This window comes from Grus americana, chromosome 1 (genome assembly GCF_028858705.1).
Source record: "Grus americana isolate bGruAme1 chromosome 1, bGruAme1.mat, whole genome shotgun sequence".
NCBI lineage: Eukaryota > Metazoa > Chordata > Aves > Gruiformes > Gruidae > Grus > Grus americana.
The window spans coordinates 123,834,028-123,906,116 of NC_072852.1; positions in this window are offsets into that span (position 1 = coordinate 123,834,028).

The window sequence follows — 72,089 nt, forward strand, 5'->3', positions numbered from 1 at the left end:
CAGAATGGCCAGTCCTGCCTGCCCAGGTTGTTCTTTCCTCATCACCACAGGGGCAAAACTAAATCTGGCTATGTTCATGCTGCTCCAACACAGGACTCATCCCTGGGAAAAGCAGGCTCTTGGTCCAGCATCCTGCCCCCCTTCCACCTTGCTAAGGTTTTGAGGACTCCTGCAGTGCCAGTGGGGGAATGGGGTGGTAGTATCACCTGCTCCACTGCACCACATTGTGGGGTGTGTGTTTGTCATCTCAGTTAGCCGCAGATGTAGAACTGTCACCAAGGCTTGAGGTTCCCCCTGACACCCCACCTGGGCCACTGCTCACATGCCCAAATGCACCCCAAGGCGAGTCAGCATAGGCAGTCAAGGCACTTGGCCTGAAAAACACTGTCAGGAGGGGACAATACAAACACCCTTGTGGGATCTGGGACAGCACTTCAGAGAGTCCCATCCACAGCTATTCTGTCACCTCCTTCTTCCTCCTCAAATCCCCACGCTCACCAGCACTGAAATGGGAGGACAAGTGCACAATAATGGCACTGCTAAAGGCCCCTCTAATCACACAATCCCTCCCTGCCAGCCCCCACAGGCTTCCTCGGGGGAAGAGGTCTGCAGTAAATCCTGTCACTACTTTTTGCTTCTTAGAGATTTAAGATCAGATTTTCCCCTCATTTACATACAAGTCTAAAGTCATTAACCTCCAGAAAGTGATTCCTTCATCTGCTGGTGCAAGGAAGAGTAGAATTAGGTCATATGGACCCAGTCAGTCCTTTTCTTGATATCAATGAAGGCTGACAAGAATATTTTACTGAAAATTTAAGCAGCAGTTCTCTGTACCCCTACTGCTCTTATTTAATCAAGTACTCACATCAATGCCATAGAGCCCTGCAGTATAACCTGAAGCAATATGTAAGTACTCTTTCTGTCTAAACGCCCCTGCTAGACAGACTGTTGTTTTTCCCTTGAACCATGACTGCTCATGGCTTTCAAGGAGTCTTTTGTTGGTTTTTTCCACCCTCCTCTTTTTCAGAGGATACGTTAGTTCCAGAACAATGTTAGCATCCACACACTGCAGCTTACAGCCATGAACCTCTCATTCTATCTGTGGTTGCTGGTTATCTGGGTTTGCTTCTTCAGATGGTAATTACATTTTTAAAGCATAAATGCTAGCTGCCATACTGCATGCTTCTAGACAAAGGCAGTGTTAAGAGACATGCACCCACTCCCCCATTTCATTCCCCTCAGCATGCGTTAAATTATTCAGCCCTGGTAACATTTATTTCACCTAAGTCTCCAGTTCTGCTTGTTTTTAAAGGAATAACACATGTTAGTGTGCCTCTGCTCAAAGCCCCTGCTGTTTACTTTCAGTGGAAACACCCACTGACAACAAACACAGTTTACTTGGTGGTTTTGCTTGATGTTCCTTTGCTGCAGAACACAATGCACTTCACTTTCAGAGCTCCACTTTACAGCAGTGCTTACCTATCATACTGCTTGATCTCTTAAGAGAACAACAAATGCAGGTAAAATTTTAAACACCACGAGATGTGATATTGTTCATGAAACACTTTGCAATAAGACCCAAATCCCCACATCTCCCTGTGTTTCAGACAGTGAGTAAGTTCCTCTTGCCTTGCATACCTCAGTTTCCCTAACAGAAGAGAGAGTGAAAGAGCATAAGTGATGCAGACAATAAACAGCAAAAACCTCTTCTCCCACTAGTCCTTATACCAGCCAAAGATCATCTGGCTCCAGTATATAGCTTTTAAACCTGTAGCCATTCTACTGCCAGAAGTTATCCTAGGCAAAGGAAACCCTTAGCCATCTAGCTTGTTTGCCAGCCTGTCACAGTCACCAGTTTCAGTGACAGACAGCTTCTTCTACCAGTCACCTTTGAGCAAGAAACTGTCAGCTACCAAACATGCAGGCGTCAAAGACAAATAGTCACTGCACACTTTGCGCAGCAATTCCCACTTTTTGCAGCCACACAGATCAGCCACAAGTACCTAGTAAACTCATCTCATACAATTCCTGGACTGCTAGCATAGGCACATCTGGAAATACACCCTGCAAAAAAAGTAAAGAAAGGCCTGAAAGATTCAACCTAGTCAATGAGTTTAGCTGGAAGTATTCATTCCCATTTAATTATCACTTATCCAGCTACCTCAACAACTACACTAAGAACAAGATTCTAAAACAAAACAGGCTATCAATGCTTCCTCAAGCAGCTAACAAAAGTAGTACCTACTGTTCTTTCACCCTTCCTACCTCCTCTTTCTTTCTTTCTTTCTTTCTTTCTTTCTTTCTTTCTTTCTTTCTTTCTTTCTTTCTTTCTTTCTTTCTTTCTTTCTTTCTTTCTTTCTTTCTTTCTTTCTTTCTTTCTTTCTTTCTTTCTTTCTTTCTTTCTTTCTTTCTTTCTTTCTTTCTTTCTCCCCCCCCCTTTTTTTTTTTAATGCTCAGCTTTTTATCTCGGCTGGTTGGAGCTAATGAGACCCACCTGACCTGGCAGCTTGTGTGAGTCAGCAGAATGACTTTCCACCTCCCGACAAGGTTCAAGAGCTACAAATCTTCTATAAGGATAGGGATACCTCACCTCCCAGGTGCTCTGGGGATTAATTAGCATTTCGAAATCATGTTTTGAGATCCTCATGTGCAAAGCGCTAGAGAAATGGTTATTATTATTCTTGCAAACCATAATCCTGGATTAGTTAAAGCAACTAGTCAAGCAATCAACAGAATTTGTCAATGATGAGGTAATGAGTTACAGCCAGTGACATTTCTAGGACAGAAAGAATGAATTTTCTAAACAATCAGTATGTGCTGCATAGAGTGAATAATTTGTAATGAATAATGTATGCAGTTAATTTAGCCTCTTTGCCAGCTTGCACAAACCCCATGAACAGAAAGAATTTCCCGACCTCATTTTGGGAATTTAAAAAGGAAAAATGTGTTTTACTCTATGGACGCATCCTCAGCACGTCTCCATTTCTGCTAAAGATGTACTGACATAGTGCAGAGATAGAGGCAAGTAATAGAAAAGACATCTCTGTCCCATCTGGAGTAGGAGCTAGCGGCATGACATGACCATAAAATCTTCCAGCCCTACTGTATGCTCAGCCGGTCACGTTCAAGTCATGGCAAAATATTTGCCCAGCGGGGTTTGTGTGTTGTATACACCCACATACCTAGGCCATAACAGGAGCTCTGCTAACACTAGCAGAACTTCTACTTCCTAAACAAAGCCATGTGTGAAAACCGCGTCACTGTCCTATGGATATTTCAGAAAAAACATATTTAAATCATTTCTTGGCTGACCACGTGGCTGTCTGGTTATTTCACAAGTTCTGTCCTGGTCATCAGCTGTGATTGCAAAAGACAGAAACAGACATATTGCATACCACCACCTTACTTCTTCAGCTGCAGAATGGGAATTGTGGTGGCTGCTTCTCCTTCTGCTAATCCTGAACGTCAGACCTCGCGTGTTCGTGATGATCTTGTCAGAGCTGTAGTAAAGCTTGTGTTTTAAACTAAGTAGTTAAGAAAACTGCCCATAGGTGGAAAAAAGCAGCAGCAGGAGAGACGTGGGATCAGAGGTGCCACTATTTTCATTGATTTTCTATAGGTTTCACACCATCAAACCTGAGAAATTCTGAACTCTGGCTTACCAGTACTAGGTTGTGACGACTCATATACAACCTCAAGTTCTCTCATACGGTTCCCACTGTTCACTGCATGACCGGAAAGGTTTCCACCCTTGGCGGGGAGCATGCAGGGACGGGGTGAGCAGGCTCCCTGCCGCCGCTCGGCCACCGTTTCCCACCTGCGCCTTATCGGGATTGCTCCCAGTGCTGCTGCAGGAGGGAGCGTGTCCGGTAACCTTGTGGCTAAAACGAGGGTTGAATTGGTGGAAACAAATACTCCTTTCTCATTTGTAGGTAGAACAGATTTGCCTTCCAGGATTAAAATACACAGAATATGAATATTAAACAATAAAGTTGCTGTTGTGCTGGCTCTCGCTAACTGTACAGGCTCGGCTTGCAGGGCCCGGGATGTTTTGCTTTTGGCAGGCTGAGGACATCTGCCCCTGTGTGCTGAACTCTGATTTCCTTCCAATGCCCTTTTGTGCTGTCGTTTTTGCAAGTATTTATTTAGAGGAAAACTGAAGAGGGTGCATGAGTAAACACCACAAGGCCAGATCCCTTAAATGATTTCAAAGGAGAAAATTAAAATCATTGCTTTAGGATAAGAAGAAATCAGCAAGGAGGTAAAAAAAGGGGATTAGAAATACAGACTGCAAAAGGCGGATTTTGAAGGTGACCAGGAAAAGAAGATCAGTAAAAAATGAAAGGTGTATATTTGTGAATCAAATTAATGTATGAATGTGTAAAGCATGCCACCCTGACACAGAGATGAATGTATATCCTTCTCTAAAACTACAGCTAGCTCATCACTTTACCCTAAAGGGCCACACATTGAGTGCTGATTCACAAGAAGTCCACCATATGTGTGGGCTCTCCCTGACAAGTACAAATATAACTCCCTGTGAATAATTGTCAGCACATGGAAAAGGAACAATTTAAGCATGATTTTAAGCAGAGCCATCATTGCTCCCTCCATACACCTGGCACAGTTACCCAGAAGGATCTTAGCCAGCTCGTCTGTGCCTTGGATAGCTCTGCGATGAACTTAGGAGTTCAAAACCAATACAGAGCCGGGGTGATACAGACTAATGGGATAGCTGTGGTTTATGTGCAAAGGGAACAAGTTTCAGGATAGAGGAAAATAATATTAATGCTCACACCTGCTGCAGTTTCCTAAGAGTGTTCATCACACTGCCTTCCTAATACTCATGTCTATCTCCTTTCAATAAACTCCAGTTCTCTGCCACTACAAATTGAAGCCAAATTAGAAGCTGGGGCTCCATGGAAATGTTTTTGAGAAGTTTGCAGGTGGGAGGCATTTTCATTGTTGTGCAGTGTGATGTTAATGGGAATTTTCCTTTTCCTCCTTCTGGTTTTGGTTTTTTTTTTTCCTTCTTTGTCTGGCACTTGAGTAAATTCATTAGTTTCTTTCTTAGTAAATTATCCCAGGTGGCAATGTATCAGCCAAAAGGCAAAAATAGCTGTCATCCATAGCACTGCAGGGTCAGATTTTTTTTCCCTTCTGAGTGATTCTGCACTGTCACTGTGCAGACTTTTCCTGGTTAAGCATGTAGAAATGCATAATTTATTTCAGTTAATTCTGGAAATCGAGGACAGACCTACAGGCGCTGAAGATGCAGGATGCAGCTGCATTTTGAGTCTTCACTCTGTAGGTCTCTGCAGTAACTGTACTGGGGCAGGAATCAAACAGGAGAGGAAAAGTTAATTTTTGAATTATTCTCTGCATCAGCTTGCTGGGGTAAATTAGAAGAGCCTTAGGGTTGTTAAACTCACATTTCTGTAGAAAAGCCCATTGTTCACGGATGATGGTACAAGAAAATGTGTATAAAATGGCCATTATGACTTTAAGCAGCAAATTATACCTGCAGTGGACAACATTTGTCAGCATTAAAAAGTCACCAGTCTCTCAGCTTCCTTTTCTTGGAAACTGCCATGGGGTTGAGAGGAAAGGGCTGGGATGGGGGTCAGGAGGACAGAGAAGCACAGCTGGTGCTGCTTTTTGGCAGAAATCCTACTGAGTGTCCACCAAGGCCACGAGCAGGCTGCACATGAGCATGCTCCCCAGCTTTTTGTGGCTGTTACTCCTCTCCAGCAGGCAGGTTTCCTCCCCACAGTCACTGAGGTGTGGGGATGGTGCAGGTTCATCCCCATGGGGCCAGGGTGCAGTCAGACACATACCTCTTCTTGGGAGATGCTCAGGCATAGCTTGCATCTAGCTGTAACCCTGATCTCTCAATATCTGAACCATGTAGCTTTTTGTACTCCCTGCACCATGGTGGCTCTCAGAAAGAGAGGGGATGAAAGTAGAAGGGAGCCCATCCCCGCATTTTTCTAGCTCCTTTTCTACATGCGTGTAGCCAACAAGGTCAGTTGAGGGGAATGATGTCCAGCTTGGGCGACCCACCTTCTGGAGAGGCTGCAGTCCTTATTTCACCCATTCTCCGCATTTTCAGAAAGACATTACAAACACTTTTCTGACTGATTGCAAGAAACCCTGTGCTGTCCTCAAATGCCAGCTCTCTTCTCCACTCAGGGACTGACAAAGTGCCTTCATTTTCCTTATTTCTGCACTTTGATTTTTCCAGATGCACCTCATCTGATAATTAGGAAAGTGCTTTTATTTCCTGTTAGCAGTCAGCAGCTCTGACTTGTGCTCCGGTTAAATCTTCCCCTTCATACACCTGCAAGCCCAGAAAACTGTGCTTGTATCCAGCACTTGTTTTCCACTTTTGTTTGTGAGGAAAATACCTGTAGCCAGAGATTTTACTGAGGAATCAAAAATCCAGAACTACACACTGTCCATGTGCACTGGCAATCAATTGCTCATTAACATCAGCAAACAGTTACTCATTAAAATCATTGCATGTGTCATTGATGTGAAGACCTTCAATGTCCCAGCTTGTCCTTGATTCTGGTGCCAAGAGTGGTGATCAGCTGAGATCCGCAGCACTGTCAAGACTCCTTTCTAGGAAGAAGTCCTGGCTTCACAGGCAGCGTAGAAGCTGTAACAGGCCACAAATATTCCAGTATCATTATTTGCATTATCTTCTCTTCAGAGTTGACAAAAGTAGGGTCATCTTATCCTCAGCCTTCCAGTCCACTTTCTTAAAAGAAAAATTTGTCACTGATTTTGAGTGGGTTTATGTGTCCTGAGAGAAGAAACTGTCCTTCTCATGACTTCCTATGTAATGGTGAGCACTTCTTCAATTATAATGATGGCACTAGGAGGAAAGAAAGTCCCAGATTATTCTAACATGTGCTACATCTTCTTAGCATGCCAGCATGTATTTTCTCAGTCCTCCTCACACGCGTCTTAGCCCATGGTCCAGCAAGCCCTGCAGTAGTTAAGACATACAGCCCATTTGTTTGGAACATTCAGTGGCTTTACACTGACCAAACACCATTTATCGGCTGACTCAGATGACCTTCAGTGTAAACCCATAGCAATGCTGGATTCGTAGTAAAATATCTTAAAATGTCTTACGTCACTCAGAAGCTTCCTTTCTTTAGCTGTGAGGTTATACTGGGAGGGGAGAGTGCTGCACCTACCTTTGGCTTTATAACTGAGAGGCATTTTGTGCGTCCCTGGGAGGAGTTCTGGAGCTCCTGGAGCTCCTCCCAGGGTCCCTGGCTTCAGCACGCCCCACTGAGGGGTCTCCATTATTCCTCAGATTTCATGGCTACATTTTTCCAAATTCTGTGTTACTTTGGAAAATGGCAGGAGAGCTCTTCTATTGTGCATTAATTAGTGGGGTGATAGTGCAGTATTAATTAGCAGAGGGTACTTACATATGCAGTCTCTGTACTCTGGAGGCATAGTCTGAATCACACAGATGTCCCTGTAGCAGAGTTATATTTTTCCACTGAATGGAGGTGAATCTTTTCCTCAGAAATAGCTGTTTCTTAGCCGAGCACAGAGACAGACACTCTCGATGAGCTGCAAGCTGTTAGGAATTCAGAGAGGTACCGAGCCCTGCATCACAGTTTTTCTTCACAGAGCATTTTTAACTGCTTCTTTTCAATCAAAACTGTCAAAATGATGTCGTAGAGCCCACAGTCAACGCAAAGTGAGCGTGTGGGCCTTCTTTACTACAGTGTCATTGGAGAGAAAGATCAATTTCTGTTTTGGCAGCCAGTTGAGCTCTGTGGAGAAGTGTCATTGCTTTCAGCGTGGATTGGCTCAGGCCTGAGGTGAGCTCTCTGCGTCTCATTACGCACTTCATTTAAGCAACAGGCCTAGAGTAACTTTTTATGGCTCTTTCACCAACTTTACACCACCAATAGAGGTTAGGATGCCAAAAATCTCCATTTTTATTTCCTGATGAATTGTCTGGCTATTCCCAGAATACTGATCACAAAGAGAGGGCAATACATCTCTTCTAGAGCTATAGGGAGCTTAACTGTAAGGAATCATCTATTCTGTATTGTACTCGTTGCCACCAGATTTTTTAGCTGACTTGGGACAGAACCATATTTTCTTCTCAAATTAATGATTGAAAATGTCCGTGAGCCTGGATCCTTGTCCTAAATCAAAATGTTAGAGATGCTTTACCTGACATTTCTCCATACTATTTCATTTACTCTCCATCACCTTAACCCAGAGTGACAGTTAATTGACAAAGTAGGATCATCTGCTCCTGAAGTTTGGGTACTTCGTTAGTGCAGCCCAGAGCTTCAACATTTCTACAGAGAACAGTGTAAATCAGAGGTCTTGAGAGAAGCAGAAGGCACGAGACAGACAGGCGGCAGCTCTCAATAAGGCTAAGATGCGTGAAGACAGAGTAAAAAGATCAGGATTGTTTCTCTTAGAGAGAAAACAGGGAGAATATGCAACTGAGGTATATAAAATCATGTTGAATAGTGAAGGTCAAAAAAGAGTATTTGATTTCTAACAGGGGAACAAAAGCCAGCAGAGTGTTCTTTTCAAAGGAGAATGTTTTATATAATGTATCATTAGCTTGTAGAGCTCATTGCCACAGATAATATCAGACTTCTATGACTCACGACAGCAATATCCAGCTACAGTAGACAGACTTTAATTGCAAACAGGAGATGTAACGTATCTTTACCCCTTGTTGGTTTGGAGGTGAAGGGAAGGAGCAGATGAAGGTAAGTGAAAGACGCTGGGTGTTGGTGACAAGATGTTATCCTCTGTCCTAAACTCAAAAGGAGGAGCTCACTGTTCTTCTACCTTGAAGCTAAGATTTAGTATCCTAACGTACTGAGATAAACAGATTCAGGGAAGATTTCAAACCACAGTTTTCAAGCCTGAAGAGCCAGTTTTGACAGTGCTCATAGAGGGAAGCATAAAGAGAAGCTCAGAGTAGGACAGTCTGTCAGTGTGTAGCATGTTTTAGCAAATACGTACACAGGAAGACAAAATGGAGCTGGCAATAACTGCACTTGGAGGAAAAAATGAAACCTTGCCTGTACAGGTGAAATAACTGTGTGAGAGTGTAGGTTCCCTGGACCAGTGCTTACAGCAAGCCTAATACAGAGCCCTAGGCTGGCAGTCAGTGGTAATGTGTTTGTGTGTGCAGGGTATAGGCTTAATTTTCAGATAAGCTATCTTGAACTTCAGATGGACATGCCATTGGACCCAGGAAGTCTCCTAAAAACCATGGTGGTAACTTTTATTTCAAGATACTATCCACCTCAGCTCATGGCAGGAGATACTAGATTCTGCACTGAATTCATATAATCAGTGGGAAACAGGGACACTGCTTGCTTCCTGACATTATGTTCCCATTGACTGTGAAAGATTACATTAACATCTCACTGTACCAAAATTATATTCATCCTTAATGCTTTCCAGAGTAATTGTCAACTTCCATGGACTCACAAGTAGCTCAGCCACTTTCACTCTTGGTAATTAATTCAAAAGGATCAAGAGTTGTTTAAGAACTGTTAGGACTATTAGCTCCCATCCTGGGGTTTTTTTTCACCAGGGAAAGGTCTCAAGAGAAAATTCAATGACATTTCCTACTTTTTGACAGCAATTGTGATTTCCATATGAAAAAAAAAAAAAAAGAAAAGAAAGAATCATTGTCACTATCAGTAGTCCAAGGCTAGAAACCAACATAAAAGCAGAGAAGTACCTGGGATGCTATGGATGTTTCAGTCTGCAGGGTTTCTGAAGGACCATCTTCAAAGTGAAAAGCAATGTCCAGAGTTGCGGATGGCTGAACTGCCCAAGATGGGCAGGGAAATTCACTTTGGTGTCTGCTGATTTCTCAGCCTCACTTCACATCCAGCACCATCCCTGCTTCCTTCCAGTTGCACAAAGTCCCCGAGTTGGGAGTCTGGTGAGCCTCTGGGGCAGCGGGGAGGACACAACCCAGGCTGCACACCGGCGCTTCCCCGGCAGCCGGTGCAAATCCATACACTTGACTCAGATGCCATGTGAGCGTGATCGGTAAAACCGGAATGATGCCAGAGCTGGCTTTTCAGAGCTCATAGCTGGCAGACCCCCCTGCCCTGGTGCTTGGCCTTCTGCCTTCCGCACACACCTCCGCAAGCAGCACAGAGCCCTCGGTGGGGCACTGTGCAGAATTAGGCGGTAACAGATCTGTTCTCATATAGTTTTCTTTCCCCCATACAATGAGATAGAAAGAGATTGTGCCTCTGGCTAGTAATTTTCATCATTTTTCCATTCCTTCTCGTACAAAGCAAACAAACAAGTTATTGCAGAATTCTGCAGTGAAATTTGATTAGTGCCTCCTTCAGAGGCCGTTGGCAAGAAAGAGAGGAGGAGTATATTGAAGGATAAGGGAAAGGCAGAATACAGGCAAGGAGGTTTGCAGGCAGGTAATTGCAAATAAAATCCACCATATGGTCTTGAAAATCCCAAAGGAGAAAGAAAGAAAAACAGGCTATATATACCTTAGCTCATAAATTACCCCTGCCCCACCCACATGACTACAAAGAGAAACTTCAACAGCTTAAGTCTTCAGCTGTGCCACCATCCTTCCAGTCATGTCTTCTCAAAGCACACCTCAGAGGAGCTGTACCTCATCACAAGAAAAAGAATTGCCAATCCCTTGCCACAGGTGACTGTGAAGACAGAACATATTAGCTTTCATTTGTGTATACATTTTTGAACCTTATTTGAAACACTGCAAACCATAAATAAACTTTTTAAATATCATTCACGGCTGTAGCTTTACATTGCATTACAGGTCCCCGATATAGAATAATGGAAGATTGTGTGCTTGCCATATTTTAAAAGGGCATACAATATACACAAATCCATGTAATTATCATTACATTTGAAAAAGAGAAATCAGTTTGATGAATGCAGCACAACAAGAATTGTAAGAATTTATGGTAAGAATGGCCCGTCTTTTCATGTTCAAAAGCATTGTTTTGTTTTTAGTCAAAGCTATATATGTACTAATTTTTCATATTATTAAATTAGAAAGGTGCACTATACTATAAAATATCCATTAGTTAGAAGTTAACATGGGAACATCTAGCAAATTAAGCATTGAATCACTGGTAATACAACTGGCCAGATATTTTCAGTGAAATGTTTTTTGACGTGAAATGTCAACAGATTAAATTGTAAAGCCTTATGAGGAAAACTCTTGGTTTAAATGGTTTGGGCTTGAAATGAAAAAAAAAAAAGAAAAGAAAAAAAGAAGTTTTCCAGTTTAAATTGACTTTGCCTTAAAATGTGATTGCAGTAGGGGAAAAAAAAGAAACAAAATCTAATTGCTAAGACTTAAAGCAAAACTGTCAGTTGGCCTTAACTTCTTGCTTTTTCTTTTCAGACGATAGGTTACAACTGTTTTTGACATTTCCATTTTTCCATTATGATTCAGCATGGGAATTTCGTGTGGTTCCAGAGGATAAACAAAAACCTAGGCACCTAGGCAGCCTATGAAGTTTTGTGACTATTGAACATGAATGGATTTTGAAAAAAATTGTTGCAAACTGGGCTCAAGAAACAGATGAAGCACAGAAGGCATTGGCTTCAGGTTACTGAAGAAGAGATAATGAAATCCTAGTCCCAATAAATTGATTTTTAATGGGAATTTAATGGGACCAGAGGGAGTACACCCAAATGCTAACTTTAGCCTAGGGAGATAGATTAGTCTTCCTATGGTTCCTCTTCAGTTGGTTGGGAGCGATAAGATCCTGCATTCAATCATCCCCTACAAGAGCTTAGCTGTAGCCTTTCTCCCTCCATTAACTCTAACAAGTTTGGGAAGGCAGCCCTCTGCCAGCAGAGACCAGCCCCCTTGTACTCCTCACTCGCTGAGCCAGTTACAAAGGAACATGTGCCTACTGACTTCATGTGTGATTCTCCACTTAGAGCTGAAAATAAAGGTCATTCATAGAATTAAAACTGAGATTCCTGCAGATATCAGTTCTCTTAACCTGACTGCATGTTGTCCCTGACTTTCTGCTTGAACAGTGAAAGCTGACTCGCTCTGAGAAACTATGCTTTATTGTGCTTGTGGACCCCAAATATGCCTTTTGCAAAAATAGCTAAACCTGGAACTATGAGCGGAAAAGACCAACGGGTGCATCTACTCTAGCAATTCACTCTTTGTAATAGGAGCAGCTGGTGCTGTGGCTCCTTGCATCTCCAGTACTTTTGATTAAGGGATGATAGAAATTAGTCTGGCCAGGGATGTCAAGGACAACAAAAAAAGCTTCTATAGATATGTTAGTGAGAAAAGGAGGACGAAGGAAAATGTGGGTCCCCTCCGGAATGAAGCGGGCGAGTTGGTTACCCAGGATATGGAGAAGGCTGAGGTACTCAACGACTACTTTGCCTCAGTCTTCACTGGCAAATGCTTGAGCCACACTGCCCACGTTGCAGAAGGCAGGGACTGGGAGAATGCAGGACTGCCCACTGTAGGAGAAGATCAGGTTCGAGAATATCTAAGGAACCTGAAGGTGCACAAGTCCATGGGACCTGATGAGTTGCATCCACAGGTCTTGAGGGAACTGGTGGATGCACTCTCCATCATATTTCAGAAGTCCTGGCAGTCTGGCAAAGTTCCCACCGATTGGAAGAGGGGAAACATAACCCCCATTTTTAAGAAGGGTAAAAAGGAAGACCCAGGGAACTACACGCCGGTCAGTCTCACCTTCGTGCCTGGCAAGATTATGGAGCAGACCTTCCTGGAGACTATGCTCAGGCACATGGAAAATAAGGAGGTGATTGGTGACAGCCAACACAGCTTCACTAGGGGCAAATCGTGCCTGACAAACTTGGTGGCCTTCTATGATGGGGTTACAGCATCAGTGGATAAGGGAAGGGCAGCTTGACATCATCTGCCTGGACTTGTGCAAGGCATTTGACACTGTCCCACACGACATCCTTGTCTCTAAATTGGAGAGACATGGATTCGATGGATGGACCACTCGGTGGATAAGGAATTGGCTGGATGGTCGCACTCAAAGAGTTGTGGTCAATGGCTCAATGTCTAAGTGGAGAACAGTGACAAGTGGCATTCCTCAGGGGTCGGTACTGGGACCGGCACTGTTCAACATCTTTGTCAGCAACATGGACAGTGGGATCGAGTGCACCATCAGCAAGTTTGCCGATGACACCAAGCTGTGTGGTGGGGTCGACACGCTGGAGGGAAGGGATGCCATCCAGAGGGACCTTGACAGGCTGGAGAGGTGGGCCCGTGCGAACCGCATGAAGTTCAACAAGGCCAGGTGCAAGGTCCTGCACATGGGTCAGCGCAATCCCAAGCACAGCTACAGGCTGGGTGAGGAATGGATTGAAAGCAACCCCAAGGAAAAGGACTTGGGGGTGTTGATTGATGAGAAGCTCAACATGAGCCGTCAGTGTGCGCTTGCAGCCCAGAAAGCCAACCGTGTCCTGGGCTGCATCAAAAGAGGTGTGACCAGCAGGTCGAGGGAGGTGATCCTGCCCCTCTGCTCTGCTCTCATGAGACCCCACCTGGAGTACTGCATCCAGCTCTGGGGGCCCCAGTACAGGAGAGACATGGAGCTGTTGGAGTGAGTCCAGAGGAGGGCCACGAAGCTGATCAGAGGGCTGGAGCACCTCTCCTGTGAGGACAGGCTGAGAGAGTTGGGGTTGTTCAGCCTGGAGAAAAGGCGGCTCCGGGGAGACCTAATTGCGGCCTTCCAGTATCTGAAGGGGGCCTACAGGAAAGCTGGAGAGGGACTGTTTATCAGGGAGTGTAGTGACAGGACAAGGGGTAATGGGTTTAAGCTGAAGGAGGGTCGATTTAGATTAGATGTTAGAAAGAAATTCTTTACCATTAGAGTGGTGAGGTACTGGAACAGGTTGCCCAGAGAAGCTGTGGATGCCCCATCCCTGGAAGGGTTTAAGACCAGGTTGGATGAGGCTTTGGGCAACCTGGTCTAGTGGAGGGTGTCCCTGCCCGCAGCAGGGGGAGTTGGAACTAGATGATCTTTAAGGTCTCTTCCAACCCAAACCATTCTGTGATTCTGTGATGATTCTATGATGTTTATTCAGATCAAATACGATCTGCCTGCATGCTATGTGTCTTACTAACCTAAAAAAAAGGAGGGGTGTTGATGCTAGGGGGTAAAATCCATTGTGTTCTATAGAAGAAGACTTTGAAGGGATCTCAAGTCTGAGCATAATTTCTTTCAATCATACACTTCCTCCTAAGAGGAAAGTGTCATGGGAAACTGTTAAGATATCTCCGTGCGACCCTTTCTTAAGTAAGGGTCAGGCCAGCTGTAACGTATTGCTGAGAACTTCTTGCACTGAAGAAGCCACGTGGCTATTAGCATGACAATTCACACCTGGTGTTAAAAATTAATAACTAACTTGTCTGTCATGGAGTGCAGGCAGGAAGACAAAAATTAAGTGCTTCTAAACCACATTAAGTCAGGCACAGACACTGTCACAGTTCTGCTGCGAAAAGACACAGACTTAACTGCACTCACCCCCTTTCCTGCCCTCATAGTTCAGCTGCCTTCCAACCGCAGTGAGCTCTAGGACTTGATCACCTATGATAATAAGATGCCATGCAACCTTCAAAGCTGTACGAAGTTTTACAAGCCACTTCTAATCTCCTTGGGAAAGCCCAGTCCTTTTGCATAAGCATGGAATTAAAGCATGAGCATAACCCCAAAATTATGTATACAGAAATCTTTTGTGCACAAGCTTTGAGCTTCAAACCAAATTGAAGACAGCTTTTCCTACAGTGGGGTTTTCATCTGAAGGGCAGAGTAACATAATTTCTCCTTCAGCAAATGTACATCCTGAGACAACAAGGTATAATGAAGAAAGATCTGTGGCAGGACTGATTCTGTGTGAATGAAGAGAAATTTCTCTGATAATCCTGGCTAAACAGGGAAACAACTCTGGGATTTCAGGCACAGTCTCTGAAGACCCCAACAACACCCATACCAAAGCCATGACCTTATGTCAGCTTTTGGCCATACTCCTTCTAGATGGTTTAATTTCTTAAAAATGCACACAAGCACAGTGTCACCTGCACACTGAAAAAAAGAATAACCTTGGCCTTTTTTTGAGAAAGCCACTGAGGCAGAACTGCTCCTAATGTCTTTCTAGGACCTTGCTGGACCTCCTCCCAGGACCAAGTGACCCCCAAGGGCAACGTACCCCCACTTGCTGCTGCTGCAGCCTGAGTGTGCCGGTGGTGCTGCCACACTGCCAGTGACACTCTGGCACAAGCTGCCCAGGAATGAGGCTTGTGAGGAGGGGTGCTGCAGGAAAGGTGCAAAGGTGCAAGTTCATGGTGTGAGTGAGGGGGTATCAGCCCTGATGTTGGTAGACCTGGACCACCTCAGATGTGAAGGCAGCCAGACCAATTGGAGGAGCCTCCAGAGAGGTGCCGCAGGGACTAGAAACACTTGGGGCTCATCCCTGGTGTAATCCAGGCTCCCCAGCACTGCTGGATGGCATGGGCAGTGATCTGAACCCCCAAGGGGACATCAGCGTCATTCTCATCAGGCAGGTGGCCAAGCTGCCCCAGCCACCCAACTTTAGCCTCCAGAGGAAGATGTTTCAGAAACAAGCTAAGAAATCACAGGGCAGCGCCTCCTACTCCTAACCCTGAAAAGCTATTCCTAATCTGTTCCTTGCAATTCAGATGTTAATATCTTAAAACCTAGCTATTGTAAATCTGGAGAGCCTTGTTACCAGACAGAAATCCTGCCCTTTTGCAATCCCATGGAGTGCCTGACCTCCCTGGTGCCTTGCAGCAGAGAGTTCCATGGTTTAATTATCTCCTGTGTGAAAAGGGTTTTATTTGATCAGTCTGGAAATTGCTGCTTTTCAATTTACTTGAATATTTTCAGCCACCAGTGTTACACTAGACAGGATTTAATATATCTTTATCATAGTCTCCTTCACTGGTTTCCTTTCTAAGGTGAACAGTCCTGGCACAACCTTTTTCATATGAAAAGTTTTCCATGCCCCCAATCATTTTCTTTGCCCTTCTATGAACCTCTTCTAGTTTTCTTTAAGATAGGGCAGCTATTACTGTACATACATTTGAGGTAAGGCTGCATTATTTTTCTTATTGTTCTCTTTCTATTCCTCATCCATCATGGAACATTTTGTTTGCTTTTCTGGGCTGCAGTGGCATACTGGGAAGATCTAAGTGAGCAGCACATGAGGTACAAGCTCCCATCCCTAACCATCCACAGCTAATTTAAAACCCTGTAAATTGTGTAGGTAGTTTAAAAAAAAAAAAAAAAAGTGTCTGTGTTATCACAGCATTATAAAGCTCCCATTTGATACCAATGATTGGGCCAAATCTTTTAGCAATTCCCAAGTGCACTTTGCCATTCTGGGTGAATTTGTTTCTGTAGCACATCACTGTTGAGGCGTGTAAAACCCTTCCAGGTGTGGAATAGGCTGAAAGGGAGACATATAGAAGGAAAGGGAGGCTACTTAATGCAAAGGATGCATTATAAATAAATGGTAGCTTCCCACAGCACAGATAAGTTCAGGCAGGGGTGGTGTGGTCAGGTACATCTGCATGTACTTGGGTCAACAAACAGAGCTGTCCCTGCCGAACAACCCACAAACTTACAAAAACCCAACACAAAACAGATTAAAAAAATCCCATGAGGTGCTTAAAAACCCAAAGAATTCACTATATGGTCCCAGTCCCACATGTGGATCTCAAGGTGCTGTGTTTGCCCCAGCTCAGTTATACCCCCTGGAATGAGAGCCAAGGGATAAAGAGGAAGACTGCTCAAGAGAGCTAGAAGACTGAATTTAGTATCCTGCCCATGGCCATAGAAATTGAGTCCAGAGCCCAGAGCTTTGTATTCTGGACACTAACCCCTCCCAAGTGGCACTGGCATATTTTATATGAAGACATGAATGAAATGAGCGTGTTGCCAACGTGATCTAACTGAGCTGGGAGAGTATGAGACAAAAGGAAAAATGTTGGTTGGATATTTTTGTACAAGTCCAAACAATATCCATTTGGGAGGACTAGCGAGGGTTTTTCCCTGCAACTCGTCGCCTCTAAAACTAGTTTGAGTCTCAGCTAGCTGATATATGAGAACAAAGTTATTTATGGCTCAGTCATAAATGAGGTTGAAATCCATATCTGCTCCCAGTTTAGTGTATAAGCCAAGTACTAACAGTGTCACCGCATTCCACAAGTGAAGCAATCTGGTTTTGCTTTAAATTACCCTTGTTCCTGGAGTAACAATCAGATCATCAACAGGACATTAGGTAGCATTTTCCTTCAAGCCAAGAGAAAAGCAGCATGCAGAAATGCAGGGAGACTTTGGGTAAATATCACCGCTGTCAGAGGCTCAGGGGAAGGACCCTGGCTTTGCAGCTGTCAACTGAACATCAGTGCTTTACAAATGACAATAACGGGTGGAAGCACAGAGGGATGGTTGCAGTGGTGAAAGGAGCAGGCACAGGTGTCTGCTCATGCTTTGTTGGCAGGCAGGTCCTGATAACAGTCTCCTGCCCTTTCAGCTCAAGCTGTAGGAGAAAGGAAGGGGGCTGTCACTCTGTCAGCCGTCTTGTTGGCCCTTCTTTTGCATGATTCCCTTCCCCCCACCCCCCCATTTTCTTTCCTCAAACAGCTATGATGATTTGTATCTGCCAATAGTAATCTCTTGGCAGCTGGTAATTAGCTGGGCTGGAATTTTACAATGCCAACAAGATAGAAAGAGGAAAAATAGGAAGATCCATGCACCTCAAGTACTGTAAAATGGTGCTCTGCACTCACACAAAGCCACGTACCATATCCCCAAAATGAGGACCCTCACCAGAAGAGGCAGCTTGCTCTGCTGAGGAGGGAGGCTCAAAGTTCAGGAAGTCACTTGGGAGCAAAAATAAACTAACAATTGCACCAAATAGCCTAGCTTGCACCATATTTTCCATCCTTCTGCCAGTACCAAAGGGTGAAGGGCAATCCATCATATCCTCCTTTGGATGCCCTCATAGAGGACACGGTGGCCCAAACATCTTAGTGCTGAGCCATATGCAGTCCTTGCTTGGCTGTGCAGGGGCAGAGAGGCTCTGAAAAGGAGCCGGTCCAGGGAAACTGGTCTCTCGCCATCACTGCTGCTAATGCTGGGATTCAGCCAGTGGCCTGAGGAAAGGAGCAGAAGGGATTTTTTTGAGCTACTTTTGCTTCCTCACCCCTTCATGCTTTACTATTTTTACTGTGTCCAGGTTGTCTTGCAGGGACAAAACTGGAACTTGTGCCTGCCACAGGATGTACCAGTGTACGTACACTACCTTTGGAAGACAGGCTGCAGGAGACCAGAGGCTGTGGTCACTTTTGCCTTTCCTTTGCAGGCCCAGGCTGAGTTCAGACACCACAAGTCCCACCAGCTCTTGCAGTAGGAGATACCATGATGGTCGACAGGTGTCCTGGTTTTTCTGGGGCAGCCCCAGGGTTTAAAAGTCCTCTATCTGTGCATCACAAAGAAATTTTCTAAGATGTTATTTTATCTCAGAGTTTAGAAACAATATTACAGAGTATATAAAAGTCCTGCGTATATTGCACTGGGAGGGTGGCATTTCCCAGTCTTCCCCACTGAAGCTACAGCCTCCCTGAGGAACCTGCTGTGCAGAGGAAAGAGATTGGGAGGTAGGGACCACAGACTTGAGATATTCATATTTGTGTCATGTAACCTGATGTGGGAAGGAGAAAAAAACATCCTGTCACGGTCTCACATGGGGAACATGTCTTCTGAGGACTTTTTTTCCTCCCATCGCATCATTCCCCATATAGGGTCCTTTTAGGGGGGATCCCAGAGCATCTTATCTACCCCAAATCAGTTCTGTGATATCTCCACAAGTACATTTGAAAAGGAGTGCAAGACATCAGATCACCATTTCTCCATGCCTGGTACGAAGTTTTGTGCCTACCCACGCCGTGTAGAAATGCACCCTCGTGAGATCTCCAAAATGCAGCTCACAATGGTGTTCCCCATACTTCCAATACTTTCACTGCTTCAGTACTCACAGGTATATCAGCTGAACCACCTCAGAGGCAGCTGTGGTGATTTTCCTGCAGGTAAACTCTGTCTGTGGCCCTAAATCCATCCTGGAGACCACTTCTGCACAGCACTGCAGACCTGCCAATCTGGCCCTTAGAGTCTGGAAGACCCTAACCAGTGTTACAGGGCCAGATGAATCTGACACTGAGGTACTCCTATTTCCAGGAGCATAAACTTACACTAAAAGCCAAAGAAAACTTTCAAAGCCCAGAGCAGAAGTTTAATTTTCCCCTCCCCCCCCATCCCTGCCCCCTATCTGAGCATAATTCAGGGTCTTCCCATAGCCTGTCTAGACTTACTTGCTGTAGCAAGGTTTTTACGTCACTTGCTGTAGCAATGCTTACAAAGTTGTTGCAGCATTTTTGGGAGAATCTCCTCAAAGCTGCATCCCTCTGGTTGCCAGATGCTCAGCTGCACAATGCTCAGGCTCAAAATGGTTTCCTCCTTTGGCCCACAAGTAGTTCTCTGTTGAGATCCATGACTGGAGGTCGGATGCAGCAAAGACAGGCACTGTTGCTTGTTTAGATAGAGTCTGACACGGGTTCTGATTTCCTCCCAGCCCTTCTTAGCCTTTGTCATTTACCTTACTACATTCCTACATTTTATTATCCAAGTTGAACTGCTTTAGGTTCAGTCATAAAGTACCACCTATCTGATGGTTTTTTAGTGTAGGGTTGTCCCTGGGAGCATGTTCCGTTGACCTTTCACGTTGTAAAACAATTGTGTGCAATGATATTAGGGCACAAAGAGCCATGATGGATAACCGGTTGTTAGTTCGAGTTTTCCCAGCTAATTTAGTTCCTCCAGCAACATGAAGAAAAATGCCTTGAAAGAATGTACTCCAAACAACCAGTGTCCCCTGTTGGCTTTCTTCAGTGCTGCAGAGACATTTATTACCCTTTCCTAGAAAAAAATACGGTGTTTAAATATAAAAGCAATGGCTCAAAAGGCCATAAAATGTATTGGGGCATACTATGGATTCAATTGATTTCAAAGGTTAGATTTAGGGAAAATTTATAGTTAGGGGCTTTATTTTTCCAAAAGCTTGGCTTAGTTATTTAATATTGATCTTATGATTATGATAAAATACATTTCTATTGATTTCTGTGAGGAAAAATTCATCACTGCAAGAATTTCTGGCTCTATATATTGGGTGAGTGAAGATGTGCGCAGCTCTTTCTGGCTCGCGTCTTTGCACACCACAGTCATGAAGTACCAGAGGACAGTGGAGCATGGGAGGGTGGAGCAGGACCACTGAACTCACATGCTTCCATGTCTCAAGACAAAGCAAAGTGACCCAGGAAAAAAAAGCAGAGACCATTCTGGTGTGGTGTGGATTTTGTTAATAAAATGTGGTGGATTGGTCTCCTTTACAGCAGAATAGAGAATTATAACCTTTGAATATCTTTGCTTCAGTCAACTTACCAATCTATTTAGCAAATACATAATTCTGCCTTAAAATATATGCTGTTACAAGGTTAAAAATTTCCTTACAAAAGAAGTGTCACTTAATTAAGTTCCTCTGGGCTAGACTGTAATATTTGAGTATCACAGTTGTTACTTAATATAAATTAGGACAGCAAGTTTCTGTATTTCCATTTTTTATAATACTTTTCACAGGATGCCAATTACATCTGGAATCATACTAGGTAACACCTGATTATGGAAATAGTTATTTAATCAATGGACTGGCAAATGCCATTCAACATGAGTGAAAAAAATCATTTTTCTTTCCAGACCAAAATGAGTGTAAAGTGAGTTAAACAGAGAGTACAATTCAGCAGTGGTAGGCTAAGCTAAGTTAGGAGGATATTCTGGTTTTCAAAGCCAAATACATTGATGCAGAGTCAAGATTACTTTAAAAAGCTGAAGCATTCAAGGGATGTAAATGCCCAGATTATGCATTCCAGCAGCTTCATCCCTACTCTGCACTATATTAATGGGGGAAAAGATGAACTATAAAGTCATGCATGTCTTGAGCATATTGTGGTAGTACATCATGCTTTTTGTCCATTCACTCCTTATGGAAAAGATTCAACCAGAACTCACTATAAACCTAGCCTAACTAGCTGATTTATCTGAGTCTATAGCTGCCTTGCTTCATGAGAGGACAAAACAATGAAAGCACACCAATGTTTCTACTCCTAGATGTCTTTACAGAAGAAGGACTTAGTGGACACTGCTCACATTTAATTCACCTGTTGCCTTTGAAGACTGCAGTCACAGCATTATTTCCCACTGTATTTGTAAGCTGGAAAATAAAATCAAGGTATCACCTTGTGACACGTTGGCTTGTGTATATGTTTACTGCAGTGCTTTTCTGTGTGTAATATATTAGACTTGCTCATGTATACCATCATTCCCTGTGGTAGGTAAGTTAATGGAACTGTTTCATTAGCTTATGAAGTACAAGTCAGGGTTTTGGGGACTTTGCTTCTCTGCCTTACAGGCTATATGTGGCCGTTTGACAACTAGAGCAAGTGTACATGCAATATCAGAGCACTGATCATTAGCACTGGCAGGTCCTCGAAAGGTTTATGTTTAAAATTACGTACTGTTAAGTCCTTCAAAGTAAATATCTCTGTTACTTATATCGATTTCAAATGTCATAGAAATCTACTCTATGACTCTTTAAGATCTGAAGGTTAAACTTTATGCCAATGCCTAGAAATCTTGATAGCAGTAGCACAAGCGTGAGCAGAATGAGTTAAGACCATCGGGGACTCCTTAGCAAATCAGCAAGGAAGGGAGGCTCCAAGGGCACTCAGCACTCAGATGAGAAAAGGCTTAAAGCAGCAGTATTCTCCCACAGCTGTAATTCACTTAAAAGGCTTATTTGTAATCAAAAAGCAAAACTATCCACATTGCTGAGGAAATCGTAAAGCTCTACTAGTTTCTACCAGAGGAGCCTAATCCAAAGCCTCTTGTAGTTGAGGAAGGAGTCCCACCAACCTTCATGAGCTCGGGCTGACGCTGCAAATGACTTAAGGACTCCACAACATTAACTGCTAGGAGAAAACATCAGTCTCTTAAAGTCTGTCCTCTCAAATCCAGAAAATACGAACCAATCTACAAGTAGCTGATATCAGCATATCCTCAAATACCCAATCAGTGGCTGCAACCTTGAGTTTTATCCTTGTCCAAAAATACATCTTGTTCCTTTTCACAGTGGGTTTGCACTCTACGCCCTCCCCAACACACACGTTCCAGTAGCTGACTTTTCCCATCCATGCCAAATTGCAGACTCTTTTCTGTGAAGTAATTTTGTCTGAATTGCCTGTGCACCCACCCATCCCATCTCAATTTTAGTCCATGGCATCTTGTTTTCAAATTAGTTGCTATCCTAAACAGCTTACTGCCTTCAATCTGTTCGTCTCAGGATTTCGTTTACTTCTCTGACAATCTCCCATTTTACCTCATTTCTTCCTCAGGCTGCAGAGGCCAGCGCAGGCTAATCCCTCCTCATAACTCAAAGTCCAAACCTCTAGAGTATTTAAGATTTTCCTTCATAACACCTTTTCAATTTCAAACTTCTAAGCATTTTTACTAGTGCCCAGAGTAGCATATGATATTAATATTTCTCAAGTTTCAGTACAGCAAAATAACCTTTACTTATTTATGGTGTATAATACCTCTCATGTGGAAGTTTGGGGTGCTTCCTTCATAGCTGTGGCTCCTGTAAAAGCGTACACAGGTACCATTTTGCTACCTGCTGTTTCAGTAATAGACCTCCTTCTTGTCATTGCATTGGGAAAAAAACCAACTAGCTCACTGAACACTCCTTCCCCCAATCTCTTCTTCCTCCTGTTTTTCACTTTTTATATACAAATGTCTGTAGCTCCTTCCACAATACCAAGACAACTCTGCTTTGTCCTTTACAAGCACCAGAGACAATAAGTGCTGATTGCAAGTAGGATATCTACTTGAAATGAATCATGCATCCTACTCGTTCAGTCCTTTTCTCAGGTGAAAAATCAAAGTGCTCTCACATATAATTCACAATGGATGAAATTCACTGCTGAGCAGAAGGCCAACCCAAAGTCTGCGCAATGCTGAATTGCCTTTAAAGCGCTGTTTTGAAGGTTTCTGAAAGCTTAGGGAAGTGAAATGTCTCTGTGCCAGCCCCCCTGCCCAGGGTTGAATTTCACTCTTTGTGAACTGTCTAGGATAAGAGTTTGATTTTTATTCATGTGCTTATCGTTTGAAATTACTTGAAACATGGTTCATGCCTATGCATTTCGTAGGTGCGTTGCCTTATCAGTAGTAAAAATATGCAGAGATGCCATTATGCAGCAGCTTGTTTCCACAAAGGACTCGGTTATTGATTTACTCAAAGATGGTTATCAGAGATAATGGTTTACATTGTAAATGCTGCATTTTGCTGTGGGAGCAATAGACACAGGTCCGTCTCTTTTTCTTTTTCCTGATGGTATGATTCCCAAATCTACTGTGAGTTTTAAAGCTGAATCCTTCTGGAAAGACATGCAGTGTGGCAATGTAAAGATTCTTGACATTATTGTTGTTCCTAACGTTTTTCAAGCAGTTCACTTTTAGGTGGAATTTTGAAAAGTGAATAAAAAGGGCATTGACTCAAACCCATAGCGTTGCTTCACATAAATGTGTATGGATGGATTTTCAGCAGCTTTTAGTTCAATCATATATTTTGCATGAACAAATAGAAGATACTCTGCACAGATGTAGTTGTGGGGATGCTAATGGTTTGCATATTGTTCTCCCCATCCGCTCCATGGATGTTTTATTGTTAAGATGACAGCTGCATAAACTTTTCAGTATCCTATCCAAGGTCATAAATTTCTCCTTCAGACGAAGAAATTCGTTATCTAGGAAGAGTACTAAAAGGAAAAGATCCCAACTGTGTAACCCAGGGTTGGGACTTTGCTGCTGGGACACAGAACAGTAGTACTGGCAGACAGCCCTGAAGCTGATGGTCACAGCGCAGTCCCCAAGTGGAATGACAGAGGTATAGGGGATCAGCAGCATAAGGGTTTTCTTGTTCTTGCCATGTAAATGTATGGAGAATAGGCATTGTTCCTCAGGATAACATAGCAGGATAAAATCTAAACGGGGACAACTTTGCAGTTTTCCTGCTCCCAGCTCCCTTATCAATGTACGCTAACACCCTCCATCCATAAAACTGAGCCATAAGGAGGACTACACAGTTTACATCATTATTATCTGTTAAGACAGCTTTCATAAGTCAAGATGGACTTTAAAATTGCTCACATCCATTTAAAATACTGCAAGGCCTTCCACGGAAAACAACATTAAATATTTTTTTCTCTAGCATACCCAAAAAGGGATGTTTGTATTAGGCTGGTGGCAGGGGGCTTTCCCTTGGGCTTTGTCTCATTCTTCCTTCCTTAGGAGCGTTTCCTCATGGCAGCAAGGTGTTGGGCTGGTCAATCTGCTGAGCTACCAGACCCAGCAGGGAAGGAGTCACACAGTGTTGTATTTGGCTGACAACCTTTCCCATGAAGGAGGTACATGGCTTGTCTTGCAGCAAGCAAGCAAGGGGGTAAAGCCTTTGGGCCCTTCTCATCTGGGATGTAGCTGTGTGATCCTTACCACTGAGAGAGAAAAACAGTCCTAAAAGAAGGGGCAGCAACTTTGGTCCTGTCCTGGGCACGGAGGGCGGCATCCTCAGCCCCACTTTGCTCACTCCCCTAAAACTCTGCCCCTGTCCCATGCAATACATGCTCCCCAGATACTTCAGCCCTTGGTTGTCTTGGCCAGGTCGTGGTGCCTGTGATGCTGTTGAGAGAGACAGCAAGACTAGAGCCACACCAGCGACTCTGAGTTGCTCACAGCTGTACGACTGTCACTGCTAACATCAGTGAAACGGGGAACCACAGGCATTTACGTCCCGCAGGCAAGGCACCTCTGCTCTCTCCGGTGAAGGATTTGGGAATTTCTGGCTGCCTTCATCTCAGGAAGCCTTCCAGGCACTGAAGCACTACCCGTGAGGCTCAGCTGGCCTGGCAGGCTCTGCAGCTGTTGCCCCGGCAGATGCTGGGCTCTGGATGCCATGTCTCCCAAAGCTGCTTCAGCCCTGCTCATGCATTGAATGCTCTGCCACGTTTCTTGGGTGGGACAAGTGCTGGAGTTGGAGATAATCTTTGGGTTTATTGCCCTACAATTCCTAGCCCTGATGTGAATGAACCACTCATACGGTGAGTCTTTCAAATAAGCCCTTCCTTTGGCATTAATACACACTGCCAAGCATAGTTATCCTTACTCTTAGCCTTGCGACAGACTACTTGCTAACTTCTCCACCCATTGCTCCACCAGCCATGAAGATCCTCTTTGCTGGAGTGAGCACTTCCTTTGGTTATTCACTTCAGTGCCTTCTTCCTTTTGACTGCTGGCTGATTTCTTAAATCTTGCCACAGCGTGATAGAGTACCAAGCACCATCCAACACAAGGGAAACAGCTTATAAACACTACATCCGTTCATCCTTAGTACCAAACTTGCTATTTTCTTCAGGAAAAAAATACAGTTTACCAGTGGTGCAAGGGAAGGAATTTGACATGGAGACAGGAGTTCATTAAATTTTAATCTTACAACAATATGGATTGTTAATGCCTGGAAAGTTCAATTTGCAAATCTTTTTGCAATCAAAACCTCACACTGCTTTCATCGCTGCTTTTTCTGCAGGTCATAGAGCCCCCATATCTGTGGCACAGGGGGAGGGGTGGCAGGAGGCTGTCATCCATGGCAGAGGGTTCCAAAGCAACAAGACAGGGGATACTACAGCAAGAAACCCACTGAAGGAAAGGGCCCTGCTTTCATTCCCTTAACAGCACATGGCATGAAACCACATCCATGCAGCTATAAGGACACGAATACTCCTACTGCACCCCAAACTCCAGGCTGTAAAGAGAAGTCAACTTGTGAGAGGGCAGCTTCTCCGTTTGAAGGCACAAGCCACAGAGTCAGATTGGCAGATCAGGAGGAGGACAGGAATTGATTAGGGATAAAAAGAAAGGTGGTAATTTCTCAGAAGTAAAATAGAAACCAAAATGGAGGTTTGGCATCAATTTTGTTAATGCAGATTGGACAAAATTTTCTTAGCAACAGAGAATAAATGGCCTATAGCATCTCCCTGAGCCAGCGTCATCTTTGAGACCTCCAAACCAAACTTACAGTGATGGCAGAACTGAGTAACAAACAGTTTTCCTTTTTATTTGTGATTTTCAGACAATTTCCTATCTCTTGTGATTTCAGGGAATTTTCCCTGTCCTAGAGACAAGGAGTTGCCATTCCAAAATTAAGAGTGAAGCAAAAAAATGAGCTAGTTATTTGCTCCTCTCTTTTTCTTTCTAAGCATCAGGTATTACTAACCAGCAGACTCCTGGCCTGTGCTGTGGGTTGGTTTGCTCTGATGCATCAGTTCCTTGCCAGTAGCTGCAAGTCAAACATTTTAGGCAAAATCACTCATTTGAAGCTAGAACTTGATCAAGCCTCCTTGTAAAACCAACAAAGATTGTTTTTAGACTTCATCTGGTGTTGGGTCAAGTTAACATTGTTCTTAGTGTTCACTTTATAGTATATATCACATATTTAAAAACATCTGGTATGTTGTTCCTAGGTTAAATACATATTGCTTTTTGCAACTTTACAACAATTTGGAGCTTTTGATATGCACTGCTTTCAGACACTGGTGGGAATGGCCGGAAGAGTACTGAAAATATTTGTTCATTGTATTGATTTCTGCAATAAATGAGTCAGTAAAAGCAGATGAAGGAATTCATATATGCTATGTATGAGTTACAGACACTTCCAACATTCTTTCTAATTCACACCTCAATAACATTACAGAAAATGTATTGTGTCACTTTCATTAATCTCTGCCTTCTCCTTCCAGAAATATGAAGTAGACGTTGATTTTACCAAATAAAAAACAATCCAAATCTTTGGCTATATGAATTTATCTCTATATTTTTTTAGAATGCACTCATTTTCTAACTATCATCAATTTTGTCCCTTGACCTGTACTTAGAACACAAGTATATTAAAATGATCTATTGGTTTCCTATATAAATGGTTGTTTATAGACATGTTGTTGTCTCTACAGTCCAGAGTTTGGCTAACTCTTTTCAGGCTGGTTGTGCCTCAGCTCCATAAGTCTGGTGCCTGCTGCTAAAAGGGGGTTGTTCATTTTCTGGCAGTAAATAATGAAATGAAACAAATACAATCTGTAATAGAATCAAATGCGAGTACAATGAGTCCACAATTCAATTTGGATTTAATATAGTTGCTTAATCCTGTTAAGGGGTGCTCTCATGAGAAAGATGCTTTAGCAGCCCGGAGCAGAGCTTGAAATGTGAGGACAGGCAGTTACATCTGGCTTCGTGGTGCAGTAGAGGATGAGAGGGGACAATATGTTTTTGCACCATGCCACAGAGCCAAGTCTGATGACAGCATTCTGGACAGGCTGGAGGTTGCTGCAGGGACTTCACAGAGATCATGGAGAAGGATGTAACAGTTACCAGTGTAGGAGATTATTTTCTGGTTTCTGCCTATTCTGAAAGACCCAAGGCACCAGGAGAGGTATTGCATCTATCTGTTTAGATGCACGTGGCTTTTTTTGTTTTGCTGTGATGGAAGTGTCTCACAAGAAGCCAGACTCATCACTGTATGAGGCAAAGGAAGCTTCATCTGTGGGAGGAACAAGAAGAAAAAAACACTAAAAATGAATTGTCACTGTACAGAAGTAGAAACAGCCATTAATTTTTGTGAAGCCATTGTTTCATCTAGGAATAATTAAGTCTTGCCAGAGACAATGAGAAGCCTATGCAGTTATATCATAAATTCTATTTTTCAAGATACAATCCTTAACCATAAATCACACTTTTCCTGCAGGAAATGCCCATATTTTTTTACAGGCAGAGAACATCTTCCACCAGAATTCACTGTGGAGAACAGGTGGCATCTTATCGCTCCAGGAGGGTAAGGAGCAAAGGACTTACCGTGCCCATAAAACAGACTATGAAGCTAGCTGGGAGGAAATGATCTGGGTTATTAGCATCAGGATGTGAAAAAACACACGTCTCTAACAACTTCAGAGGTTGACACTGCAGAAAAAAACCTAGGTCACTAAAACCAGTCCATTGCTATATCATACCCCAGTTATCCTACAAAGCCATTGTTTTTTCCCATCTCTCTTCAGATTAACTCCTTATACAAGAGATGTCAGCCGAGAAATATTTGCCACCAGCTCCTGGCAATGCATGTTTCTTTCTGCTCTTCAACACTTGATGTATTCCCCCCTTCCCCTGTTTTGAAATAACCTCTCCTGAATCATCCAGTTGGTCACATTCTTGAAAGTTTTACTAAACTTTATTTGCAGTAAAAGGCACTGGCAGAACTGTGCTTGTCCAGTTTATTTGTATCCATTTTGCTGGGACAGTGGTTTGCAATTTTTTATTTTTTTTTTTACTGAACTCTAAAACATTCCCCAGATATATAGTGATCATAAATCACTTGACAATGTCCTGGGTTTTACTTATTTTCCATGGACCTCTTGAAAGTAGTCTTTATATGTCCAGAGTTACTATGCACCATGCACTGAAAATCACTGAGCTCTACTGATTTCTAAATCTGGCTTCCTTGATGGGGCAGTGCTTGAATGGGGTGATTATAAGGTGAAGCTCTGAAGTGAAATTTATTCCTTGCTCCTTAATGTTCAAAATAGGAGAAGTCATCTCCTCTCCATGTAAATAGTCATGAGCAGAGCGTTAATTAACAAGTAGATACGGCCCAGGAGCAGACTGTGGTCTCCTTTACCTGCGCACATACCCTCTGAACTGTCCCAACTAGCTTGTGGCTGGTGTCCTAAGTGTTCAAAGTGCAATTGTTGCACATCGTGCAACACTAATCATAATAAAACCGACCCTTTTACTCAGTGGACCTGCTGCTTGAGCAGATTGGAGGGAGTTGGGTTCCTACCTTGGATGCTATCATTGGAGACCTCTAAAGGCCCTCCACTTTTTAGACACTCAAATTAGATGCCTAATGTTCACCTGTGTGAATACCTTGTCCACTTCCTGGTGTGTCAGGCCAACCCTCCACTTAAGGTTAGGTCTGCTTCTGCACTGGCCTTATTTTTCCCTTGTGTCTTTCCTTTGATTTCAGTGGGTGATGATGCCATATATCTAGAGTGGAAGATGACAAAATTGATCCTCAGAATCACAGGTAAGTTACCAGGAAAGTCACACAGTTACAACTAGTTTTTCTCAGTTATGCTCTCAGCAATCTGAAGGGGAAGTCACTAAGGTAGAATTAACATCAAACCCCAAGGAGCCACTTCTGCAATGTCATTTTTCAGAGCAAAGTCACTTGTCAATGCCACTTCATTTTAAACTGTGTTGGTGAGAAGTTATAGATGAAAGGAACTGCATCCTTCAGCCTGGAGAGGTCATGGTAGAGCTGCATTTTGGGACCTTGTGTACTCGGGTGACCTGATCCTCAGCCAAGTTACAAGCTCAATAGAAATACAACTTGACATTATCATTACATTGAGGCATTTAGATAGCACCATAAATATACATACTGCTTTAGAGAATACAGATAGACATACTCTCTGCCCTAAAGACCTTAGAATCTGAATAATGAACTAAAATTACAACTAGCACTTAATCTATTGAATATCTCCCATTGCACGGCAGACCCTCATCCACTTTAATAATAGGATTGTATCACCTAATCTCATGTACTGAATATTTAGTGCTGAGTTAAAGAATTGTAGACGTTGAGTTGTTGATACCATTTCCTATGTTTATTCAGTGTTCCTCAGTGTTCTTCTTCTTCAGTCTTTTTTACTTAGGTGCCAACTAGATACAGCCCTATTGAGCTTGTCAGATCACGGTCCTGGCTCCCAGCCAAGTGGAAACAAAATTTTAATCCACGTTGCCAGTTGTCAGGGAGGGTGAATTGATCTAACTGCCTTGGTCCCTAAGTTAGAACTGGTTTAGTTCTGGGTGATTTTGAGGAGAATGTGCTGTATTATTGAGCATGCAGACCTTTTACTTTCCTACGCGTCATTTGGTACTTTACAAGAAGGCTGAACAGAAGGAAAAGGATTGTAGAAGGCTGGAGATTTCAACACATTTGATCTGAGAGAATATTAGGATACTATCATTTGCCTTTGAGTTTTATATCATATATATACTGAAATAATTCCAACATATCCTGCTGGATTAAGAAATATACTTACTGTCATACATCCAAGTACAGCTTTCTTGTTTGTTGTTGTGCATTAAATACAAGTATTGGGAAATACATGCAAAACGTTGGTGCTCTAACCAAAGAAATATGTTTGTGGTTTTAAGACTGGCCAGAAAACAGGGAACAGCTTCTTCCTGGCTCTTCTGTCTTACCATCCAGGGGAGCCAAACATGGCTTTTCTGTTCCGAGCAGCAGGACAGAGATCCTGTCCTACCCCCTGGTGTCACCTCCCCTACAGAGAACACCAAACCCCTCCAAAGAATCTCTTCCTCTGGGGTGAAAAAGGCAGTTCTGGTGCCAGCTCAGACGTTGCCTTTAGGAGAGAAAATAATGCTGTTTCTGAATGATTCCAGATTGCTGGAACTATTAATTGTGTTCCTGTGTGCATCCATTAAAAATACAATTATATCTTTTCAAGAAAGAAATAATTAAAGTTGAAACAAAAGTGTTATACATAGCCTACCTTAAAGGAAGAATATTAGACCACTCCATTCATTGTTACTATTGCTATTAATGTAACAATAAACAAAAGCTGTTGTCCCGGTTCAGACAAGTTTATTCTGCTACCAATGTACTTTCTGGTGGGCAAACTCCACCTCTTTGAATTGAATTTCTTGATTTGAGTTGATGGAAATCCATATGTTTGGTGAACTTCTCTGGGAGAAGGCTTGCAGCCCCAAGGCTTAGAATTTACAAGTTTCAATCCTGAAACAATTGTATTATTTAATGTGACTTCCTCATCATAATTGGCTTATTAATTCTGCGGAAATTAGTTCTTCAAATGTTCTTCAGGGATTTTTTTCTTGCATGTTTTTTCCCTCCTCTTTGGAAAACAGAAAGGAGTTTGGACTGTCTCTAGAAAGGAGAGAGAAAGAGACAATCCCTTTTCTGAAGTGGAGAGTTAGCCATCATTATTGCCATTACCTGGCATGGCATTTGTGGAGATACAGTATCTAGCCCCATACGTAGCAACTGTGGCATAAAGAGCACAGAAAAATGTCTCAACCAATATTATAACTCCCTGTCTTTCACCCCATGGCCCATCCTCCCCACAGAATAGATGTGTAGCACAGCAGCTCTCATGAAACAGTTTTAAAAAGCCACATTGTCCTTATTCAGGTATCTACTGTCCCCAGAGTATTCCTCACTGGAACTCAGACAATTTCTGAGAAGACATTTTTCTCCCCATTTCAAATATGCTTATTATGGAATTTCTGTTTGCAGAGAACTACACATCCTGGAAGAGACAAAATCTCAGTTTGGTGGTTTCTTGTTTTCCTGGAGTCATAGACTACAGCTCATCGGTCTCCTGCTGGTGAGTTTTACCTGTTGAATGGGACTTCTTCATAAGATGAGATACTGAGCAGTATCAGTTTCCTCACTAATCCTTGATAGTTTAGTGGGAAATTTCTGAATTCCTGATATTCCCAAAACATATCCTGAAGGTCCTTTGGACTGCTGTCAAACACTGTTTCCTGGAGATATGCTAACTTGTGATCGTAGCGTGTGATAAAGTTGTTGCTTTATCACAGGGAACCAAACAGTAGAAAAGATTAATGAGAAATCAAAGAAAAAAAAATTAAGCTAGACCTCAGCTTTTAAAGAGAAGATTGGGAAAAAGTAACAGGAGAAACAGAAAAGAAATGTGATCACTGTGAAAACTGGAAATCCTTTTTTGCTGGTTAGCATCTCTTCCTGAAGAATTGTGTTATCTTTGGATTTCAGGGATCAAGGATGGGTGAAGTTTTGCAGAAATACTCTCTCCCTTTTCCCGTAGGTTTGTTAGGATGCACTTGTATGTCTCTTTTCTAGCTGTTATGGCAATAAGCAGTTAGTTCTCCTTATGAGCCAAGGGGAATATGAACTATGTAGACACTCTTCTACATGGTAGCCAGCTCTTTCTGGTACCCAGATCTAAGATATTTTTAAAAATAGACATTATTCCTTCTTAATCAGCCTATTAACCTTGCCCCTAGCCCATTCAAAAGTGTTCCTTATTAAATATTGCACAATATTATGTATCGTATATAGATTACTACTTTCCATTGAGTTCATGGCTGCTGGCAAGCACAAGGTTTCTCTGGAGACCACATACGGCACAAAATTAGCAAAGTGATTACTTAGAGCTGCTTCTGGGGATCCAGATCCCCATTGGGATGTGGGAGGAGGCAGGACACCAACGTCTCCTGTTGCTTGCATGAGTTCCCTAGTCACACTGGACCATCCTGCCATTGGCAGGCACTTGTCTATTTCTAATTAAAACATGTCAGACCTTGTTCTTGCTTCAGACAGAAACAGAAATATAGATCAAGGCTTCCTTTTATTTCACAAAAGAGAATTATTCTTTTCTGACTAGTCCTGTTCCTGTCTTAGGCCTGAATTCACCTCACTTCCAAAACCAACAGTCTCTGCTTCTGTTTAAGTAGAAGTGGGGATGAGAGGAAGAAGAAAGTGAAACAAATGCTTATTTGAGTAATTAAGACACTACGGGAGTGTGTAGGGTAATGGTAGTGTGTCTGAGGGTAGCTTTACTACTTTTGTCTCCCTCTCTGCCATCTGAAAAGTAGAGAGGCTCAGTATATATGTCACGGCACTGGCTAAATAGTTGCACTTCCACCCAGAGGAAAGCATGAGAGTACAGCTTTTTGCCAACACTGGAAGCTTGCCAAGCTCTGTGGTATTTAAGCAGTCATGACTTTGTCTTCATCTGCACAGATTAAATATGGATGTGTATATTAATTATGTAAATGTGAAACTGCAGATCTCAATCAAGTAGAGCCAAGGATACACTATCCTTTGCAACTGCTGATTGATGCCATACACACAAGAAAAACAGAGACCATTCAGGTCATTGCTATGTATATTCTGGAGAGGGGAGGGAAGGAAGAAGGGAAATTTGGAAGTAAGCAGTGTTTTATAATGAGAGTGAAACTATAAATGCCATAACTTTCTATAATACCTAATAGCCTCCACTCAGCAAACAGAATGCTTACTTAGCAGGAGACAGCGCTAGAAGATGGTGAAAACACATATTTAGAGTGAGATGAAAACTATCAACTATAATCAAGACACTCATAACGGTTTTAATCAAGGGTCAAAACTGAGCTTTTATGTGACATGGTAAAGTATCTGATTTTTCTGTAACTTCCTGTAAATCATTAACAAGTACAGGGAAATCAGTGATACTATGTCAGTATAAACTTGCTGTTCTGAGGCAGAGGATGGATAAACTTTCCAGGTTAGCTTTGTAATTGATGGCACCACAAAATTTGGTCTGTCTGCATGCTTTGTTTCAAACAAAAGAACATGATGTAGGCTTTCAAGGAAGGTGAACTGGATTGTCCGTGTGAAATTTCCAGATTCCTGTCAATGCACACACAAAAATGATGCACTGTTAGAGAAACCTCACACTGCAGCCAATGACTAGCCCCTATCTCCATTCCCTCTGCTCAGCCCAACAACTGAATGCTCCAGCATCTGTTACCAAACCACAGATTACACCTTCTAGGGCCTGTCACCAGGATATTGTTAAAGTGCTAGAAAATTCATTTCTCTGTCAGTCTGACAAGGCCCATAAAAAGGATAAGGAACCTACCCATTTGTCAGTTAGGAAAGACAGAAAAGAAAGCATAGGCATCAGAAAGGGAAGCTGGCCAGCAGCTGGCCAGTAGGAGGAGAGGGATGGACAAGAAGATCACAGGCCAAGGCAGAGATCAAGCACTCTGCCATCAGCCAAGTTCATTCACAAGGAGACTCAGAAGAGCCAAATCCCATCAGTTCTGTGTCTTCTAGACACCGTTCTCTCACCTGCGCTACTGCCATAAAAGATGGGCATTGAGTGCTCCCTGCTGAGTGCCAGCTCTCAGCCCAGGAGGTCGACTCAGAAAGATGACTTGCCCTAAAGTCACAAGTAGTTTTGACCCCTGTTTATTTAGCACCTCCCCTCCAAGGCTTGAGATAATCTGATTTCAGGATATCCTTGCACTATGAAGGGTGTATTGAATGGTTCTAGTTAAGTAACACACTTACTACTCCCTGGGTTTTTCAAGCTGACTCTGTGTTCGGTACATTCTGACTGTTGGCGTTAAGGTGGCTGTATTCTCATTAGTGAGTTGCAGTGGAGTTTTCTGGTGGTATGAATGTAAGTGAGAGAAGAGATTTGTAGGTGAGATGAAGTGTAATGCATATTCAAAATAGATCAGTTAGGCATAAGAGTGACTTGCAGGTTAGGATCAGCATCCAGCTCTCTGCTGCTCTTGTGCTGGTCATGTTCACCCAACAAGCTCAAGACTGGAATATAAGGCTGCTCTGCCCTCATTGACTGTGATGACTATGGGAATTGGTTGAGATATACTCTGGCATGCTACGTGTGGTTGTACAGTTGCTCTGGGTGCTATGATAGCTGTCAGAAAGCCCAGAAATAGCTAAGTAGACTGTTAGCACATAAATGTCTCTCTGATAATCACAGATCTTAGACATGGAGAAGACTGCTTTTCTATACACAGCCCATTTTTCTTGTCTATCTCAGCAGTCTTTGAAAACTGCCTTTCTACACACATCTCCTTTTTCATGTCTGTCTTAGCTGACTTTAAATCACAGAGCTGAACTTTTGCTATGGATAGATACAAGCCATTACAGGAAACAGGTTTTCCTATTGAACTGGCTTGGGGATTGACAGCCAGCACACACCTTAACAGGTCTTCTCTCCTGAGGACCTGTGAGCTTTCTCAGTTTCAACTGTCAAATATTTTTCCAGACCACATGTGAGAGAGAAGCTGGAGACATAGCACTGCCTAGAGAAAGAATAGGGACAGAAAGACAGTGAATTTATTGACTCTGTTCTGCACCTGGGCGGCCATGCGTACTGGTATGGAAGGTGGGCTGACAGAGCAATTCAAGACCAGCTAACAGATATACAAGACAAACACATGACCACTTAGCATGTGGCACTGAACTAACTTTTCAAAAAGCAATTGCTAACCATACTGAACATCTCCTGGAAGACTTTCTGAGCTTGGAGGGTATGTCTATGTAGTTAATCTACTCTTGGCGCACTTTCTTTATTAACGAAAGAACTAGTAGAAAACACTAAGTGCTGTCCTTCTACACTTACCAGATAGCCCATACCCTGCCTTTACACTGAACAGCTCTTGAAGACCAATCTGCATGTGGTGGACCCCGTGAAAAAATTGCCCATTATTTTTAGGATATAAGTGGGCTATTTTGTGATATACAGCAGTCTTTGCACACTTGCAATCAGCTAAATGGAGTTACTATTCCTCTCCCTTTCACTGATGCCAGGAATTTGCTTGGCCCTAGAAATTCTACCTGAATTCACACTCACAGTGCCATCAGCATATGTGGCATCCACGATTCAGACCATGCCAATTTACCTAATGCAATTCCTTTCTCTCTGCTTGGCTTAATGGATTACTGATGTGTGACTTTGGCCACTTATCTGAAAAAGCCTACGTTGTGAAACTTGGTATTTCTGTTCTTGGAATGAACTTCCTGTTGATTTAAATCTACCCTATGTATTGCTAACTGAGGTTTCACTTTGGTAACTACAGAAAGCAGTCCTCTACATGAGGAGCTCCAGCCTTCCTGCGATCGTGTACCACTATCAGACCCTGCACTGACAGCTCCCACATACATTTGTGTCTAGGAAGAGGCATTTGGGTGCTCAAGCCTTCAGCTGCACGCTTCAGGAATCCTTGCCCTTTATTACATTTCTGCCTTTATTCTGGTAGGTTGTCTATATGTGCACTCACCCATTCATTCCCTTGCACTTCACCTATTCACTCACATTCTTATAACAGAAAATTGGCTGGTCTTTCATTTGGCTAAAATGGAAATTAAATCCTGACAAGCAGATAAAACAAGTGACATAGGGACATATAAATTACTATTAAACATCTAAAGCTTTAGTGGGGACATTTCAAAGTGTTCCTAAACATGAACATATTATTTTTAAAACATTCTAAACTTAGCAATCATGTTCAAATCATAGAGAAAGTTAGCCCTTCAAAATTTTTTAGACACAGACAACAAGTTATATATACATATACATTCATATACATTAAAATTAACCTCCTGCTTATTTGGACCACTAACTTTAGCATAACTTTTACTCCTAGAGTTTGCAAAACTTTGTTCAAAGGTCAGCTGAAAAAAATCATTAGGAAACGGAAAAGTCCTCTCACCTGACCCAGTGATAACCTTGCAAGAATCTGAATAGTGTATCTCTTTGGCCTCTGCCCATGCTTCTTGCAAACTTTAAAACATCAGGTCAGGTTTGAGATGCAAATGTAAATTGAGTGAAGTGACAGTCAGTGAAGAAGAACTGTGTGACAAGATTCCTCATCTGTGGACTGCATAACAGATGAGGGTTTTTAGCAATCAGGTTTCCTCAAGAAAGGACAATCTTGCTTAGTGTGTTAACCACAAGCACATTTTTGAGTCTCAAGTCTTTTATAATGTGTCATAACCGATTCAGCGATGGCAGATCAGTTAGAATTCTCTGGACTAAAGTGGACTGGTCACCTCTGCCATGTGTTTTACACAATTCAATTCTGCCTTCTCAATCTCCATCTTTCCTGATGTAGATCTGATGCTTAGTACTATATTTTGCCTGGAAAGTATAGGGAAAATATGACAACAAAAATTATTAAACTAGGAGTAACTTTTAATTATTTTCTGCTTCCATACTCCACCAAAAGGCTTTTGTATTTTAAAACTAAAAATGTAAAATTAATTTTCTCTTGCCAGCCTGAAGAGTCCATGTTAGGTGAGTACCCACCTGCAACACGCCCATATTGCACTATTTGCTCTCTGCTTTGGATCTGCTGTCTTTTCCCTGATGGACAGATTCTCATTAACAAAAATCAAGAAAAAAAAACAAAACAGCATCCAGTCAGATTAGAGCAATTGGGGACCTTGTTCACAGAGCTGATGAAGAAGCCAGAACACAGGCAGAGAAAGTGAAACCCTTTCCTCTTTCGTTTTTTTCCTTCCAGGTCAAACTGTCTTACAGGACAAATGCTGAGGAGAAATTGTGTATCCTGCTACCTCAGGTCGTCTTCTGAGGAAACAAAACATTTAAGTCTTCTGTGCTTTCACTCTACAAAACAGCTGAAGATTTTTTCCTTGAAAAGGTCTGGGAAAACTGGAACCTCCTCAAGATCTTCATGTGTACTTGCAAAGTTACACATTTGTGTGTAATATAGTTTGAAACTATAGTATTTAATATTATGACATTAGGAAAGTCAAAGTTGAGTCAGGAAAACACACATACGCATACACACAACCCCAACTGAAATCCACACCACAAGAAGAGTTGAAAACATTTACCGGGGAATCCTGGAGCACAAATGAGACATTGTGTTTTTATCACCATGGAGATGCAATTGTTTCTAAAGCTTTTTGCTTTCATTTAGTCATCTATATAATGAGTGTAGGACAAGTCAGAGAGAGAAAAATGTGGGGTAAAAAAACCTGTGAGGAGTGTTAAATGATCTGAAAAAATAATATAGATTACAGAGATTTGGTTTTCATATAATAAACAGTAAAAAGAGGTAAATGGAGACCCCAAACCCACTTTGTTCCCAAAAATATCTCATAGTTTTTCCTTAGAGAAGTTTAAATAATTAAAAATTGCCTGATACCAGGCAGTAAAAGAGGATAGTAATAGGAAGTATAAGATATAAACAAATATATAATATTTATAATAGATAGATGAATAGGTGAACAAATTAGAGACATAAAGGGCAAATCTTGATATGTCCTGGCAAAGACTCATATGGAAGTGACTGTCAAATCAAGTTTACCACTGCATTTGATTACTCAGTTTGACTAGATTTGTCTAGAAATTCACATTTTCATTTGCACATATATTTTATATGTGTATCTTGTGAAGCTTGGAATTTCACCTCCATTGCATTTTTTCAAATCTTTACAGAGTATTAAATAAAACTGTGTTGGGGAAAATCAAAAAGTTAATCAAAGATAAAATCCAATCAAGATTTTGCTTGGAAAGTATATCTAGAATTACCTGGTTACATTGGGATTTTTTTTTTTTTTTATCATTAGCTTTTTCATTGCTAAACATACTCTACAATACATGCAAACAAAAAAAAATGTTCTCGAACAATATTGATTTCATTTCTTCATTTGTAATAACATAAGTGAAAACAGTAAAATGTGAAATAGTAGGAGCATCACCTCTAAGTAATAAAATGACTGTCTTCTGTTGTGTTCGAAATCACATGTATTTCATTTGCTTAAGACCATATACTGAAAATGAAAAAGTGTCAGAAGCCTCTGCAAATTTGAAACTCAGAACCAAAATCTATTAAATACAATTGCTGTTATTTGTGTCAACTTGTTGATTCCAGAAAATTTAGTTTTCAGGAAATGATAAAGCCTTGATCACCTGTTTGTGGCTGTGTTTTGCTATTTTCACATAGATTTATCTTTGTAGAAGAGGAATAGAAGAGAATTTATATTGTGTAAATCAGTTTGTTGCAAAAAAAGTGGAGATGCACCATACTGTGTGCCACTTCTGTAGAAACAGTCTTCTCTTGTCACCATAACCAGGTCAAAAACATTTTTTACCTCGTTGCTCCTGAGACCTCTACATATTGTATTTCATGCCAGAGTCCCAACAACTCTTAGAAGTAAAGCTCACAAAGGTCATTATTTTGGCTTGTTCAGACAGACAAGTGTGATCTTCTCCATTATTTTCACACATAAGATGAAATTCCTTCATCTCTGCCAGACGAGGATTCCCCAACCTGCCAAGCAAATAGCTCCAGTTCATATGATAGATGCCTATGTATTACAGTTCTCCTCCACACAAAGTCAGCAGTGATTTATATGATTTTCAAGTTTTTAATTTTATGCTCAAGGCTTTGCCATGGTAGAACTAATTGCTTCTTGATGATTGTTAGGCTTATTATTTGGATTATCTTGATAGATTGAAGCCTTATTAGTGCTTTTCAAAATTAATGTAGTAATGACAGGTCATATACGTGTGTTTGTATATACACCAACATGTGAACTTCAAGTGATCATTGCTTCAGAAAATGTCTGTTGAACGCTACTAAAGAACATCACTTTTACCAAACTGGCGAAACTTCAGGCCTTCACATCAGGGCTTTGCATTTTCTCCTCTTTTCAGTCATTAGCAGGTTTTCTATGTCCAGATTTTCTTGCTCTTCCATTTCCTAACTTGGTAAAACTATCTGTGTACAATCTTATATCCTCTAGAAGTATAGCTTAGCTCAGTGGGGCTAATAAATTCGCATCTGTTGTCAGATGTAATGTGCTTGAAGTTCAGGGATGCTATTAAAGGCAAAGAAACTTCAGCAGAGATTTCATTTCTGAGGGCATAAAAACACAGCAACTGGTTAAGATAGTTCCAATATACTATTAGGTAATTGAAATCTCCATCTCTGCTTGTTTGCATGCCGATGAGATTAATTTGAGCATCTGCAATTAGTTCATTAAAAGCCAGAGGTTTTACCTGGCTTCTCTCTCTCTCATTTTTTAATGTGGCCTGAGAGCACTTTCATTGGCAGGCTGCACATAAACCGAGATATGCTATGATTATATCTCTTGACCTATTCTCACACTATACTTGGGTTTTAAATCATTCTCCTTCACAATGAGGTTTTCATGTCTGACGTTAAACTATGCTCTGTGCAAAGGTGAGAAAGCTCATCCCAATTAATATTGATATTTTATTTTCTAATGCCCTTAATGACTAGAGTCTTGGACTTACCTCTGCCTAAAATTTCACATTGCCTGAGCAGTAGCAGATCTAAAACCTTTTAGTAGAGAGGCACCTGAAGAGAAAGTTATGCAGTAAGGGAATGTGTGCAAACAAAGTAATGGAAATTTAAGACAAAAGTTTTGTACCAAACAAGAACAATATAGGTTATCATTATCAAGCCAGTACTAAAAGGGGGCAATATTCAACTGGGGAAGCATGGGGAAGAACACTTCAGTATGTATGCAGTTAACTCATCCATACCAAAACTCTACTGTCATGCACTCAGCAAGTCCAGATGTATACTGCTTTCAATCTGTGCTTCAAGATATGCCCAGAGAGAATTGTAATTTCTGGAGTTCTCTGGGTATGTGTGGGTTCATCCAAGACCAATCTGGTTAAAGGTAGTTATTTCTGGATTCTGCATAATTTTTAATTTATCTGTAACATATAGAGACAAACAATTACATCACTGGAAGAATATCAAACTGTGTATCAAACTACCAAAGATCTGAAATAAATAATTGCAAATCAATCCCTTTTTCTACTTTAGAGAGACAATATATCCATTAAAAAACTGACAGCTCATTCAATTTTAAGGGAAAATAATGTTAACAATGTTTGTAAACTGCCAAGTATTGATGTGGGAAAGGCTTACTAAGCATATTTCATGATCATTTCAGAATTAGTCAAATAACGTTTCTCGCTTGCTTGTCTAGGAGATCTCATCTTGCTGTGGTCTGCTACAGAAAGCCAAGGCACAGTAAGCTTGACAGCCAGCCAATTTATACCACTCTTTTTTATTACTTCTGCTGTTTCGTACATGGAGCAGGAAAATGCGTGGCAGGAGGAAATGCTCACTTCTGCAGGCAGCAGAGCCAGGGCTATTGCTGTGTCTTCTTACTACAACATGCAGAATCACTGGGGTAACATTTTCAGGCATTAGTGGCGTTAAGCCTTGTATGCCAACTTTTCTCTTTCTCCTTCACATATGATATCTCTTCATATTTTATTTGTATAACTGAACAACTGAGGCAAGACAGCAGGTGCCTCTGAGGGGGTGCGGAGGGTCCCATCCTCGCACCACAGGGATGTAGGAACAGGAGTGACTGCAGTCTGCACTTGCTGGAGAACCTGATGTATAGGGAATGGAGGCAGAGCTCATGGCCCACTGGAGACGGTAGCTGACCCCTCTGTCTCAACAGACGTGGGATGGGCTTAGGCTGGGCCAGGACATAGGGCCATGGGTGGGCCTGGCTCAGCAGGGCCCATGGCCGGACAAGGCAGGGTGGTGGGGAGCTGGAGACCGGCCCTGTTGCAGGGGGTGATGGCCCCGGGGCTGACATGGGGTCCTGGGCTGTGAGCAGGTGGGGGGAGCCCCACAGGCTGGGCAGGGACCAGTCAGGACTGGTAGTTGGTGCCCTCAGGGCCCCAACAACGTAATCCTTTTATCAAGGAGGCTTCAATGCAAAGGCTGTCACAATGAAGAGGAAACATTCATGCTTGAATCATAGAATAGAAACATTTAGGTTGGAAAAGACCTTTAAGATCATTGAGTCCAACTGTAAAATTCACACAACAGAGGAAGCCAGGAGCACGTGTATGTTGTTCCTTCCTTTGAGGCACCAAGCCCTGTTTTTTACCAAAAGTATTGTGTTTGAATAGAGTTTGCAAAGAATACAGGTAGCTTTTAGTTTCTGCCAGCCACACCCTACATCTCTACACAACAGCACCGGCTTTATCCGGTGAAAGGACTTCCATCAGCCTCGGAAGAGAAGCATGTATGCTGTGGGACAACCCTGTGCATCATCCAGGACAGGAGGTCCCACAGGAGACACCGCAGCCTCCAAAGGCCACAGGGCAAGCTCTGCGCTTACTCTTTGCAGAGCAGCCCTGCACTGAGTAGGGCTGTTGCTGGGGCAACATTTTTAGAAGTTCTCAAGTGTCTGAGGTGCCAGATTCCCGCCAACTGTCACTGGACAGGAATTAAGTTCACAAATTATTTATGCTCTTGAAAATGCAGCACTGACTCTGCAATGACCTGGCCAGCACACAGGGACAAAGGAGGCCATGGATGGGTTAACAGCTGCTTCTTCTTCCTCCCCAACACCCTACACGGAGGCTGGTGAACAGATTCAGCGCCCATATCTCAGACACTACTCAGACTTTGTGCAGGATGACAAGTTAGGAGCACTGGACCCAGAAAGCAACCGCTCTTATGGAACCAGCAAAGCACATCCATTCAGCTTTAATTGACTCCCTAGTGTCTGAATTATGAGAAATTCCTGTGTCTTTTCCTTATAGCAATACAAAGACAATGAAGAAAGAAGGAAATAGGAAAAAATCACCCCAAAGCTATATAGAATCAGATAAGGAAAGGTACCTGGGGGTATTGATATTAATGAGAAAATTCACCATATTTACACCATCAAGTTGTTATTTCCTTTTGTAATATATACATTTCTATGGTGATGATTATTATTGCTGTCATAATTATTTTCCAAGAAACTATTTCAGTTACTGATATTCTGTGCCAGATGTGAATATGGGTTTTATTGTTTCGGTATTGGATATTTTGTAATTATAACATCTATATTCAGTGTTACCAACACTCTGGAATAGATTTCTTCTTCTTTTGTACAGTCAGACCTTCCTGCAATTTGTTTCTGCATTTCTACTACATAAGAGCATCAGCAGACTACCACTGTGCTGAAGCTCTCCAGCTTAACTTCCACACAAATCCTGTGTAGTGTAGGAAACAGTACATGTCCTTTTTCCCTCTGTAGGAAACAGATGTGATCTTTCTCCCTTTTATTGTCTGTTAAGTTTTTACTGACCAAACTGAATCCCAAAATGCTTTCTCTAAGTCCGTTTCCCATTCACTGGAAGGTCTTAAATCTCTCTTTCCTTCCTTCCTTCCTTCCTTCCTTCCTTCCTCCCTCCCTCCCTCCCTCCCTTTTTCTTTCTGTCTTTCCTTACTCTCTTTCTCCCTTTCTCTCTTTCCCTCTTTCCCTCTCTCCTTTTTTTTTTTTGGCAACAGTAGATAATTAGTTTTCTAACAAAATAAATAAAGACAAATACAGATTTTCATATACAAATACAAGAAAGCTAGAGTTTTGAGGAATATTTCAGTGTCAGCAAGAAATTCTTTGCATCTAGGATGAAGTTAGTTGAGGGAAGGGAGGAAGGAAGAGATAGGAAAAGACATGGAATGGAGGGAAGACATTTACACAACACAACTCAGGGCCATGCTATAATTTTGGAAGCTCTTAGGATCTACTTCCTACCACGGTATGATGCAAAATCATCTGTCTTTTCCTTTGTCTTTGAGAAAGGTAACAACTACACTAGGGATTATACCAAAGCTGATGAGAAATGGCCTGCTTGCATGTTTGGCTAGAGAACTATATCCTAGTAATTTTTGTAGAATTTTGGTTTTGCATCACAGAATTTGGGTATTCTTTATGGTTCTCTCACTATGAGAGGTGAGACAAATATATTGCTATTTCTGCAGCAAAATCAAAAATAAAACACTGATATAATAGTGCCATTCCAATTATACTAATATTTTAAAAACAGTTTTCATGGAAATTATTTTATTCCAGTACACAGTGATTCCAAAGGCTTTGTAGATCCTCTACAGAAACCCACAGTTCCTACTCGCTTGATTCAGTCATTTTCCTCGGGTCACACAGTATATAAGCCTGTGAGCTCAGTTTATTTATTATCAGTTTTTCTTAAAATAATGTGGTTTCTTATTTTCCTGTCCCCAAGATAGTTGAGTTCCTAGGAATAGCCATGGCCCATCAGTTATTTTTTCAGCTGTCAGATTAATACATCTTCCCTCAGCCATCACTTTAATGTGAAAATTCCAGAAGATGTATTATGTATACAAATATGCTACAAACTATGCCATGACATACAAAGAATAAGATCTGTCTGTTTGCCTGAGGTTGCCTCAGCTGAAGTTGTTCACTTCCTCCCAGCTCTGTCTGGCTCTTGCAGTGAGCTAGTCTTTAATCTACATCCAAATCACACAGTCATTCTGGATGTCCCCATTCCCTTAATAGAGAAGGTCTCTGCACCTCCTCTCCTCCACTGAACAATACAGAACGACAAAACTCATGCTCTGTGACAACTGTGGAATTAATCTGTATTAATTTATTAATATTGTATGAGGCTAGATAATGGTAAATATTTATTTAGATATAGCACACTTAGTTTAATAGCTGGACAATTGCAACAGAAGAGCGACCTGTCACTAAAATAACTAGAAGATATTTGCTGGTCAAGTCAATTGACTAGTATGGAAACTTCTGGAGAGTTCCCAGCATTGCAACACCTGATGGCCTGAACATCACGGACTGAATCTATGAAATTAATTGAATGAGGATGCACAAACAGCAGTTAATTGTAAACCTAAAGAAATGGCTGTTGTGATGCACCAGCCAGCAGGACTTGTGTTTTCTTCATGAAAATGAATGTGACACTTTGTCTATCTGTAACTTGACAAAGACCATTTTCCCAACCTTAACCACCTTCATAGCCAAACAGACTGAGTACATTAAACATATAAAATATTAATGAATACTAAGTATCTTTTGTGAAGAGTCAAGTCAATATCCTGCCAAGAAGGCATCATAGTATAGACAGAAAAAAGGATTGGTTTGACCTAGAACATATCCCAGCTACATGAAATTAATAAAACAGCAATAAAACATCTGACTAGTACGTAAGAAATAGGAGGGAAAATAGAAGGAAATGGTCATTAATACATTTTGCAAGTTTAACAGTGTAGAATGATAAGGGAAAATAAAAAATCAATTAAGTATTAATATTTAATAATTAATGGAGCTTTATATAATAAGACTCCAAAAATAAGAAACAATTAAAAAGTAGGTTGGGTAAAAAAACAGGTTTGGATTAGATGAGAACTTTGTAAAAATGCGATATTGAAATCCACCAATCTATCATTGCCTGTTTTTCTAAACCTTGCAGGTGGAGCTGACATTGTCCCCAGAACAGAGGTCTGGCATTTGCGAGAAAGGAAGGGACAGAGTAGTCGCACCTACATTCAGCATTTTAAAGCAAACTGCACCTGATATAACTTATTTTCAGTTTGATTTAAAGGAACTATCTGAGGAGCTGTATGATCTGTCAGTATTTACTAAATCTTGGGAAAACAAGGAAATTCCAGTGGACTGGAGAACTACAGACATTCCCAGTATCTGAAAAGGGGAAAAGGGATGGCTCAGGGAACTAGGGACAATTATTTTGACACTGATCCCAGCTAAAATACTGGAACAGTTAATGTGGGAGTATATTCACAAAAAAACTAGAAGTTAAAAATATACTTAATGCCAGGCAACATATGAGGTAGGTTTTGTCAAATAAAGCCATCGTCTCTTCTTGAAAAAAGGATTATAGGTTTGGTTGATAAAGACGATTGTGTTGATATAATAGATTTAGATTTTTCCAAGGCATTTGACTTAGCACCACATGACATTTTGGTTAAAAAGCTTGCATTATATGGAATTAACAGAGCACATATTAGATGGCTTAAGAATTAGTTCATGACACATCTCAGAAGGTAGCTGCTAAGGCTGAGATATCAGCAAGTGAGACTGTTTCCTGCAGTGTCCCAGGAAATAAATTTTTCGTCTAACGCTGCTTAATGTTGTCATCAGTGACTTAGATCAATCCTTTTTTTGCATTTTTTCAGACCATGAAAACCCCCTCCACATAGCAAACTAAAGCTGACTGGCAGTAGGGCTGCTTTTCTCACTTACCTTTTTTCGGCCCCTGGGAAGGAGTACACAGACCCACAGGTTTTAAGACCTCTGACTGGGACAACATTAAATCTTTCCTTCTAACAGCTCCTGAATTGGTGTAACATTTAATAATGAAAGCAGACCATTGGCACAGTCTAGTCCAATTTCTTTGGTTAAATAATCAGGAACCACCAGAGAATATTTAATGTTAATGCAGTCAGAGGCAAGGTACAACAGCTGGGAACCAGAACAGAAGTTACACCTTCAGAGAGGAGACTGTCCTGGAAAAGACACCTAGGTCCAAATTTAGAGACCATTATCAGACCTCTGTTGAAAGAGCTGACGTGATAGTTGGTTTGGTAAAGGGATTTAGAGGGCAGCAGAAGGAGCAGGAGGAAGGTACTCTTAGTTGACAGAACTAAATGATTTTCTGAATGGGGTGTCTGATACTACGGAGTGGTACAGAAAATACTGCAAAGGGTCTGGATAGTGCGTTTTGCTATTGTGCTCAGAATACTTACTATCACATTTTAGAGGAACAATTCTAAGTTAAAAGTCTGCTTTCTCATATTCTTTGTGGTTTCTATTGTTAAATCAGCAGACATTTGATTACTATGCTGGCTCCCAGTCCCATCTCTTGGAAAGATGATTTGCAAGTGGCGATCCCAGTTGGTAGGCTAACTATTTCACAGAAGGTCCTAGTGAAAGAGTGGGAAAATGACAACCACCTCTACAGAGGGAGTGATTTCTGTAGAATCTGTTTCCTGTCATGAAGAAGTCATAAAGACCTCACTGGGGTCAAAAAGATAGCTAAGCCCTACATCAGGACACAGGTTAAGGCAGGAGCCTCCAGCAGAAACCCTAAACCACTCTTCCATTTCCTCCTGTCACCCCAGGCTGCACTTGCAAGACCTTGTTGCAGGCTGCAGGCTTTCCAGGTTGCCCTTGTCAGCAGACAGCTCCTCCTATGGCCCATCATTAGAGCCTGCCACAGTCTCTCTTCCCCTCTCATGCCTCCTAGACCTGTTCTTGGCCACTTGCTGCTCTCCTCCCCGACTTGTGCGAGAAAGTGAAAGCTGGCATGGTGCCATGAAGAGCTGGTTCCCTTGTAAAAATGTACTAAAACATAAGCTAATGCACAGCTCAGTGAAACATGGACACCCAGATGTAATGTCTCATGCAGATAGGGTTATGTTCTCAAAACAGCCAGCATCTCCTACCCCAATAAGGTCTTTCATCCATCTCAACCAAAGCATGACAGCCAAAATTCTTTGAACTGGTTGCTATCATTTGCAAATGGCCTGCTGTGAGTCAATAAAGTTTTGATAGGAAATAACCATCCAGCTGGGATATTATTAGAGAAAAAGTCAAAGGCATTTTCAGGCAGAATAGGATGAGAACGCTGCTGGCTCCATTGTCACTGTCCTAGTGGGGAGGTGAGAGGAAAGGTCCCAGCACCCATGTCCCAAAGAACAAGGTTTCTGTAAGATTATCACTAAATAGCTATGTAGTCCTAAAAGTCCACTTGGTTTTGACCTTACTCTTAGGTATTACAAAGGTTTTGAAAAGATATTTCTTTGGAAAATCAAAACAACATTTAATCTTCTGTCTCATTTTCTTTTTCCTGGGCATTTTTCCTCAAAATAGTCCCATTTTAATAAGCAACATGGCCTCCAAAGGTAGGACCCCTCTGCAGTTGCACTCAGAGCTGCTGCTGATTGAAAGGTGTAATTCAATAGAGGAGAGGGTACCACATGAGCAGGCTGTAAATAGAACAGGCATCTCCAAATACTTGATGCTGTCGAGAAATTCTGAGCTCACCACATTTGGCTTTAATTTCCCAGCTATCCTTTCCTCTCATGCTCTGACTATTAATACTGAATTGGAATTAGCTGACTACCTATTGTAAAGTGGGTATTAGAGACAAAAGACTGGTCTGGAGAAGGTTGCTGGTCTTTTATTCCTGTTGCACAGGCAACCCAGCATCACAGACAGAAAGGGTAAGAGAAACAGGCAGGGCTGGAACAACATTGCAAAGACGCTGAGGCCTGCGCTACAATTCAACCAAATAGACAGTGGTATCGCCCAGATTTGAAGTTACCCTTGAGAGTTCATCCAGTGAAACTGAAACCATCTGTTCTCTTTAACAAGGATGTATTCAAGAATTGAAGAGCTTGAGTCAGAGAGAGTGACATGCATATTAAAAAGCAACGTACTGCTTGAATATTACCAGAATTGAAAATAGCCTTATTCAAGAATATGTGCCGAACACCGCACATGTAAATCATGTCTACTGGTAGGTAATGTAAAGATACAGATACTGATCTGAATTCTGAAATCAGACTTGCTTCTATAAGCAGTAATTAAGGTTGAACCACTTGGAAGCCTAAGAGTTGTAAGGCTCTGGTAACAAGTGAATGTTGCAAACACCCGTCTTGACATGGACAGGGATGGGCTGATGATGACCAGGGAGTGTTGAACAAGGATGGAGCCTGCGGAGGCAGGATAACGTCTTCTGAGACCACTCCTCTATTCCTGAAACATGTAAACAAAGACCATCTGTGCCCTGTGCACCATGTGCCTGTGACAGATCACCACTCACTTGGTCAGCCCGGGGGGGGGGGGGGGGCAGTGAGACCCCCAGGACCCCCACAACCCACCGACTCATTTCTAGAACATTTCTGAACATTCCTGCGCCTGCTCAGTGACGACAAACCCCCGCCTATGGCGTGGGCACATCGGGTTATAAAAAGGGAAAACATAAGTCTTCGGCATGCACACACCACCTGAAGACTACAACTACGAGCAGAGAACATCACTGGATCCAAGGGTGGTGATATCTTTTCTCTCTCTCTCTTTTCTTTCTCTCTTTTTTTTCCTCTCTATCACTCTCTTTGTCTCTAACTTAATTTTCGGCACATTAGGGTAATATCGTCACATGTTTTGCTAAACCCTTACTTTTCATAGTTCTGCTAAGTTTTGAGCATTGTTATGACTTTTGCCAAGCCTCTATCTTTCGTAGTTCCACTGAGTTTTAAGTAAATTTATGATTGGCTTGAACCTCTAAAGTAATTGTTGTTACTTCTGATTACTGCGCAGAGAATTAAAAAGATAACCTCACCCTACCGCCCTGAGTGGGACAGGAAAAGAGTATGTATAAATAGGAAGATGTAGACTTACCTTTTCCCTGTACTCTGGCCAGCAGAGCAAAGTAAAGATCTAAAAGTTGGAAATGTCAGACTTCAAGTTGCCTGTGAGTGCTTCATCTATCCGCAGGAGAGTGTGCGTTAGAATACAGTCTCTAATTGCAGAGTCATTTACTAGTTTTTCTCTAGGACCCTGCCTTATTCAGTATCTGAGATAGCTATTGCTTATTTAACAAGCAGCTCTTTAATATTTTACTCTGCCATTCTGTGCATACTCCTAGGCTGTATAACACGAACACTGTTCCAATCCTGCCTGGAAGTTAAAAACCTTAATTTTCTCATGAGAATTTCCATTGTACTCCACATTGCATCATACTGCTCACAATATCCCCTTCTCATAAACCATGAACTAAGGGAAAAATGGTTGAAAGTAAAAACCGTGCCTTTGGGTTTCGAGTTGGTTATGTCTAAATGGTGAGGTGGGCATGTTTCACACTGAAGCCTGCCACAGGACTTCATCCAGACTAGGCAACACCCTGGAGATCACAGAAGATCCCTCCAGATTGCTTTCCAGAGGAGACCTCTTGCCTGCGGAGATACATCCAAGTCTTGCCCTGACATGGCTGGGGTGCACAGCACCTGGAGTACAGTATTAACCATTAGGACTTTTTTTTTTTTTCTGAGTGACTGGACTTACACACAGCTCCAGATATTCCATGATGGCTCTGCTAGCTTGTGTTGGAGCTGTGAGTCCACAGCTCTCCTGCAAAACAGACACCAAGGCCCCAGCCAGGCAGACAGCTGGGAAACCAGGAGCTCACAGTTGATGACAATCTGTCAAAAAACAGCTCCACAAAGGTATTTGGGCAACTAACATGCAGAAAAACACCTACCGTGATTTCCAAGATCCTCTTGGCAATCACTGTAAGCAACCATCTCCTATTTGGGGCACCTAAGTACTCAAAAATCTGGTCCTAAGTGGTTTGCCAGCATTATACATGAATTCTGAAGCAGAAGAAAAATCTTGTTCTGTCATGGTTTAACTAGGCAGTCAGCTAAAACAACCACACAGCTGCTCACTCACTCCCCCCACCAGTGGGATGGGGGAGACAATTGAAAAGAAAAAGCTAAAAATCGCGGGCTGAGATAAAGACAGTTTAATAGGACAGAAAAGGAAGATCATCATCATCAAAACAAGTGATGCACAGCACAATTGCTCACCATCCGTACCTGACGCTCACCTAGTTCCCGAGCTGCACCACCTCCTGGCCAACCCCCAGTTATATACGGAGCACGATGTCTTATGGTATGGAATATCCCTTTGGCCAGTTTGGGTCAGATGTCCTGGCTGTGTCTCCTCCCAGCTTCTTGGATGCCCCCCGCCTTCTCGTTGGCAGGACAGTATAAGAAGTTGAAAAGTCCTTGGCTGCTGTGCAACAACTAAAACATCAGTGTGTTATCAACATTACTCTCATCCTAAATCCAAAACACAGCACTACACTAGCTGCTAGTAAGAAAATGAACTCTATCCCACCCGAAACTAGGACGTGTTCCTTAAGACAGTGTTGAACTACTCTAACAATAACAGAACACATAAAAAATAACTCTGGAAGGGTCCTTGATTCTTACCAAGTTCATTCCCCTGCCTCCAGCCTCTCCTCCCTCAGGGCAGGAACAACTATTTCTAAATTATCTCTGGTAGATATTTTTCTGACCTGTTCTTAACACAGAATTATTGTAAAGCTGAACTATACAATCATTACAAAGAACAATGAAGTTAAATAAAAGGTTTAAGAGCAGAAGTGAGAAATATGTTTCAGGCCCACCCTTGCAGGCACCTTGACTATGAAACACTTAATGTTTTTTGTTACAGTCTAATGCGTACATGAAATGTAATCTATACAGTATTCTTTCCTATGAATCTGGTTCAGTAATCCATGCCGTTACACTAGGATTTGAGTCTGATTCCCAGTGACTTAAAATTATGTAATACTTCATCCACATTTGCCCCTCTATAGATAAGGCTTAGAGATTGCACAGCATTTAAGATATGGACTTCAGAAATAACACAAATCCTGTGACTGGAAATTACCTCTGTTTAGTTTAAAGTTGCTAGAGCATGAAGTTTATTTTTAAAACCGAGACAGCAAGCAAAGGGGTTTAAAAGAAAAATCAGAATGGCTGTATGTTAGGAGCTGATTCAGGTTGAGAGGAAAAGAGACAGATGAGTCCCCTCTATTAGCAATGTCCAATGTGGTGTGTGATGAGGGTCAAATAATGGGAGATTACTCAGATTGCTGAACAGCTTTTTTCCTCACCTTCCCATCCAAGACACCTGCCTCTAGCTGTGCTGCAGTAGCACATCAGTTTTACTTGCGGTGGTTTGGCTGACTGAATACAGAGATGCTTGCAGGGCACCTACCTACAGGGTAGTTTTATGTAGCTGGGGATAATAGCCTGCCGGTGCAGAAGTGCCAAAAATCAGCTAAATGTTAGGATACAAAGATGAGCACTGATGAGTTCATAGATACAGTAAGGAAAGTCTTACATATATCCATACATATGTATGGATACACATACACACACCTATACGTATTGATTCTATCTTACTGTCTGCAGCAGATAAATAGAGAACAATATTTCTTCCTGCATTTTCATTCTACAAAGTGCCTTTTCTGTTTCTATAGCAACTTCTGTTGTTTGTAACTTGTAGTTCATGCTAAAAATATCCTGGTTTAAAAGGGAGAAAATTCTAAAAAGTTAGAATAATTGGAAAAGATGGCAAATTTAAAATGAAATAAAGTCACGGACTATGCTTAATAAGTAGTCTGTTCACCATAAGAAGCACTGAATGTGACATCCATTATGTGACTTATAAAATAGAAATGGGGCTTTTATTAGCATTTCTCAGGTTCTTTGTTACAACCGAAGTTACTGCCATTTGAATGACTATGTAGTGTTCTCCATCAGAAATTCAGCCACTTGATAATGAGTAGAAAAGAGTTCCACCTCTAGACATACTTGTCTTCCTGCCATGGGACCCCATCATACAGACTTCAGAGCAGTAAGTGCAATTAACATGCTCTGCTCTCAAATGCCGTGACTGCAATAGGTGTCTCACATCACATGAAAACAGATTTTGTGAAGAGGAACTTTAGCAATGGGCAGAAAGATAAACTGTGATGGGTTGTATTCTTTTTTTTCCCCCTTTAAATGAACAGAAAGTCTTTTTGGGTCATCCTTCAGCTCCAGGTGATACGGGTCTGAAATGGTCTTTACAATTTCAATGCATTACAATGAGCAGAGCAGAAGGAATGTCCTTACAGTGGGCTCATGGCCTCCACTGATTTCTCTGGTCTCTTCTCCACACCACAGCCCAACAGTGGCCTACCTTTGTGAAACAGAAAGGGCTTAGTGTAGGACACGGACAGAGGAGGTCCATCCCAACCTCTGGTCTGTGCCTAAGGACTTCCCTCTGGAAAGGAAGAGGAGTAAGGAATTGCAAGAAAAATGGACAAATCAGGAGGTCAAATTTGTTAATAAGCAACTTCCTTCTTGTGTGCAATAGCCAATAAAAAAACAGTGAATGCGAGAGTGAGACACTGCGACACCTCTGCTTTAAAATACTCTGAAGGCACTCTGCAAGATCTTAATTAACCTTTTTTTCTAGCTAAACTGAATACTTCTGGGGACAGAGACTGCACTATATTGGTTCTGAACAGAACACATTGTCAGCAGCCAATAAATTAAACTGTAATAAATGGAGCTATTCTGCTGCTGCGCAGTTTTGCACAGACATTCCTGCTGGGACTGTTACATTGGTGAATGCTTCTCCTTGAACTTAGTCTGTTATCTACATCTTTCTCCAGGCTGATGATTTTCAATTATTTCCTTGTTGATCTCTGTATTTTGCCAGGGGATGTGCAGAAGACATCTTTGCTTCCCTCCATTCCTGATTACATTCTGCAGATCACTTTGCTTTATCCTCCCCTCTGCTGCTCCCAGCCATCTTTGCCTTTTAAAAGTTTATTGGTTCTTTCTAAGTTATTCATACCCCATTTCAGCATGAACAGATTTTTCTTGCCAGGGCGTGTAGTTATGAATAGAGATATGCAACTGTATGAGTAGTTATGAAGAAGGTTACAAGGTTAAGACTTTTGGAACCCAGGGAACCAGTTTCCCTGCCTGTCCACTGATTTTCCAAGTCAACTTAAATCATGTGAGTTACCTGTGACAAACTACAGACAAGCTGTCCCTCTTGTCTTTCATTCCTCCTTCCACAGTTTGAGGATGTCTCTGTCTCTTTGTTGTTCTTCTTCTTTACGCCAACAGTCTTACAAGAGATACTGGGAGTTAAGTGGCTTCCAAGGTCTCATCAGCTCTAGACAGGAGCAGAGTAGGTATCTCACTGCAAATTTGCTTTTCTGACTCCAAGCAATTCTGTTCTTTCTGCATTTTAATTTGTCACTCTGCAATGACAGAAGCAGCTGGTTCATGTTGGTTTGAATTATCCCAAGAATTATTATCCAAAGAATTAAAATCCCAAAAGGCACCCCAAAGAGTAAAGGTATAGCATTTTTCTTTCACCAGCCTTTGACCAATCCCCTCTGCCAGATGTTCTACCACAGATGCCAGCTTGTTTAGTCACTCATATCTTAAATTCTTACCTAAAACACAAGAGCTAGCAGCATTTTGTTAGCTCACAGACAGTCATTCTCAGCTGATGTGAATGGATACACTTTTTAAGAAGATGATGTACCTCCTTAAAGTGGTCGATGATACACCACATACAAGAGTCTGAAATTCCTTCTGATGCTGGAAGATTACTGAAAAATTCCAAAGTTTACTTGAGATGTGCATGCTGATCCTTTGGTAATGCATGGAGAAGAAAGCCAGACACCTCTTACTGTCTACTTGCTTGCAATGTCATCAGCTCTTTCATGGTGACAAATATATTTCAAAAAATGCTTTCATATTAAAGGCAGCTCCTTTTCAGGAAGGTGCTGTGACACCTTTACAACGTTGACATTTTAATCTTTTCTAAGGAGGTTTTACAATGAGCTCAGCACAAGCTGGAGCAAGTCTTTGGGAGCTTAAGCAGCATGGGAAGTCAAGCAGCATTCAGATGTGATCAGTACTGCTTACAGAACTGCATCACAGTCAATGTTTTAACTTTTGAGAATACTCAGACTGCATGAGTCACAATCACCTGCCCAAACAGTGAGACTCCCGAAGTGTTGCAAGGAAGCCCCCTTCACTGACTCCAGAAAGGTTCATCTTGATAGGGAGCTCAGAGGCTTTCCAAAGGAAGGGCAGCTACATCTTCTGGGAATCCTTGCCTGTAAAGGCAAGAGCTACTTTTGTGGCTCCAGGACAAATGCAGCTTTCAAGAAAGCTGTTAGAGTGCTGTGTGACACCTCTGCCTGTTCCTGCCCCAGGTGACATACAGATTTCCACACAAGGAAGCTGCACTAATTCAGGTTATTTAGCCCTGATGGAAGATTCCATGGTTTATTAGGGATCATCTGCTAGATGCACACAAGCCAGAGCTGGGTGAAAACCTGCCATGTATTTACCTGGCTATAGGCTGTTAGGTAGATATTTATGCCTCAGTGCCTTCAGGGTGCACTTACCTGTAAAAAGCAGTTGGCTCCATGTAGAAATAGGAGATTGTAATCGGCCACCTTCTGTGCTACATCCTTCCTGTGAGAAGTTCTACCAACCTCAGTAAGAAATAAAGAAACCAGCCATAAAGGGAACCACTTCTCTCTTTTCTTGGTTGCCAGTAGCATACACATAGTCATTAGTGGTGTGTTTGGCAGGGGGAGGTTCAGCTCCTTCCTTTCCCTATGCTTCAGCAAATCTCTACTCCCTTCAGTCTGTGGTAAAGAAAAGCTTTTTAAGTGCAGGTTGTAACCCATCTAACTTTAGCCCTAATCAAATCCACATCTGGAAGATATTAGGATGCACTGCAATTTTTAAAGTGTGGGTGTTAGGACTTACTCGTTTACTTTATATTTCTAAAAGTGATGTACATGCTGTTTTGCAGACCGCTCCCAGTGCTTTGTACTTAAATGTGTATTTTAATTTGTGTTCCATTATATTGCCTTTTTCTTTTGGGAATGGTTTTCTGCTGGCCTGCGATCTGCTTCATAATTCAAGTGGAAAGTTTCTGAAAATAAAAGAGGCTTTAATGCAAGACAAAAAGTGGTTGTAAGTTTAAAAAATAAAAAGGGTCTGTATCTTTCTCTGAAGTGCAGTGATTTATAAGCTTCTGAGGGGATGAGGAAGCCTGGGTATTTTAGAAGGTCGGATGGATCTTAGAAACTACCCTTTGGTCTTCTAATACCTTCCTGAACACATATCTGGAGGATTTGCAGCTGAGACCTGGGTCACAATTACTTGCAGAGGAAAAACATATGAGGGCATCTTCTGACAGATTACAATGTCAAAGAAATGTGACTTCCATATGCATCTGGCCCCTGGATTGCCTGCTCTGAGGATGAATATGCCTGTTTTAAACAGCATGCCCAGGATAACAGGGCTGTACATTTCACTTCTATCCCTATGGGGGAGGGCTCTATGGCCAGCAGATCTCTGTGCATGAAGTTTGGGAGATTCTGTTTTCTGTCCCTTCTCCTGACCAACCCCTTTGGCATGGGCAGGGCTTGGAGAGACCTCTTAATCAAAGAGGGGCTCTCCCAGCAGGGACAGCAAAGGCTGTAATTTGTTTCTCTTTGCCTTCAGTCCCACACCCCGTTGGCCTTTAGAGTAACCAAAAGTGGGCACTGGATACAGGCTGCTCACTACAGACATCTGAAACTTAGGCACCTAAGGAAGAAAGGCAGGATTTTGCCTCCTTCAGAGAGGAACAAGACCCTGCTCTATCATCAAGACGGACAAACTATGCTTTTGCAGTAGGACCCAGGGGGGCTTCTGCATGTGCTGTGTGGGATTTCCTGGCTCAGTAGGGTGAACCAGCCCTCATTCCTCTCCCAAGCCCCTGTACTCACAAGGAAACAGGAACTACACAACCCAAAAGAGAGCTGATGTGTACTTTGGATAATTGAGGGACCAAGACTGTAGGGAGTGCAACAAAGCACATCTACTCTACAGCCTACAGGTGGTCTTGGGCCCTTTTGGCTTCACTAAAAATTTGAGCACAAAGTAGGAGCCTAAACAAACCTGGTTTCCACCCTACTTTAGTTTAAAGTAGACAGAGAGCCACAACTGACTCTACAGAGGGCACCAGGGCAGGAAAATGGGGGAAGGTCAGTGTGAGCACCTGGAGTTTATCTCCACGTGGACAAGAGAGTCCTTTTGTTTGAATCTGGGGCCATGCTAATCCTCCACCACTGAATAGAATCATAAAGCAAATATTCTTAAATCTAGAAACTTGCTTGGCACCATTTCTCACCAGATCACTTATTTTCATTACCGTGGCTGAGGGCTGTAAGTTAGAATCCTTTTAAAGTCTGAAAACAACAGGGAAAAGAGCTTCAGAAACCATGTCCTCCCAGGATAAGTGAGAGTGCTGTGTTTCAAAATCATTGAATACAGGGTGAACTTAAAAGGAGAGACCATTTCCATTGTTCCTGAGGCAAAAATCACTGGTGGTTTCCTTTGAGCATAGTCCCTTTGCACAGAGCGTGCAAAGCAGCTGAAAGTGTCTCTGCATGGCCTCAGTCAGCCTCTGAACTGACTAAGCAGGATGTGTAAGAAGCAGCAGCCATTGGGTGTGTCTTGCCTATAAGAAATTCATGAGGCTAAATTTGGCTTGCAACTGCCTTAAGCCCACTATAAGAAACTACCACATCTTGTTTGGCAGGCCCCTCATCATGCCGTAATTATCTCCCTTTTAGGAGCACACTGACTGAAAGCACAATCAAATTCTCGTTACAGCCAGTGGCAAAACTCCTGTTGAATTCGGCAGGAGTTGCAGCAGCGGATGTTAGCATTCTCCAGGCCAGGCTGAGAAGGAAGAGGGAGTCTTCTCCAGCTGGAACTGTAGCCTGGTAGAACTGAAAGTGCAGGTTGGTGATACACTTTCATTATAAGAAACCAACTATTTCCGTATTTTCTTTTTAGTTGAGCAAGTTAAATAGCCTTCCTTTCCTTAAAACTCCTCTCAAACAAATCCTTTCATTATCAAATATGCATGCCAGCGGTGGAAGACTTGGACTATGATAAGTTGGAAACTCATCTCTACCATTAAAACGCTAGCACTTCTAATACTCTGAAAGGTACACTGTGTTGTGAATTCAGCTTCTTCTAACTTTTGCATTTAATTAATCTTTGTCTGAAGGGCATGTTCTTGTTACTCAGAAGCATGCCTCAGTGGTGCTAATGTTCAGCTGAGTGACCTCAAGTTAGTTAACAATTATCACCCTATAGTTTTCCAGCCAATTATCTCCAGAGGTACTAGAAAGGATTATTTATTATCCCTGTCTCACTTGGTTAAAAAAAAAAAGTATCCATGAAAATTAATTTAGTTTCCTTAGGGAAGATTATAAATCTACAATGTAACATTATGAAAAGGTTGTGAATTTTAGACATGTTTTAAGCTATCCGGATATTCATACAGTCTCTCTAGTGCAATAAACAATGGTACAGTTGCAAAGTATTTTGGGTTGAGTTGGTTTCTTTGCTGTATGAAAGGGAGTGATAGTGGGTATTGAAAGTGTTTTGGATGAATTAATTTTATTATAACAAGACATCATGATGAGCTATAGCGGTAAATAAAACACAACTTATACTAGTGAGTATTCTTCTTGATATTGCTTCAGCACTTAGAAAGCCACCTAAAACTAGGATTCCAGTATGCTAAGTGCTGGACAAACAGAGACAAAAAACATAGTCCATGCCCCAGAAAACATGCACTTTAAGACCAAAAAACCCCACCTGTTTGATGACTGGAAAATATGAGACAGGAATAATGGAACTAGATGAACAAGATTAAGATGGCATGGGATGTGAGTGGGAGATATAGGTCAGTAAGATAACTGCTGTAGGTTATCACGTTTGTGCAAACCACAGTGAATTCACATGGATATTAAAGGAAAAATACACTCTCACATACTCAAAATTGAGAAATGCCAGGGGATGTTTGTTCCACATGAATAAGAAGTTTTGATTGCAATTCTATGAGGGTAGTACAAATTGCCACTACATCTGGAAAAGAAAAGGTTAAAAAATGCACTTCTGGCCCCAAGGCTGTGGGCCTGGCAAGCTTGGGTAGCATAGGCAACAGTCCAAAGGACTGGCACAGAGAAAAGGAGAAGGCAGAAAAAGGGAGAGCTCTGTTGGGGTTCTCTGCTTCCCCTGCCCTGGAAGAACGATCTTTAGAAGAAGGAGGCCTAGTTCCCCTAAGGAGAAGACTTTGGGGAATATTAAAAATGCACTTTCTGTAAGGAGGGGAAAAGACAAAGTCAGATTTTTGCTGTGAGTGCCCCAGAGTCCTTAAAGCTGAAATGTCTGGCCGTGACTGTTAGGCATTTTGCACTTTCACAGTATAAACCTGACTGCAGAAGGCCCCCATTTCCCCATATGAAATATGATATTTGTTCAATGTATCTCAAGGAATGAAATGGGACTTCTCCTCCCTGCCCCCATGCAACCTGAGGATCAGCTACAAGATTAGCATCTTCTAACCTTTTTTTTTTTTTACTCTTGCACCTCTATTGGCCTCATTTCCTCATCGTTGATGCACTCTACAAATTTTCTTTTTTGTCCAGTTGCACAGCCCTGTTTATTTGTAATGAAGAATCTAAGGCAGAAAGCTAAATGAAGCCTATATGTCCCCCTTGTAGACAGGATGTCCTTAGTTCTAACATGGGGAGGCAGTTAATGAAGAGGCTAGCTTTGCTGCATGTCAATACAGTCTATGCAAGCCAGGCAATTTTCTCTATTATTCTATGAGAATATAATTTCTTTCTGGAGTGTTGTGAATACTTGTTCTCTCATATGGATGGTTTTAATGGATGATTTCTCTAGGAACAGTACACAATACTGCAGGGCACTTGACATTTATATCAAGGATGTAGGGCAAAATTCTATTGTACTTTATAAATAGCTGTGACTATGCTATTAGAAACCAAGGGCCAGATAACATCAACTGCCAAAGCATTTTGTCCCATGATGGTTCATAGGGTGTGATTTCTAGGAGCAAAAGTGACATCTGTAATGTTTATAAAATCTATGAAATGTGTTTATCTCCATCATAAGGCTGTGTGTGCTTTGCTGGGCTGTAAACAACAATCTATGATTATCAACCATGAAAATATCTTCCCTTCAAAGCTCCAACAAAGAACAAAAGCCAATAGCTTTGGGGCCTAGGCCATTGAATTTCCCTGAGAATTTTTCCAGCTTGCCCTTCATATGTTTAACAGCTTATAAATTGGATTTGGTATGATTGTCCTGGAAACCAGATTCTCTTATATTTAGGTTCTTATCTCACCATCCTAGAAGAGCCTAAAGCAATACAATAAATAGTCTATTCCTGAAACCACTGATCTACACATCCGATTATTTTAGAAGGACAATGATACAAATGCTTTTGAATTTGTAGTCCTGCCCTTGAAAGAGCGGAAATGCAATACTGATATACAAATGAATTTGGTTTTAAAGAGGGTTTGAATATTCCTGTGTTGTCTAAAATGCCTTCTCTTACCACTATGTAAGGGTGATATATTCAATATATGTGGAAGATGCGCTGTTTGAAATAAATTTTCACTTAGCACACTTATAAACCTAGCCACAGGAAAGGCTAATCATGGTTAACAGTGAATAGTGTGGGGGAAATGAACTAGAAATAAACAGCCAGGTAGTAAACTCCTCACATAGCAGAACCCTCTTGAAGAGCCGATGCAAACATCCCCAGACTCCTAATTTATCTGGCTTCTCCTATTTTATTCACTTTCATGCTTGTTATAAATATCTGTCACATATCTGCTTAGCTGCATTAAGCCACTGAAGAAGGAAGACTTTGAAACCAAGAATTTAAAATGTTGAACAGGCCAGTGATCACAGGACTATGTAATTAGCCAAAACAAGTAATCTCTTCTATGGAATTACATATAAAATAACTCCCCAGTGGTATTAAAAAAAATTAGAATACCAGCAAATGAAAACAAGGCCTGAATATCTCCACATTCTGTCAGTTTTCATTTCTCTGTGCCCTCTTGTTCAGAACAAGCATCAGGAATGAAATCCTGCTAGAAAGGTCGCCTATACCGCTACAGCTTTGGACTGAGATGTGACATGGAAACTGATATTATCTCAGGCAGTGCCTCTTACCAGTGCCACACTGACATAAATTGTCATTATTGACACTTCTCATTGAATTCTCGATGAACGGGGCTAGCTCACAGGCTCAGTGCAGGAATTTCTTGGTAGAGCTGCTGGTTGGTGCTGCACCAGTCATTTGCCATTATCCTTAGTGACTCCTGCAGCCTTAAAACCTCTGAACTTCTGCAATGGCACCATTTCCCCATGTCCACCCTGCAAAGAATCAGCCCCAATAGTTCAACTGCTCCTCACCTCTCGGGGTCTCTGCGGACAGTGAGCATTAGTGACCCAGGCATCAAACTATAATTTGGAAAAGGGGCATTAATTTCAGAATTTCTGATTTCTCTTCAGTTTCCTAAAAGGACATATTAGGCTTGAGTCAGATGTTTAACAGTCCTTGCCAAGCAGGCTTGAATGCTCATATCTGCTTCTGTAAAAACAGACTTTAGCAAAGCCACAGGATTTGTCATGTACCATCTTTGTATGTGACAGAGCATCTTCAATTTTCCCCTGGAACACCAAACAGAACAAGCGAACATTTACCTTCCTACCTGATGTCTGGTGCTTTTTCTTCAGTCCTCAGCATTTTCCCTTTTTCAACTCAGGCTATATCTCTTCCTGACAACAAAAACACTGAGGACCAAAGCCAGCTAAGCCATAGGGATGACTCAGTGACCAAAAAATGTTGGTAAAAGTGGCACTGTAGAGTGGCATACAGTGCCTATATTGGCATCACCATCATTTAGCACTCCCCAGAACTCATTTCTGAGGTTGACCCCAGGGATAGCAGTCTCCCTGGAGTTGGTGTCATGGATATTAAATGAAGATGGCAATTCTGAAGGTTTTATCTTCTCTCCATTTCAAAGTAGAGAACAGAGCCTTGCTCAGCCCAGAAGCAGAGGAAAGCAAGGAACACTCGTCCTATTTTATTTCCTTAAAGATGAATTTCTCAGGGAGAGAGATTCAATTGAGGAGATGGAGCTTCAGCTGCAGCTTTATGTTATGAGCCTTTCATTTATTTGAGAGGTTTGTTTTGTGCTTGCAAACTCTTAAGAAGGATATTTTTAAAGGTCTTTTTAATGGAAGATGGTGCTGGTTTAACCTCACTCTTGCAGCTGATGATGATGAAAAAGAAAAAAAGAAAAAGAAAAAGAAAAAGAAGAAAAAGATGTCCACTGACATTGCATATCAAAATATACCATATCCCACATTGGTGTTGGATTCCAAATGCTCACAGAGTCAATGGAAAATTATGTTTGACAGGGGTGGTGACCACTGCCACCTTTTCTACCTCAGCAATCTCTCTAGTTGGCCAAAACTTTAACTCCATAATGCTGGCATGTTAATCAGTTCCATTGAGCAAGGTGTCTTTTTGGACCAATGCTATTACTGAATTTATAGCATACGTCTGCTAAGATCAGGAATTCTCTCACCCAAGACAGAGATTTTGAAGTGACCAGAGTAGGAGGTTGGAGGGTATTCAGACACATCTTAAATGTCAAAATAATGTTTCCTACCTTTCCTTTCCAAAATATTTTATGGATCCTAAGTATATAGCTTTTATGGACCCCAACAGCATGTAGTTTCATAAAGAATAGTAATTCTTCATTTTACACAAGGGAAGAGAATTCATCCTGGCCACAGAAAAACCCAATGTCAGAATCAGAGCTGACAACTAGAAGTACTAGCTTCTAAACCTGAGCATAGCCCATTAGATTTTGTCTAATTGCCAGTCTAAATTAGCCATTAATGACTTCTCCAACTCCCATTTGCTTACTGCAGCAGGATAAAAATCAGAATGTGAGAGGCAAGCAAATGCCTGTGCTGGGACTCACAAAATCTGAAAAAGAAGTTATTTTCTTTCAAAAGCTGTTTTTCTTCTTAGATGTGATGGTGACAGCTGCCCTCAGAAAAACACAGACAAACAGATGGATGGGGAATATTTTTGTTATGAGCTGAACTCAGCATACATCCTAATACTCTTAAGTCAGGTCTCCCATAGTAGAAGAAGGGAAATGGAACAGGAAAAGGTAATGAAATAATTTCCCCAAGATCTTCCTTGTGAGGGACAGGGAGGGAAATACTAAAGGGATTTCTACATCTGTCTGCTTAGTTGCACTTAGAGGCGGCTCCTAGCCACATTAACCTCCTCTAAAGCATCCATTTGGGTATCCCTGGGGACATGGAGAAATGGTGCCATGGGCCAGAGCCAGAACACTGTTCCAGCCTTCCCCGCCCTGCCATCAGCTGCAGAAGTCATACAGGGCTGTGACCCCATGGAAGCCAGGAGGCTGGGAGTGGAGGTATCTGCTTTCCCACAGAGACAAGGGAGTATCCACTCACAGATCTCTTCACAACAGAGAGGGTATCAAGGCCTCCTGCTGTCTCTCTTAAAGGCTAATTAGACTGGAAACTCTTGGCAGGTCTTTACAGGAATTGTGCTGCAGGGAGTGTTCAGTCATTTCAGTGCTTCTAATAAGGGGACTTGACATACACTACCTGCAGAATCCTTTATGGCATTTCTCTGGGTCCCTTTCTTTCCTCCCTGCTTGCATGCCAATGTCACTATTGCATGCAACATTTATTCTCGTTTTCAGACTTCTGCTGCACCTGAGCACAAAGGAAGACAGATCTGCTTCCATACACCTGCTGTTTTGCAACTGTGCCATGGGCAGGTTTAGCTTGCTAAGTTAAGGAGCGTGGTTTAGTTCCTATGTGCTCACAGATGGGCCAGCAAACATAATGTGAGCTGAAACAAAATATCTCAACTCATTGTGCCAGGCAAGAGTTGCTGCAGCAGATTTTTAGGGTGACTGCATTCATGTGCAGGCTCCCAAAGCATTGCTGAAGTGACAGCCTGTTTAAGAACTGCTGCTACAGAACTTTACAATCCGGTGATACAAGGAAATTGCTGCAACTCCCTGCATGTTTGATTTCTTGAACTATCAGTAGAAATGCTCCATCTGTGTCTTCCCATTTGTACCACACGTTTTGGCAAGACAACATGCCAAAATTTCTCCTTTCCTCGATCTTCCTCCTCCCCCCTAGGCCCTTATCCCTCCCTCCTCTCCTCTTTCTCAGAAACAGTGGGGAGAAAACGTCCAGTGCAGGCTTGCTGTTTCTGTCTCTTGTTTTACTTCTGATTACCCTGGAGGGAGAGGATAAACCTTGTCATCTTCTCACTCTGGCCTGCAAGGACTAGATGGGTTACAAAATTCGAAGGGTCTGGCTCTGGGTAAAACCTGTGATGGAGGCAGAACGACTCCCAAAGAGAAAGATTATGTTGTCTTTCAGCTGCAGGGATTCCCGGGGAGGAAAGCCAAAGTTACTGTAGGAGGAAACGTGGGGCGCGAGGCCAGAGGAAGAGGAGATGGGATGGAGCTGAGCCCAGGAGGCGAGAGGAAACCCTGCAGGGTCAGGCTCCTACTGCCAGGGGAGAGATGTCAGCACTGCTGCCCTTTGCCTCCCCCAGTATTGCTGGTCTCTTCTGGCATCCTGGCCCCTTGCACGCTCTCAGCAGCAGCAGCAGCAGTCTGAATTTGCATGGCTGTGCCACAGGCAGAGAAAAACCATGGCCCGTTTGATGCTCGCAAAGTCTGCTGCTGGAGGCAGCTGCTTATTTGTCCATGTGGCTAGCTGTCCAAATGAATTCCCCTAGTCTGACTAACGAAGGATTCCCTCTGGGTTTTATTCTCACGTAGTCTTCTGACTACTGCATGCTAGTAGCTATGTCTGCTAATCCTAAAGTTATCACTTACTTTATCACAAGAGGGTTTGTTTGTCTGGATTATTTCGGCTTGACAGGGCAGAGGAGGGGATAAGACTGAGTTTTCTAAAAATTTGTGAATGTTTTTTAAAAATACCAGAAATATGCTGGGTTTATATTTTTCAATTTTTTACACAACTCAGCCACCTGGCAGAGAGCATTAAAAAAACCAAAAGTTACTTTCCTTGCCACAGACATCAAATAAGTAATGAAAAATCAAAGAAAAGCGATTACAAGCAACCCAAAGGCAGAAAACAATTCAGTAGGGCGGCTCAGATGAACTGTCACAAGCAAGGACAGCAATCACAGACAAAGCACTAAACCCTCAAGAATGACCCAGCAGCACACACCAGGAAATCCTGAAGGGAGTCTGACCTGTAAGAGCTTTTAAAGCTTCTTCCTCTCCTAGATTGCCATCCAATAAATCTTTTGAGAACATCCTTACATGTGAGTGTGAGTACCTGTAATGGAAACTTTCATATGCTTGCAGTTAGGCATGTGCTCAAGTACTTTACTGGATCCACTATGTAAACGTGAGCAAGATTTAGTGTTTTACAGAAGGTAACTGCAAACAGTAAAATGAGCAGGAGGCACAAATCCTTTTCCCTGGTATTCCTGGAGCACGCATGGTATTTAATTGATGGTTATAGTTTCTCATTCCTGCTTCTCCATTTCTCCCTCCCTCTTCCTCTGCCAGCATGAAAAATTCACACACTCACACATAGAGAATATTACAGTGTCCTGATCTGACCCCACCACTAGAAGCAATATGGGATGGCATTTAGCTATGAAAAAAAACCACAAAGCAATGTGAAAACAACCTCAGTGGGCTTTTTGTTAAGAATTAGCATAGCTTCCACCCAGACGAGCAAGTAACTGTGTTTAAATGCAGGTCTGGCACCAGCTTCTCTGATGGCGTGCCTCGGTCCATGTCCCTACAGGCAGCCTAGCTGCAGGGCACCTGGATCCCAGTTCAGTGGTGGGAGCAGCCACCATGTCATGATGGATATTGCTCCCGTGAGAAGGTGCTTGGGTTGTTTCTCCACGAGTTGGTTGCCCCTGGGGTTATTACTGAGCAGCAGCCTGTGTACCATAAGGTGTCGTTTTCATGCATGAGTAAGTAACAAGTCACTAGTCAGTCTTGTTACACCAGTGCGTAACAGCCTGCTGCTGCTATAAATAAGTTCCCTCTCCCAGTTGCTCCCTGGCATGTTCACACCCCAGTTAAGATGCTGGTGTCCAACAGTATTGCTTGGCTCAGCTTAAGATCTCTGGACCCAGCAATTTTTGAGGCTGGCACATCAGACTGTTTATCATCCTAAATCAGGAGAAAATTATAAACGATGGTGTTTGCTTAGGGCTTGACCATGCGTGTCCTTAGTGTACTAAGTGCTTCAGACACAATTCTCTTGCAGATGCCTGTCACTTGTTCCTACAATGTTTAACAGCTGTGTTTTCACCACAAGAACTCCCCCTCACAATGAAGCGCTCACTGGGCTTTTAAGGCAGTGCCCTTTGCTTCTGGTAGTTATTGATTCCCTGAATGCAGAGGAATATGGATTCAATTAGCTGGTCATAGCACTGTAGTTCAGGGCTTGTCAGCATTTCCAGTATATAAACTTCTGTTTTCAAGGTTTATATAACATAACCATAAAAATGCAGTTTGCATTAAATTTGTTATTCAAGGTCCTTTTACAGATGATTAGGTCATAACATGCACTAATTACTTTTATTATTTTAGAACCACCGCTTACTGCAAACATAGAGTGAATTTTCAACAAAAGTTTTCTTAAAGATGGGCATTTCCACTCAAGGCAGTGTTAGGCAGCCATATTCAGAAGAAATTATTTTTCTGATGGATGAAAAATTGCTCATGTAGACTTCTGCAGGCACTGCAGACTGCCATCCCAGAGCACAAAACTTCCCTGTTGCACAGAATGCAAATAATCTAATAGCCCCTGAAATCAGTGCCCCTGTAATGTAGGTCATGACCTATCCCAATGTTTTGATCAAGCTATTTACTGTTGTGTCTTTTCTCCAGAAATATTCACTTTTCCAGGTTTCCTCTTCATTCTCCAACAGGACTTGGGCAGTAGTGCTCTAGGAAAATCTTTAGGCAGTGCTTACCCACATCCTTACCTTAGCTTTAAAAATGGGAACATCTCCCCATCCAAGGAAAGGACTCCCATCCTCACACCTTCAGGCTGTGACCGCACTGCAGCCTATGCTGGCTCTGCAGTGCCCCTGCCGCCTGCCCCCCCCCCCCCCCCCGGCCCAGTTGTGTATTTCTGCCCCCTTTGCACCTGCTCCAGCATCACTGTACAGCCAGTTCTAGAGAAGAGTCAGGCCTGTGGCCACTGACAGCTTCCCTGGCTAATGCAGTGGTCTCCTCCATGGCAATAACACATACAGTCCAAAATAATAGACACAGTCCAGCTCACTCGGCATACGCTCACATTTGCAAGGCAGCTTGGATCCCAGTGGTATCTTTCCAGCAAAAGCTAGGACTTCTGGATGGAAGTTCCTCCTGAATATAGGGCTCAGCAGTAACTGTGAGATGCTGATGTTCAGGGGGACGATACCTTGTTTGGAACTCACTGGGGGCTATGATCCGAAAACCTTTGGCTCTCAGTGAAGCAAGACACTGCCAAACAGCTGACTGGCGGTATCTCAGCACTGTGAGAGCCAGGCAGCCCTGGCTTTCTTGCTCCAGCTGAGCTGGGAACTCAGCAAAGCCACTGCTTCTCATCATGGCAGGGTAATACTCTTGGAGGAGATGCTGCTAGCTTCTCCCTGCTGCTGCCGCCCTGGGTCACAGCAGCCAGGATCCCCCCTGTCTTGCTGTGGTGGTCTCTTGTCCACAAGAGAAGCAGCTGCTCTTGGCTCTCAGCTCCTATGGAGCTCAGTGGCAGCCTGTGATCTTCTTTGCCCAGTCTTCAGTGGAGTTTGTTTGCTCCTCTAGCTCTAAACCTTCCTCATCTTATCCCCCCTTGTCATTACTTCCACCCATTTTCCTCTCCTTCAGGGGCATTCCCTCTCTCTTTCCCTCCTCCTATTCTCTGATAGACAGCTGAAACACACTCAGTATTCCAGCACTTGTTAGTGCACACCATCAAGCTGCCTAGCATGGAAGGTGCAAGTTTAACATTCAGACCAGTTCAATCTGAGACCACTTGCCATCACCCAGTCTGCTCTGCCTGGCCGCATGTCTTTGCCACATCCTGACAGCAAGCCAGGCTGCGATGTGGGTGTCAGGTGTGGACACCATTCCTTTTTCCGTGCTATGCCCTCTTGTTTGGTTTCCACTGGAGGGAAGCACCCTGAATGGGCAGGATGTGTTGCAGCTGATCCTCTGAGCTGGGCAGCTTGGGAACAGGATGGGATGACCCTTAGAACACACGCCCCTCAGGATAGATGCAGCCTGAATATCTTTTTTTAAGATGTTTAATTGTTTGGGGTTGTTGGGGTTTTTTTTAACTTTTCCCTTTCTATGATCTAATATTGCCTTTCTAGCTGCAGTATGTCTTTTACTGTGAGTATTGTTGAAATATACCAACTTCTAAAATACCTAACATAGCACGAATTTTTATAATATACTTGGTATAAGGATGGCATATTAAAACTTATTTACATCTCAAAAATTTTAACCTGGAGCAGACTTGATATTATCTAAATAATTTGTTTAAGAGAACATAAAATAATTTCCTCTTCTTCCAGGGGTGATATAATATTTACAAAATCTTATCTTCACAAACAGAATTTGTATTTTAAGCTTGCAAATTAGAATTTGCACACTAAGGACAGTCAAGCTAAAAAGGAATTAGGAATATGTGATCAGCAAAGGAAGAAAAAAATTGCTGAAATGTATCACCATTACGATGTTAATATATGGCAATCTTGTGACAGGTAAATGTATAAGGACTTATTTGCCAACGCAGAACACTCTCTATGGAACATTGATTTAAATATAGCCATGCCTTCCTCTCTTCAGTGGGTCATAATGTAGTAGTAGTATGTCCTCTGATGTCCTCTACTTTCACAGTTGATACAGGGACCCAGCTGGAAAGATTAGAGAAAATGGGTGGGAAGTATAGAAGCAGACTGTAGCCATTGCCTTGATATATGCAGTGGTATAGGACCAGTGCATTTCTGGAAGTGGTAAGAATTGTTATTAACATCTTGCTAGGAATATGCATCCCTGTAGTCACTCAGCTATGGATTAAGGTGACATGCATTGCAGCAGCAGAAATTGTACTGGTATCATTAAGACTGAGATGCCATTTCTATGCCATGAATGGTAGCCTCTCCGCTCCTTTTCTTGTATGTATATCTGTATAGGTACTAGCATAATGACAACGATGTATTCAGATTGTCACAATATGAGCAACGGTAATGGCTAGAAAGGAGCTATAATGCTATGTCAATTAAACAATATGCGTTTTAAAAGTGCTTAAGACTGAAACCACATAATAGCTTGCAATCATTCAGAAGGGCTTTTAATAGCATATTACTTATATCAATCCGTGTCAGCTGTCCTCAGCCCACTGTGGGGTGAAGGTCTTTTTTGCAGTGTTCCTGGCTGGATCTGCGCTGTACTTGGTTACTGCAGGTTGGCAAGATCAGGATAACTTTCTTCTCCAGGACTTCCCCAAGTGCTCTTTCCCAATTGAAATGTAGACTCGTTCCCTCTTAACAATACCATGACCTTCACTGGTGTTTACTATTTTCAACACATTTTTAAATGGTGGCCACGTAAATATAAAGGGATTTTTAATGCTGCCATAGCTACAATATATTTCCTGTAGGTTAGATAATGTATTTATTGGAAGTTGTATGCTTGTAATATGCCACTGGGCTATCCCTTCTGCTCACCACAGCCCTGCGGAGAGAGGTCAGAGACTCCATCTTAACAGTTGTCTTTGCCTCCACATGGCCAGACAGATGGGCTGCACTGCTCCTGTCTGAGCTCTCTGAGCCAGCGTGGGTTGCTAATGGTAGCTTAAGCCTTTCGTCTAGGATGACACCTAAAGATTTGTCTGAGACTATGCCTGTGAGCACAACAAAAAACATCTGTGTGGCTGCTGGGGCTGGGAATGGATCCAAGATGGCGGTGGCGCAGGTCAGGGCCTGGCAGTGGGAAAGCAGTGCTGCCATGAGTAAGATCTTCATGAGGCCTCATCGGCCTCACCCTGGGGGCTGTCTCTGTCCCTGCCAGCAGGCTCCTCTACCCCTTCGCTCACTGGATTTTATAAAAATTGTGTAAAACAGGCCTGTAAAACTGCCGACATTTCCCCAGGGCTGCAGGGGGGAGCCGTGCTGCACGGCAGCCATGCAGCCACCCTCACTCCTCGGCCCTGGCACCTTCTGGGGTGTGAGGATGTGCTCTCCAGGGCAGCAGCTTCTCTGGCTGCTTAATAAAGTAGCCATGGAGGCTCTGGCGGCTCTTTGGTTCTTTTTTTCTTCTGCATTTTACTGAGATGATAATGGTGAGGTGTCAGACTTTTCTGAATGCTCAGAAAGAGCTCCTTTCTGGATCTTTTGTCTAGTCAGCTTGTCACTCCAGGGCATTACGTTACAGAGAAGGTGAGAAGAGGCGGCAGCAGCAGCTGTCATATGCAGTTGATGGTGTTTTATGGGGTCAGCGGTTTCTAGCTCCTGCAAAAGCACACAGAATGACTGAATTTGGGCTCCTCCTCTGGCTTGCTCTCCTCAGGCAGGGTGAAGGCAGCAGCCCTGTTAATGCTTTTGCCATGCCGGGCTCACTGCTTTTCTCACACCTCCTGGATAGCACATCTCCAACTGCAAATACTGACCAGCCCATAGCAGGGGGAGAACTGTGTTTTGTAGTGTAAGGAGGCAAGCCAAGCTTAATTTTCCTTTCACGGATTACCTTTCTGTGGTGTTTCTTCTCCCCATGTTCACTTTGGAGAAACTCCAGGGGAGGTTTGGCATTGGCATCGCTCAGGCTGAGCCCAAGCTGACCCATGAAACGCCAGAGAGGGGCCAATGGCAAAAGGGTGTTTCTGATCACTGTTCATGAAGCCCATAAAAAGGCACCATTGTTGGTTTTAGTCAAGTGCTTGCATTACAATGCATTGCAGTGTTGCATCCAGCCACAGTGCTACCCCCAAAAACACTGAGGGCTGGAAAGTATGTGGGCATCTGGAAGTGCAGCCTAACCTGAGAGTTGCTCAATATCTGCAGCATTTTGTATAATTGCTTTGGTGTCAAGAGTAACTGCTAAAGTCATAAAAATGCATGTTTGGTTAGGGAAAAAAACGGATAGGGCGGGTTTTAGACTTTCTAGATTTGAAAGTTTGAAAGTTCACTGCAGACATGGGTCTGGTTCTCATGGTGCCAGAAGATATGCCCCCAGCCTTGCATATCTCCTGCAATGGGACTTCTACAATGTTTCCTTGATTTAGGGAAATACAGAGAAAAAGGGTAAGCTCCCAATGAAGGAGAGTCTATTGGCCACTTCCATTCCTTTCGTCTAACTCAATTGGAACATTTTCTTAACCTTCGCTCACCCAACCATTTAGCTATTTTTGTCTTCTACCTCTATGGTTTGTTTCCATGATGTGTTTTTCTCCATTTTCAGCTGTTTACTACCTTCCCTTTCAAAAGATTTCCCAGCATCCTTTACATTTACTGTTTTTAAGTTTCATCTGGCAAATCCCACCCTCCATTTTGTCTCCCCAGAGGCACATTTATATGCTAAATGTGTTCAGTTCTACAGAAAATGAGAGTTCAGGCACAGAGGGATGTAAAAGGCATCTAGCACATGGCTCAGCGCCACACTCTCTCCCACAGTGCAAATGCAGAGAGTGAAGTAGTCATCACAGGAGTGTGTCATGGCGAGGGAGAGATACCACTGTGTGGCATGTCTTCACCTTCCTCTGGTCCAGGTCACAGCTGGAGGAAGACAGCTCACTCAGCTGATGTATACAAGCCTCCTGCTAGCATCCCAGCCAAGGACTGACTGAGAGAACCAGGATTTTCCTTTATGTGTACCAGTTAGATGCCACCTAGATACAGTAACATGGCAACAGACTGCTTGGTAGCTGTGCTAGAAATTAAGCACTACCCATTTCTCTATGTTGCTGTCTCCAAGGAGAAGTTCAATATAAGTCAGTCCCTTAACATCAGTTTGACATCAGCCTATGTCTTTGCCACATTAATTCAATTTATTACCCATTTTGATCCACACTTTGCATTCTATTTAGGATGCCAGGGGACCTGTTCATCCCTAATGACTGAGGAAGCATTTGTGTTTTATAAGCTATTTGGGACACACCATAAGGAACTAAAAGTGTCTGGTTTATTTTCATTGTTAAATTTACCATGTGCCCAATCCTGATGCCATTGAAATTGATAGCAAATGTGCCAGGGACCACTGCAACTGGAATGCTTTCTGAAATTTAAGGAGCCCCATCAAAGATGCATCTAACATGTTCTCCCCCCAGAAAGGCCTACTGGTCTCTTCATAAATAATGCATGAAGAATGTTATCGGGGTGGGGAGGAAATTACAAAACGTTAGTTTGTTGTTCTGTCTTTTATCTCTAGCTAAACTTTGATCTCTAGAAAGTGTTTCTACTGTCATCTGTAAGAGTTTCCTTAGTCTTTACTCAGTAGCATATTAAAATTCAGCTGACTAATTTCACTGATTTTCTTTGATCTTTTTCCTTCAATGTGAATTACTGTAGCTGAAGAGTTAGTATTTGCCTCAGCAAAATTCATCTTCCTTTCTCTGTACATTCAGACATATGGGAGTTTCCCTGCATTGCATTTTTGCCTACCTATCCTTGCTTATTCAGGTATATTGCTTACTCTCTTTGCCTATGCTCTTCTTTCCAGGTGGTCTTTTGCTGTCTCAAGTAGCCAAATTGCTGCAAGTGATGGTTCTCCAGAGCACTTCCCAACTCTTCATCCCACCTGCTCCTATGGATTACAAGGCTGAAGTAGG